The following is a 62929-nucleotide window of genomic DNA, read 5'->3' on the forward strand; positions in this document are numbered from 1 at the left end:
TCGACTTTCTCTTAAAACCACAAATCGGCGGAGGATCTCCGGCGACAAATGCGACTGGAACTTAAGTCCCGACGCATGTTCTCCGACTGCTTTTTGTCAACGCTAGCTTCATCCTCGATTCGGTATTAATGTTTTCGTTATCTGATACATAAGTACAAGATCGTCGTTACACGATAATCCGCGAGTTTTCTTTCGTGCGGCAGCCAGCCCACGGTAGTTTATTCCGCGCGGCGACTTTTTCGCGGTTCGAATAATCCGCGAAGCGCGGTACAGTGACAAATTTCCCCAATAAAAACGGTTGACACGCGTATACGTCGTTTGTACCGTATTGATTGCGGGATCCGGCCACCGGCGGGTCGAACCCTCGCGGGGCCGCGCGAAACACGGCCGGCGATGAAAATTATAAACTTTCCACGAGACGCAAAACATTTCGTAACCTTTGTAACTAGTCGACGGTTCATAAAACTCTGCCGAAGTACATTTTCCCGGGGTCGGTGTGTGCCGGCGTAAGTATCCGGATAGCCATCTATATTTAATGAGCCGTTTCGAGCGACGCCGCCGATTTCCCTAGCGTCGATGCCGAAGCACGTGCGGAAAAGCGGCCCACTATAAAACTCGCCGCGGCGACGGACACGCTTCCACGCCGGTGATTCGCGTAAGTATAGCAGCCCTCCGACTCGTAAACGTAATCGTGGAAAGCGCTGCCGTGTCGTTTATCACGATATTTTATTGGCCAAGGCCTTTTTCTTGCGTCGCCGCTCGCCGAGCACGAGCCCGCAGCAGAAACCGCCGCGGCGGACCGCGCGACGTCTCGCCGCGGACGCGATTGTGATCGGGCAAAACCTCGTTTACTGCCTCGTTCCTAGCCTTTCGCACTTTTACGCGAATTTCCGCGGCGATAAAATTGCAAATAATGAACGTGCAACGGAATTATCTGGAAAAGGGTGTTTGTAACTTTGAGTTACTGGGAATCGGCGATTAACGGTTCGAACGGTGTAATCGAACGTAAAAGCTTTTTTTAATAATTCGATCGATTCTATCGCATTTTTCTCGAATCGGTGGAAGAAACGTCGAATGAAAGATCGTATCGTACGCGACGATTAAAATATAATTTTGCTAAATGTTTAGCCCGATCGAATCTTCCGTAAGACGATCCTTATTATACCGTGTCATATATTTCGTGAACGATCGTTGCAAATGTTCGATATCGCTGTGTTTCCGCGGAGACATCAACGCCTGCACGGGAGATGTCGTCGGTGAATTGAACGCTCGGTCAAGCGACATCTATTTCTCGCTGTTACAGAAATATGTTTTTACATGCGATCTGTAAGAATACTAAAATGTTCTTTGCAGACAATTGATCAACATTAAAAGTGCAGTCGTATTTAGATAAGATTGCGAATGCCCAATACGAAATTTCCGAGCGACGCAATAACTGTTTTACTGTAAAAAGACGAAAGCTATCCCGAGATCCGTGTTGCTTCGAGCCTTATGTAATTATGTTGGAGTGTTCATCGAGCAGAGTAGCGTTGTAAAACGCAGGCGACGTTACGGCGATGCATTATTAAAAATCGCATCGTGCTGGCTGCGCCTTTGTTGAGCATCGGAGATCCGCGAATGTATTTCAATTACACCCATCCGCCGTTCCCTTGCCAGCTCATTGAAAACGAGACAAATGGTATATATCGTGGTATCACAGCTGAGTGGAATAAACCAGGAGAAGGTTACATCGTTCGAAGTGGGAGGCGCCCGATCAGCGACCAATAGAAAGAGCCGCCACCCACGAAGCTATAAAAATTAATTTATCACATGGATCGCCGCCTACGCCATTGCTCCGTTCGCAAACCCGTGCTTGCACAGCATCCCGCCAGATAGCGTAATCTGTCGGGTCTTCTTTGGTCGCGGTCGCTCGCATATCCGATTATCTTTTATTTTAGAAATATAACCGTAGAACAAGACAGAATTTTCTCTCTGTTCTAGAATTCTTACGATCACTGTAACACAACTCGAACAATTACCAGATATTGTTTAGTCTGTTATTTTAATTATTATATTATATTATTTTATATTATACTATTAATTGTTATATTATTTTGTTAAATTAATACTGATCATTTTCCGAGTTTAGCTTTATTTAGACCTTGTAACAAAATACAGAAATAAGAAGATTAAAATAAGAAAATAACAGTCGTCTAAATCGAATTGGTATCGAATATGTCAATGAAAAGCAGAAAATCGAATATCGATTTGTAAATATTTGATATAATGATTTATCTTTGTATGAAAGCTAAATAAAAAAATATGTTTGATTTATTAAAGTATAATATATATATTATTGTTCAAAGAATCCCACCATTGTCTTTCCTTTTTTTCTTTAGTTTCTTCGCATCCTTTCCTCTATCGCAGATCTTTCCCAAATCTTCAACTTTACCCTCTTGCATCAACTTGCCCTCCTCTTCTCTAAATATACTTGACGAAAAGGGTTTCGTATACCTTGTAGAGTTTTCGTAAGAATAATTGATTATTAGGATATCGGAAATTTTGACAAAGTTCGTTTCGCAGCCATATGGGGTTTCGTGGTACGCAATCTGAAATACCGATTTTACTAGAAATGGAGCATTTCATCGCGCTCCCTGCAATTCAGAACGAAGAATTTCAGAACTACGTTCAGCAAACCGTTCGACATTGGTAAGGTAGCGAATGCATGCAATGTTAATTAACGAGAGTTTGAGACGTTGTTGTAAGTGGCTGAGTGCATCTTAATTCGCACTATAAAATTACCTTTGAAGCAACAGTTTTTCATTTTCATTTTTATCACAATTAATGCACTGATGTAACATCAGCTATAATACCAGTTATCGATATTGCTGGGTGTAATCCAAGGACCGCGGACGAGGTATAGGAGTAGACTCGACCGCGGATGAGGCGATGTTTACGGTTGTGTGCATAGATGGCGCCGATGTTCACTTTTCCGCGAGTATTCGATTTCTTAAACCTTAACATTTTATTGAATTATGACCCACAGATGGTCACCACAAGTTGAGCCACCATCTAGCCTTCATAGATTCCTTTTTTGCATACTTTGTCAAGTCAAAATGCTTTCCCGCAAATTTTCCGTAGTTCCGTCCCGCTTTGTTTTGATACAAGTGTGACTCACGGGCGAAGCAAGCCTGGCCCAGGCCTGCCTGCAAGTGTGAACACATTTGGACGGTGCCGGGCGGCCTGGCACGCCGCGAGCACGGCGCGCGTAATGTAAACACTCCAATGTAAATCAAATGGAAGAATGATTCGGCCTTGGTCGGCCTTGGAGCACGACCTGAACCTAGCACGTATGTAGATGTGTCACAAACGTTAGCATCGCGACGTTGCTAGAACGATCGGCGGTCGTTAGACGTTGGTCGAACGAAACGAACAAATTGAAAAGAAGATTCGTAACGTTCGGCCAACGTACCGATAAAAGTACGCGCTCGCAGAGCACGAGGCAGAACTAAAATGTGTTTAAAATGCGGCCAAAAGGAAGATGAAAATTTATTTTATTCGTGGTTTGATAGATCACGCGCGGTTCAACAACAAAATGAAAATATAAAACAAAATGTGAATGTGAGTATTTGAAAATTTCATCTAAAATATATAATGGATGTGTTTATTAGTTGAGGATCAGTTTTGTAATTGATAGCAAACATCTCATAGTTTAAGCTGTTCAATAAACTATAAAAAATTATTTAAGTAAGAAGGAAGAACTATTGAAAAAGAAAAAGGTGTTCACAACGTCCTTAATTTAAAACACAGCATGAAACTAAAGGTAATAAATATATTACCTATTAATTGAATATTTATTAAAAGAATGTATTTATATATAGCTGAGATGTGCGAGGACTCGAAAATTTCGAGACAGGACCTTGACAGTGTTACGGCTTAGCGTGCTTGCAGATCCAAGGATACGGCGCGTGATAGCGGTGGAAGAAGCGGATGGAAACGTGGCGACGTCTGGTGGGCGCCATCCAAATTAACGGCGCGAAATTCAAACAGACAAATGAATTTATACTAATTTGCGCTCTTATAATGAATAGAATAAATTAAGTTTACTTATAAAATATGTCTTATGTCTATACGCTCTTATATACCTATATGTTATCTTACCTTACAAAGTTAATATAACCTACGCAATACGACAACTTCACATAGCTGACGTAACAACAGATTCGAAATCGATAATTACATCGAGCTAATGGCTGTGAAACAGAACTGAGGAAAAATAGATTTTTTAAGTAGTAAATAAACTATAGGCAATTTTATCTTCTCATGTAATACAGAATTTAGCAAATAAACTTTTTTTGAAATAGTAATTATACGTATGGAAATAACATTTCAAATATATTTAACAACGTAATATCCGTATGTAATTAATATTTCAAAAAAAGTTTACTTACTAAATCCTATGCATATTACATGAGAAGATAAAAATATTTATAGTAAAAATGCGAATATTTATAGTTAAAATGCGAATAACGATGTAAAAATACCTCTATTTCGCAAATAAGGTTTTGATATTTATAAAATAATATTTTGCTATAATTATAAATATGATATCGGTTGTGCAATCTCTTCTGAATTTTCAGCTACAAGCTCAAAAGTCTCGAATTTTACCAGATAGTATGTGCTAAATTGTTGCAAACGTAATTTCGATCTTTCAAATAGATAGCTTACAAAAAGAACCTACCTAGATAGCTTACAGTAACCTAATTATATATATTTCTTTGTAATGAGATGTATTTATTATACTACTATAAGTTCCACGCGTTCCTAGATCACATGATAAATGACATACTATCCAACGAGTCAGATTATAGCTAATTGCGCATAAGATCAGTGCAAAAGAATACATACTTTACTATTTGAACATCAGATAAACATTTACATGAATTGATACAATTGCTTTGATTAGAGGTAATATTACCTTTTTACGATTAATATGAAATGAAACATAATGACAATTTTAAATAATCAAAATTCTCGAATTAAAAAGTAGAAAGATTCTTTACCGGTACCAGTCTTGAAATAAAACTTTCAACTTCATGTGATTATTAAATATTTAAATAACATGAAACGTATTTAAAAGAAAAATGGAGGCGTCGCTTCTGTCACTTAACAGTGACATCAGACAAACTACACCAACATTGTTGGACAAACTTTAAAGAAATTTTATTATACATACTTCTCCGAAACTCGAAAAAACTTGTAACAGTTTCAACGAGACACCTTGTATATGATTCGTGGCATATTAGACTCATTTACTTGTTGCTAGATGCATCAGAGATGCTTGCACACATGCACAATACATATGTGTAGTTACCACATAGTATGCATGCATGTGATATCCGACGTGCATCATCGCGCTATGTATATCTGAATGTGGTTAAGGATTTAATCGGCGCTATGAATCGCCGTTTTTAGTGGAATTACACAGGAATCTTTTGAAGGTACTGTTACAAACAATTCGTTTTCTTATTATATAATTGACGTTATTATTGACACAACAATGATGTCAAGCACAAAATAAAAAGCACGTAACGCCGCGGAACGTCGACGTTTTCATTTCGACACGCATCGATACAGAGCAAACAAAGTACAGTTACGTACAAGTAGAAATGAACAGTGCGGAATCGATAAAATAAGCAATAACTTGGTGCTGATTTATGTATACATTCTGTCTAACATCCGGGTAATTTAAAATCGTTCTTGCAGTGGTGGTGACCTCCCGTGGTAGATGGAATATTTGCAGTTGAACCCGGCGTAGTTTCGCGATTGTAACAACGATGAAACGGTCGTACCAAGAAATCATTGGTTAGCTGATACACTTTGTGACTCGTTCGGACCCGTCAGGACGCAAAGTGCAAAGTTACCCCGATGCTTCTGCGTGCTGGTCTGTTGTGTGACGTCGTATTGTCTTTTAATAGTCAGCCCCTGTGACCGGTTTTTCCGTAGTTAAAGAGGCCCCGTTGCACGTCGAGACGCGCCCTCGTCCGACCTTGAAACCTATAATCGTTCAGAGCGTTCGATGTTCGAAACATCGTCTGGAAAAACTGTGAATCGTGCTCCACAGGTTCGACTCGTTTTGTTTTCTTCGGCGCCTCGTTAACGCGGAGCAACAGTGAAATGGCGAAAAAGACGTACGATCTGTTGTTCAAGTTACTGCTCATCGGTGACTCCGGAGTCGGCAAAACCTGTATATTGTTCAGGTTTTCGGACGATGCCTTTTCCACAACATTCATTTCTACTATAGGTAAGAAAAATAATTATGGATTATTAACTAGCCGCTCGCAACAGAAGCGCAACTCGTGAACCGGATCATCCAACAGCGGAAATTTCTTTCGGCATAGTAGGTTATGCTGCCAAGATGAAATTGCAATATTCTATCAAAACAGAGTTCGATATAAATCACATAAAATTGTTTGTTTGTTTCATTGGTCAATGCTTACGATCAAAAAGGATTAATTGTCAAAAAATCAAGATTGTATTTTCAATCGGTTGATTAACTTGCGAGTTACCAGTTACTAATTGTAAATATCATTCGTTAATCGTCAATTTAATTAAAAAATATTGTAATTTAATCATGAACTGTCGATTTTTTATTCAAACATAATTGAAATTCAATAACAGTAGCCGATCACTCATTGTATTAAACATTACTCAATTCTATGAAAGTATATGAGAAATGCTACTTGAAAACTAATTATATAGTCTGCATTAAAGTTTATTGCTTTTTGAATGGCAAGTGAATGTGAAAAATGTAAACAGATATTATACGTTGTCCTTTTCTTTACTTAGGTATCGATTTTAAGATCAAGACAGTCGAGTTAAGAGGAAAGAAAATCAAATTACAAATATGGTAAGTTATAAAATATTAAATATATTTAAACATCATTTAATCCACTTATTTACAGGGATACAGCTGGTCAAGAAAGATTTCATACTATTACTACATCATACTATAGGGGTGCAATGGGTATTATGCTTGTTTATGATATTACTAATGAGAAAACGTTTGAAAATATTGTCAAATGGTTAAGAAATATTGATGAAGTAAGTATAATTGAAAATTTGAGTTTTGTACAAATAGAGAAAATAACTAGATTTTGTATTCTGCATTTTACCATTACAGCATGCGAATGAAGATGTAGAAAAAATGATATTAGGAAATAAAAGTGATATGGAGGAGAGACGCGTGGTCAGCACAGAAAGAGGAGAAGCGGTAAAATAATGAATACTTGCTAAATACAATGTCTCACAGACGAATGTTCAAAATGAATAAATTGATGTAACCTTACAGATAGCAAGAGAGCATGGTATCAGATTTATGGAAACATCTGCAAAGGCAGACATCAACATCGATCGTGCATTTAGTGAATTAGCAGAAGCAATATTGGAAAAAACACATGGAAAAGAACCCCAAGATGCTCCTGATAGAGTAACAGTCGATCGAAGAGTGGAAAGAAGTTCTAATCGGTGCTGCTAATTTTATATTATTTATTTTAATGGCGCATAATAAACTATATATCAGCTCGTGCCACTCAAAATAGATTTGTGGATAGATTTAGAGCATAATTTAAAGCATAATAGTATAATTAAACTCTTCACATCACTGCCTAAACAAATTCAATTCAACTTATTTGATAACTGTTGAGAGAAAACGTTTTACTCGTGGTATAAAAGGAACATCTCTCGTTTGAAAGGTGAAGTTTTTAACTAGATCTGGGTTTCAGAGGGTGGAACATAAATGCTGTTTGTCACTTATACAATTGTACTTATGGATATGTTTATTGCATGTATACAAACATTGAAGCTCTATCAGAGTTTTTATAAATAATATAAGAAATCGATAATAAGTACTGCTGATGGAGCTTTGTTTTCCATATGAAACTCCATGCATTGTTGCACGAACAAAGTTAACTAGGAACAATTTATTTGCTATGAGGCTGCAATTTGTTACCATATTGAGAAGAGTGAGAATGAATGTGGGCTTTTAAACTTAAAAAAATCTATGTGAACATTGAATGCTTTTTCATACCGACATTGCACTATATATGCTTATTTACATTTTAAGTTAAATCTGAAAGCTTAAGATCAAGAGCTTTTATCCTATTTGTGTAAGACTAATTTACTACAAATATAAAAATATTCACAATTTTCAAGCACTCGTCTCCTTATGTCCCACACAATAAGCGTATGTATAGTGATGTATAATTATGTAGGTAATATTGTCACTGCAGAATTTTTTGTGACAATGTATAATACATCAATACATCCAATAGTAACCATTGGAAAAATTACATAAAATCGTAGATATTCAATAACTGTTTTAAATATTCATAAGAGAAAAATATAAATATCCACTTACACTTTGGAATTTCTTTATTTAAATATTATCAATGGCATTGCCTATTTTGAAATATACATTACATGTAAATACATGTTTAGTTTACATTTATAGTTGTTTACACTTATACATGTGTCACTATTGCGAATATAAACATTGAAACATATCATGTAAATCAATCATGTGCTGGATATGAAGAACTTCCTTGTGTAACAAGATCGTACAAAAAGATATATTTATATCCCGAAAAGATGTTTTATAGAATCCAGGGAGATTTAATATACATGAATAATAATACTTCTTTAAATAGTATACAATACAAACGAAACAAAGAAGGATACACGTATTCATACTGCTGTCACATTCATCAAAATCTTATTTATACTATCAACTATAAATAACAATTAGCTTGCCTCTCAAGGTAAGCATAGGAATTACTTTATTTGATTTACAAGACTAGGAGTCATACTTCAAGATATTGATTTTTCTACGCTTTTTGTGATAGCAATAATTTGAAATCGTGTAAAAGCTATTATTTTGTAGAAATTAACGCGCAATACATGCTGTTCAATTATTTTTTAGATCTCAATTATTCGTCTGCAATACTCTCTGAATTAAACAAGCAAAGAGAGTCAAAACAGAATAATAATGAATAAAAGCATTTCACGTTAAAGATTAATCCCAACGACTGCCAACACCATTATATATTACAATATTTAATCACGTGATGTTCCAATAATAGTTAAAATGTAAATGAAGATGTTAATAACATCTAAGTAAAGATTCAATGCCGCGAAGATATACTCCTCCGGAGAAATTGCATACTTGTGTTCACCACCAAGCATTATTTGCGTGTCGTAAATTAAGTAAATACAAAAGAGCAAAGCCCCGACCGATGCATAAACTAATCTTACAATTGGTCCATGCCAGAAAATTGTGATTATTCCAAAAAGCATAAGAATAACCAACGCGACGAAAAGAAAACTAGATAATCCAGTGAAATCGATTTTCGTTTGGAATGCAAATAACGTCAGTGCAAAACAAACAGCTGCAGTAATTCCAACGGCCAGTATAACCTATAAACATTTAAAACTGTATAATACGTTCAAGAAATTGAACAATTTTATGTTTATATTTTTCTCTTTCATATATTACCTCTTCAGAATTGTACGTGGAGGCAGCTGTACCTAATAATACACTTTCTGCTAACGTGAATAAGAACAGAAATATGAAATTCATTGGAGACTTTCGTCTAACATCTGCACAACAAGCCATGCATATGATCAGAACAATTGTAACTGCAAAACAAATCCAAAATATTTCTGTATGGTGTCGCACCCAAAGCTTCGTTGGTTCATGATAAAGGAATAATGCTATTATTCCCACCGTAATCAGAAGCTGTGACATCAGTATACTATACACTTTTCTGAAAAATGTACATAATGTTACAATTCAAGACAGTTTGCCAGGAACTTTAAGAAACATGACATTATACGAACCTTATGAATCCACGCCTAATTGATTTATCATTGAAATCAAATCCTTTACACAAATCATGTTGTGTAGGATCTTCTGCATAATTTGTATCATACATGCTTGGATGTGCTGAAAACCCACCTTGTGTTGGTATTTGATTTGGAGGAGGAACAAATCCAGGTGCTGCAACAAAATACATACAGGTATTGTAGATATCATCTACTTTCATTAGAATAAAAAGTATGCCAACCTGGTGGGATTGTCCCGTATGGAGGTGGATATCCTGGATTAAACCCGTCTTGAGGTGGATAGCCAGGATTTGGTTGAGGATAACCTGCACAATCAATATTTAATGGATAAAACATTATTCTGGAATGAATTCTGTTCTCTAACATAAGCATTAATTTCTACAAACTCTTGTGCTCTAATAACAGCCACTGATTAGTAATATAGCATGAAAGTTATTAATAGCATTGGTCACAATCCCTTCTGTGTAAATATGTGAATATTATAAGTGCATTATTAGTAGATTGCAGATTTTTATGCAAAATAAAAATTTTCCAAGTCAATTCTATGGTATAGAAATAAATTGAAAATGTAATTCTTCCTTTAGCAATTTAAATATTTTGTTAATAATGTAACAATAATTTCCTTAAATTTTTCTAATATGTACAGTTTCTTAAATAACTTATCACTTTTTGTCATAAATGCATAAAATCCACAGACTAATTATTTGCTGTTAATGATTATAAATTATGACTGAAGTGTCCACACACTCGTAGATGGTTAAGAACGATGATTGTCACTTGAAATAAGCATCATAATATTTACAGTTTGCTAAACATTCTGCTGCATATATTAGAAGCATAAATGATATTAAAGATATTTTGAACATATAAAATAAAAAATTAGAACCTTGTGGTGGTGGGTATCCTGGAGCAGACTGCCAAGTTGCCATTTTGTATTTTCTCTAGCTGAAAAATAATCTATTATTATAACAAATTAATGTTAAAAAATGTATCAGCAACCTTTAAATTATGATATAATAACATTTGATTTACATGTAATTTATTACAATATCAATTACATTTAATAATATTTTAGAGGGCATTAAAATATATAGACGTGTCAATATATTAATACGACTTAGAAGTAAAATCTTTTCTTTAACACATTCGTCACCCAGCACCATCGTAAGAACGATACAACTTGAGTAAGCCCGTGCGTTGTCAGCAATCTAATGTTACAGAGCCTTTGATACATTATAAAATTATATTAGTTCCAAAGTGGTGAAAGCGATAAGCTTTTCAATTAGAGGACTACGAGGGATGTCACTGCAATTATCCCAGATCCTTCATTTAGTCATGAAACATACTTTTTCTGAGATGCACATCAGAGATTTTTTTATTCTCAAAAAGCAAAAATTGCATTAACGCGTGTTGTACATCTTATATTTATATTTCAGTTCATATTTATATTCCTTTTGAAAATCCAACTGAAAATCTTATTTAATTTGAACAAGAAGAGCGTCACCCATATATAGGAACCCCACAGAAGCATATCCGTCACCCAGATATGGGTGACGTGGTGACGAACGTGTTAATGGAATATTCCCATTTAAAAAGATCAAAGATTTGATTGTTATGAATGATTCATATTGATGGTTATGAATGGGCAATATTCTTTAAATCTAAGAATTTGACTCATTTGATTTTAATCTTATCTGAATGTACAGACCTGCCTACATCATTTTAGATATCAGAGATGCAAGTACATACCTGAAATTGTTAAATTCAAACCTGAGCTAACCTGAAAAGACTTGTATTCATATTTATAAATACCCTAACATGTGGTTGATCTGACATAAATCCATGTAAATGCTTACAACTAGATATATACGTAAGCAGTACAATTGAACATAAATACAAATACAAGATTTCGTCTTTTCAGAAAATTAATATCAAATGAAAATACACTTAAAGAACACCAATTCACAATTATCTCTAAGTATTAATTTAATACATTGATATCGCCTGTAATTTAATATTGCTGTTAGAAATAAATATTATCCGTTATTAGGAACATAAGTACACAGTACACAGATGTGTTTCTCTCATCATATACTATATACCAGTGGAAAAAGAAGTATAATAAAAAACATTGAAAGCCATCAAGTTACGTTAGATTGAGCACAATTTCATCTTCTCATCGATGAGATGCCGCAATTATGTTTTTTTGCTGTAAATTTGAATACCTACAATGATTAATAAGTTGTTTCGGTCAGCAAATTATAGCATTGCAATACATAGTAAACAGAACGATGTCATGGTTCTCGGAAAAACAGCTAATCGGATTAAAACTTCACAGCGGACATTTTCCGAACTGCGCTGCCATGTTCCAGAAAAATAATCTTTTCTGCAATAGCATAGCAGAACATTATAGTTAAAGAATTAGTAGTATAATTGGTGAAGCAGAACATTACGATATTTGACAGAAAAACAGATTGTTATCTGTGCAAGTCAATTCGATGCGTCATGCGCACTTTCTAGAAATGGTTACAATCGATAATAATGAGTAAAAGATGGCAATTATTTACCTCTTTAAAAGAGCGCTTTAAGATCTTGAAACCGCGGGTTGATCGGATACGCTTAAAATGATAATTAGTTTGCCGAGTTTACACAGTGGATCACGTCTACTAATACAATATGGTATATGTATACGAGAATTGTACGTTCGTAATGTAGCACAGAGATGTCACAGTTACTGGACTCATCAACCTTCGACTGAAAATCTTAGGCGAGCAACGAAATAGCAGATACCAGAGACCTCTCTGCCGATATTAAATAGGTTGAGTTGAATGTGGGAAGTTTTACGTCAGTCTACAGAGCGCTTGCGCGATGCGTTTGCATCGTTCTGCAATTTAACGTTAAGAAATATTATTGGAGCGCAGATAATGATTTTGGAATGTTAAAAATATTCTCCAATGAAACGCTTAAATGCTACTAATAATTATACGATATATCAGCATAATATTAGATAGATATATTATGTTACTTTCATGAGCTATACTATAATACAATTAATATCTAATATACGTATGATTATATGTAATTACAACATATGTATTACGTTATGTATATCGTTCCAAAATGAAGTGTATGATTTGATTACTTCTCAAAAATGTTTATAAGATTATACTGATTAACCATGATAACTGTGGGGATTCCCAATAAGCGGATTTATATAGTACAGCCAGGTTATTTTAACATTACTAAGAGATGTTCATAACAGAAACATAAGAGTACTATTGTAAAGGGTTGACACACGTACGTTACCATTTTCAGCGTATTTACATAATTGCATTTATTTTAATATTTTGGTAATGTCAATACAGAAATCCTACGCAGATGAGTCACGAATTTTATTGACGTGATAACATATATGTACGTATTGACATATAACAATCTTTTCCTATAGTAAAACCAGAATAACTACGTCGCCATGTTTTAACACCTGTTAATTAACGTTCACGTACTTGTATGACGTTATCATCTATGTATTGCATAATAGATGATTTGTACTAAGCTTGAAAATTTATCTTATTCAATTTCATAAATGAATATGAATGCTTTCTAGTGTATATTAAATACATATGTAAGTAACATATGTATATAAATACAAAATAGCTTGTAGGAGACATCTAGGGATGTGAAATTCTCTAGGGATATTCCACAAACGCAAGTTGCGTGGTAGCGAAAAGTGGAAGCGTAACCCCGCTACATGCGGGGTTCTTTTCTATTATTTCTCCTAAGCATTTTCCTACAAGATCGTGCAATTACATTAACAAAACTGTTGTATACAATATCCCAAATACATAACATTAATTTCTATATTTTTGAGCCTCCTTCTATAACTTGTTTGTTTATGAATTGAAAACAAGATAGCGCTGGTGAGGTTAGTTTTTGTGTACACGTACGAAGCTGGCACATTAAATACAACTGTATTAAATGTTCTATAAACTTTTTTACAGAAATAATAATTCCATTGAAATCTCGAATGTTGGAAATGCATTTTTTGTGGAATGTACAATAGCTGGACGTTAAAAAACTTCAACAGGTCTTCATGGAATGATAATAGGATACAATTTAACGACATTATCAATTAAAAACGAGAAAGCAGTCACAGGAGATACTGCTTAGTGCATGGATCTTAATTATGAGAAACTTGCTTAGCTGTTCGTACAGAGAATAGATATATTGATTCATTTACTGTAATCAATGCTTTGATATATGGAAGAATTTTTGATAAACAGAAGAAAAGGATTCTTTGCATCAAATGGGACAATACAGGAGAAATGATTTCCATTGGATTTGTAGATACAATTAGGGTTTGGAAGGTTCATCGGGTTTGCAATTTGCAAGATAACAACGTATAAGAAAGTCGTTAAAAAAGAAACTATTATATGGTGTTTAGCAGTTACAGATGATAATGTTATAGTTTCTGGAGATTTACGTGGCTGTTTATCATTTTGGGATCCTCACAAGGGCACCTTAATTGAATTACACGAAAGCCATACTGCAGACATATTAGCTGTTACATTAACCCATAATGTGAACATTGTATATTGCGCTGGCGTTGATCCTATAGTTCCAAGTTTTTGTGAAATAATGGTATACTCTACTGAGAAACCACAATGGGTGAAAAGAATTGAAAGATCTTTGCCAATGATGTGAGAGCTCATGTGGATGTAGATGGGAAATATATTTAGTCAGTGAAGATGAAAATCTCACATAATTAATCAATAATCACTATTTGTAGAAAGTCTATTCTGTTCAGATACACAAATTTCGTTGAATTGTGAAGGCTCAGTTCTGTTACAGTCTCTCCAGATCTCTCCTCGTATAATACATCACCTAAAAGAAAAGTTGATAAAATTACTATAATTGGAAACAAGCAGACGAGTCATGTTAGATTTCTCAATTTTGATGTTGTAGATGAAGAGACGTAATTGTTGAAGAATGATTTCGGCATTTCTACATCTAGGCTGTAAGAAATATTATTCAGTCCAAACGGTAAATTATACGTGACGATTAACAATGACTGAAAGAGGAATACTGTGACGCTATATAAAATAGAAAAGAAGCATTTAAGGTATCTTAGTTCTTTCCATGCGGAAAAGGGATCTATTGTAAACGTTGGACTGATTTGTTTCTCCTTTGACAGCAAATATTTTCTTTGCGCCGATCGTCAAGGCGTAATTGCTATTATATACACTATATATAATTTTAGAGAAACTGAGCACAGACACCCTTGTAGCACGGTTGCTGCTTAAGTATAATTATCTTCCAACAGCCATGTCTGTACAGAACGACACTCTGAACTCGATCGTCGCGTATTCTGATCACAAGGTAAGAAAAATGAGGTCAACTGTAAAATACTAAGGAATTTCAGCGAAATAATCCAGCTTCGTAAAATGACGAATTAATTCCAGCAGTCCATAAAAAAAACGTCTAATCTATCCACAGCATTTTCTGTCTTCCATGAGACTGCGCTAGATTACTGCTATAACTCCCTTCCAATATCACACCACGAACAAAATTAAAAATCGTAAAACGTCCCGCTTTATCGGTAATCATCTCTAGCACTCAATTCCCGGTTTTTATTTCAGTTCGTCAAGTAGAACTTTCTATAGAGGCAGTATACGAAATATTTTAACAATTTCCAAAGCCGTCTGCCGAAGCAATGGGTGGCGTGGCTCTTCCCCATAACGAACATAATCTTCGATCCGCAAAAACGAGAACGTTATAGTAACGCACGACGACTCGACGGTGTACGTGATCAATAAGTCGAACGAGCTCCCGGACAAAGAAGCGAAAGAAGCTTACATCCCGAGCTGGGAGTCTCACCAAACTTTTCAAATTCTCAGGAAGCATAAAATAATTTCGATTGTCCATTTAAACGGATTAGGGAATCGAAGTAAAGAGAAACGTTGTTCACACTGTTTGCAGCATCTGGTTTATTAGTTATGTACTTTTAGTTTATACTTTTTAGCTGTGTACGATACGTATGTTGGTTACGTATTCTAAGTTATTATTCTCCTGTCTTTCTAATTTCAAACATTTTAATATAATACTCTTATTACCTATAAATCTAGTCAACGCTCAATCGATCGGGTAGGTTGTCCCATTTCACATCACGGGTTTCATGAAGGTTTAATTGTCCTATGCAGTGTTCGGAATGACAATGAACAATATTTGTCAACAAACCGGTAATTGTGCACCTTCTAGTTAATGCGAATTTAAGATTGTATTCGGGGCCGAATGAACGCAGACCCACCATCCCGGATGTCGTTCTGGGAATGGCCGGCGACGGTTTTAGGGGAATCGGCGAGCGTTTAATCGCATCTTCCGGTGGTTTGCGTTCGAAGGTGTCTGCCGGAAGTCCCTTCTTTCTGCATTCTTTGGCCAGCACCTACGGTCAACGACACCGGGACACATTAAAATTCGAGTGGTGAATCCTCTCCATTCTCGCTCCTTTACCCCGAATCTGTTCGCAGTACTTTTTTAAAGAATTCACCAAGTTAGATGTTCGTTCTTCAAAGGTCAATTATGTATAAAGTGATTTCTTTGTTAAAATTCCACAATATCATTAACCAAAATTTCTATACACCTATCTGATTTTAAATTTTTAATTTAAACTTATATTTTGCTCTAAATTGCTACTTTTCTTATGATCACTTAACACACACGATGTTGGCAGACCGCCGTCTATAATTTAAAAAAACAGGTCACCCATAGCGATCGAAAGTTTGACCACCCCTGTTATACGCAAACGACAAACGAACGGGTTGCACGCGTCAAATCTTGTCGAAAATCACCGCACTCCTCGTGCGATCTTACCGTCTCGCCGGCCTTCCTATCCTCAACCTTGACTTATTTTCTGTCCGCCATCTTTTCTGAATCGCTGGCAAGAAACTGAGAAGAAGTGTAAAATCTAACAATGTATTTGCGAGACATCGAAAACTAGACTGCACCCTCGTTGTTCTTCGCGGTTTGTTCGATATCTTTGTTGCCATAGTCTGTCTCACCTCCGAAGGACAAAACTCCTTCCCATTGATGAAATATTGCCCCCCCCCCCTTCCCGGCCAAACAAACAGTAATCTATCAAGCCCTCGACACCCGTGTATGAATAACGCATCCGGTGAAGAAGGTTACAGAAACTTTGATTCGGAAGTCTTTCGGGGTGCTGGCATAATTCAATATCGTCGTCGGAAGAAGCGACTGTCAGGTGGTCACGCATCCACGGAGTTTCCGGGGCAAGTGGCAGACAGGATCGGCGGACTATCGATTTGCAGTAACAGCTGCATAAAAGGGAGGCGAGTTACCGCGGAAAATCCCATCGAGCCACGTAAACCGAGCCTAAAGACCCTGGCGGGCTATAAACCGAGAAGCGTTTAATCTCCGGCGCAGTTGTAACTCGTGGCTACGAAGGCGTAGACGTCTCGGTTTAAGCCTGCAGGAAATAATCAAAGCGGCGATACCGCGGCAAGTACAGTCTGTCGCTTGGCGCCGATGCACGTGTACGTGAATTTAGGTGCGCCCCGGAACGTTCGTCTTGGTTCGGCGAGAAGGTAACGGTTTGGAAACCTTTGTAGTTGTGAGGTCGGCTGGGAGGGGGTGCTCGGGGGATGGAAACGGCTGTAGAGTGCAATGTGCCGAGATTACGACTAATCTGCGCCCGAGACCGGTCGGAAGCGTAGTTTCTGTAACTTACATCGCTTAAAGCGTCAGCTCGTTCAACCCTCAAACTCCGTCGCCACTAGTGCCCGGGCTCTCCGTCGGTTTTACCCTCTTCCTTCTTCCATCGATCCCTCCATCTGGCCGTCCTTTATCCCGCCTCCTTTTATCCGACTCTCCTCTCCGCAACCACTCTTGCATTAGCGTGGACCGATTCCTTTGGGAAAATTGCGTTCTGGAAATTCGAAGGTTGCGCGCGTTATGCACCTGGCCGGGCTCCGGGAAACGGGCCGAAACTTTATTCTCCGCCGTACCTGGGAAGTTCGCAAGGAAAAGTGGACAACGGGCTTGCCGCCGTACCGCCCCGGGCTCCCTCTTCACCTGTCCCCGACACGATAAGCCGATTAAACGGGATCTATTATTTACACGGCGGCGTCCTCTTCCTCGGAAAGCCATCATCGAGGAAACGCGAGCCGGCCGAAGGGATAAAAGGCAACGGAGCAAGCCTTGACGTGAGAGATTCAATTGGCCGGAGCCTCCTGGCACCAACAGCTGGAATTAATCACCGAAAGATCGTCGATATACGCTACCCGTTCGGGAGATAACGCGGCCCAGGGGGAGAGCCCACGTACTTTCGGACACGCGAGGGGTTGCGCATCCTCTCTCTGTTCTGCCCTCCCCCCCCTCCCCCCTCGGTCTCCCCGCTCTTCGCCATGTCGTTATCACGATACCAATATTCGCACTCTCTTCACGCGTGGCCGTGTATACCCGTGTATACCAATTGACGCCTGCTTCCCTTTTCACGTGGCCTATCAGCGATCCCCTCGATCGCGCGTACACCGCTGCGCCGCGCCGCGCCGGTGATATCTGAAGTGGCCGCGTCCCGCACGCGAGCTTCATCAACATCGCGGCTGGGGCGAGAGGGGAGGGGAGGGGCGGGGGCAGCATGTTCGGAGGAATTCCCGCAGTGATTCGCGTGTTGCCGCGCCACTTCCGTGTGCATCCTCAGCCTCTGAGTGTTTCGTGCCGATCGATCATCCATCCCGCGGCGGTGCTTGCGGCCGTCTAGAGACACCGGGGAGACCACTTTGTCCCCGGCGCGGCGTGCTCGACGATTGCGAGGATCGTTCCGATCGTTGTCGCTCGGCGCAGAACGAGGCGGCACGGTGGCGATTCGGGACGATCCTCCTCGCCGGCAAGGAACGCGTCTGCCCGGCTACATATGCACGGGGACGAAGGTCAATGGGGTGGCGTGGAAAAGAGCCAGGTGAAAGGAGAGGAGAAAGACGGACAAAAGGGAGGGAGGACAGGGAGCAAAGGGACAGGGGCTGCAGAGAGAAATTTGCGGGATCGTAGATGTAGAGACACGGTGGGGCACGCTGTAAATTACAAGCGGAGCGCCAAACCGCTATGGTCTTCTCTCGGTGGCGCAGGGGTGTCTAGACGTATAGATAATGCCGAGTTTGTGCGGGGCAGACGCAAGCTAGACGGTCCCTGGTTCATCCAGCCACCCGAACCAGCCAGCCAACCAGCCAGCCAGCCAGCCAACCAGCCAACCGGGCTAGGCTAGACACATCGACCATGCTCCGTTTCTCTCGGTACCTATCTGTCTCTCCCTTTCTCTCTCTCTTCCCGCCTCTCTTTCTGTCCCCGGCGCTCCGCGAGATCTTCCAGCCCGTTCTAGCCGACGCTATCGTGTTCCACCTATAACGTTGTCCTCCTTGTCGCATCTAGCCTTCCACCAGCATACCTATACGGTATATACCAACCGGATTTCCCATCGTTTTCGTCGCACCGGCTCACGAACCCGAGCTTCCTCCTGCATTCGTCGCAGCAGGCAAGAGATGCAAATCCTCAATAGCATCGCCGCTGGATCCGAGATCCCATTGGCAGCGATCGTGACGTGGATGACGCACGAGTCTACCGTCTTCCTTCCTATCCACGCCACCGCCGCCACCATCACCGCAACCACCACCTACCCCCTTCCCCCCCCCTCCCCGCCACTCCCCCGATTCGACCCGCCTCGCAGACAACGAGGTGTGTTATCGCGCGACCTTAGAATTGTTCCCTTCAACGCCGGTATATATAGGGAGCGACCGGCGTTCTTCTGCATTCAGGGAAAATTCTGGGATCCCCGTAGACAAGCGGTCGCTGGAAATGTTCCGGGAACTTTAATAGAATATGTGTTCCCGAACAAAAGACGCCAGGAACCGTTGTACCGGCATATTGTTCCGGATCAAGGGGCATGCTCGAGCGATTACGAGGTAGCTGGTACCAGCTGATAATGCGCTATCGGTGATTCACTCGCGACGAATTTGTACGAGCGAGATAAGGAACACTCGGCGCACTGTTCGACGGTGGATGCGGGGTGGGGGGGGGGGGCGTTAAGGTGTACCGGTTGCTCTAATTGTTACTATTATTTCTTACGTAGGGGCGCCGTCTTCGCAATGCGCAACAATTTAATTTGGAAATTTCTCATCCGATTGTACAGTTTCATCCTCGTTCCCAAGGGATTTGCCAAGTTGGTATTGATTTTTCGTGAAATACCGCGAGGTCGGACCGACCGGATTCGATTTTATTGTATAAATTACAAAAATTCAGTTACTCCAATGAGCTTTCGTATTTTATACGGTCAAAATGAATCGATTTAACCCTAACGGAGATTTCAAATAATAAACTGTTACGTATGAATGTTATTCCGTTCTTTCAAGTTGGAATAAAATTCTGTCCCTTTCGCCACAATATTCAAGTATTCAAGGAAATGTAGATAGAGAATAAATACAAATTTGTTTCTTCTTCTAATTTTTTTATTGGTCATCATAACTAGGATGAATATGGTACGGCGAGGGATTTAAGAAGCGCTCGAATTTCTTCGACAATCGCGAAAGCATAAGTCCGTTGTCAGATTCTTTGTTCAACACGAATCCGTGATAGATCATAAGCGAACGAAAATATTCGATAATATACGGTGTGTGCTCATTGCAATGCCGCTGCAGAAAACTCGTTTTCAACCTGTCGATCCCCATAATCCCACACTATATCGCACGACCTTTCCCTGCACCTGTCCTCCCCTCCCGGCCCGCGCCGACCGCCGTAGTGTTTTAATCGGCAGACTGCAATGCATAAATCCCCGTTAAATAATACGGCAGTTAACAGTGCCATTAAGCCGTTCGAGATACCGCAAAACCGGTAGGGCGCTCCTCGCTGTACGCGCGAAGTCCGTATTTATCGGCAGCCGACGCGCCGGCACCGAGAAATATTGTTCTGCATTCGTTTCCCTCCGTTCGGTGACCGGCGAATACGCAGACCGTGGGCGTCGGGGGAAAAAAAACGGCGATCCGACGTCGAACCGCCGGGAAAATGACCCAACAGAGGTACAAATGCCCGCTCCCCGTTCCCTCGTTCCCCCCCGTTCCAAGCCCCAACTGACCGCGTAATTAATTGTTACGATGGTAATGAGCGGAGTCATTTTTACGCGGCGTGAATCGCGACGAGCGACCGTCGGCTTCCTATAAATATAACATTTCGTCGGGATTATTCAACGGCTCGCTGCACGGACTCGAAAGGAAGCCGCCGGTGACGGTTCACGAGCCATTCGAATGATTCCGTTTCGATGATTCCGAATGAAGCCACGGCAGGGTGTGTTCCTTTCAAGGACCAGGCTTTGCGCAAGCAAGTATTTAGTGTCATTTTTAGTCATTTTTGTTGGTCTTGCACTTAAGTTAAAGCAATTAGGAAATACGTCAGGCGTCTTATTCTTTTGTCCAGCATTGTACGTATAATTCCTTTCTCCTGTAATTCACTGTTGTTTTGGTCAAACGTTCGTCCGCGGGGAAGAAATTCGGTTCGGATTACTTTAATCGCGTTAGAAATAATTTGGCAGCCGTTCGAATGATTCCGTTTCCATGATTCTGGATGAAGCCACGGTAGGATGTGTTCCTTTCAAGGACCAGGCTTTGCGCAAGCAAGTATTTAGTGTCATTTTTAGTCATTTTTGTTGGTCTTGCACTTAAGTTACAGCAATTAAAAAATAGAGCATCTTATTTTTTTGTCCAGCATTGTACGTATAATTCCTTTCTCCCGTAATTCACTGTTGTTTTGGTAACGTTGATTTGGTCGAACGTTCGCCCGCGGGGAAGAAATTCGGTTCGGATTACTTTAATCGCGTTAGAAGTATTTTGGCAGCCGTTCGCCTCGCGACGAAAACACCGGCGATTCGTTAATAAAGAAGATATATCGCCGAAGAGAAGGAAACCAGAAAAGACACACAAATATGTACGTCGCGGGCGCGCATATTTCACCGGGGCGACATCGCGGTGACCCCATTACTTGACAAATGACCCCTTCATCCCCGTCAGTGAATCGCACGGGCCAAAGAAACGGTAACGAGCAATAGTAGGTACCGGTAACAAGCAGCATTCGTCATCGTTTGCGAATCGCAACGCGCATTGTTCGTACCGGTTGTTTCTCTTTCTCTCTCTCTCTGTCTTTCTCTGTATGTGTGTGCGGCTTTGTCTCTCTTTCTCCATGTCAGGAATCGGTTGACGATGGGATTCGGTCGTTGTTCCGCCTTGCAACAACGAGGCCGACTGGAAATGCTTGTAATAGGGGGTGGCTACCATCGCGATCCTTATCCGTGGCGGACACATCGAAGAAAGCACGCGGCAGATATATTGCCAGCGTCCATTTCGATCTACCGATATACCAGCACGTTTGACAAATGGCCGTGTCCAGCATTCTGCGCCGTGGCTACCGGCTCCGTATTAACGGCGCCGAATGAATTGTTTTTCTAGATGCAATGCTTTTTGCACCCTGACAACGTTGATTTTTCTTTCGGTCGCGGCAGCAATAATAGATCGTACCGCAGAAATGTTTGCCATCCGATCCGGCTATCATGAATCAAGAAAATGTTGTTTATCGCGTTAAAGCCGCGGATATGCATTGCCGTAAAAAAAAACAAAAAAAAAACGGCACGTTTGTAAAATATATATGAAACCGGATGCATAGTTAAAAGGTCCCCGTTGCCAACAGTCTTCGGCTAAAAAAATATTCGTGTGTACGAACACGCGTCGCGAAACCGTCCAACTGTTAATTCCGACGTGAAATCGAATTTTTCAACGAAGCCTTTCTGCATCTGGAGTTTCGTTAGCAGGAACGGACAACCCCTCCCCGTAGCCATCGACGAAACGCAATCAAGGAGAACGTGTCACGGTTTACAAAACCGACCGTGAAAATTGCGAGACATTGTAGAAAATTTGATCGGCCGTCTGGTCGATTTTCTCCCGCGATGGGGGAAGAATTAACTTTCAAGCGCGCGCCCCTTGCCGCGGACACGGCCACCCTTTTTAGCAACCCTTTGGCTGTAAGCAACGTCGAAGGGTGACACGCCGCGTTCTGATTACAATTTTATTTCCTCTTCGCTGCGCTGTCTTCGTTCGATTACTCGCGCTGATCGACCGTTAGATTGCTTCGTGGAACGGAAACTCTTTCTTTATCATATTTGCCGCGATTAGAAGCCGCCCCCCTCCCCCCTTCCCGTCCCGAGCTTTCGTTTCGGCAAGACCACGTGCCGATTGAAAAGCGACGAAAATCAATGCTCGAATAAGCTGCGCTTACAGCGTAGTCGCAGACAGCTTAGCGCGAATGCATCGCGAGAACTGGAATTTTACGAGCGAAACGCGTATCGTATTTTCGGCAGCATGTGCCCGCACCGCGAGCGGCGGCGGTTCAATGTTTTTCGTTTTCGAAAATCTGGTAAAACATATCGACCACCGAAATCCGCCGAGCCGTTCGCGATAGCGCAGCCAGTCGCCGCAAGTTTGGAGCGCCGAGCGTTGGAAATAAAAGAATGCCGGCCACAAATAAAACCGTGGAAACAAGACGGGGAGCAGAAAAGTGGCGGGAACGCGATGTCAAATATTTTTTTACCAAATATAGAAGAAGGGTGCACGCGCGCGCGCGATCGCACGAACAACAAAAGCGCGCCGTGAATTACAACCCCCCCTACCCCTGTCTCATCATTTCAATCGACAGATTTATTTCCCCGCATGGCCGGCGAACAAACAGCCGACTAACGGCTGGCAAAACGCGCCGTGCCGCGCCGCGCCGCGCCGCTTCGGCCCACCGTATGTATCCACTCGGTGTCGAACGATAAAAAATCAAGATTTCCCACCACCGACAACGAAACGCGTTAAATCACGTTCGGCTGTGCACGAATGGGACGCAGCTGCGCCCGGCTAAATCGATCGGAAACAGAATTGAGCCGTTTCCGGTCCTCGTCGGGCGGCCCCGCGTTTCGGCCGGAGTTCCGCTCCCGTCGCACGTGAAATCTGCCTTATAATAAGATCACCGTTACGAAATAATTGCAGGTTCGCTCGATAATACGCGCCGCCACGAAACCAACCCCCTCCGAGCCCCTCCCGGCCCCCGTGCCGACTTTTATGCTCGCCGGAGCCTTTTCATTCTCCGCGGGCTGACCAAAGAAAAAAGCGACAAGAAAAGGGTGACTCCAGAAGCGAGAACGGGAAGACTGTCTCATTGCATGCGGATTATTTCAACGATTTTTTTTTTCTTTCAGCCGGACCGTTGTTAACCTGTCTGCGTCCGATCGCCACGGCGTTCGCAATAAAAGACCCACGGCTTCCTCTCCGTAGGATAAATTTTCAAGTAAATTCCGCCTGTGATAATATCTTTTATCGAACAGAAGATTTTATCCGCGATATTTAGCGAACCAAATTCAACTTAGCAATGATTCCGCTAAAAATGACGGGTTTCCACGGGCCTTGAGCAACTGCACGAGCGATTAGATACGCTTGCGATAAATGTGACTTATTTTTATGTTAACGCGTCGAGTGTCGCGTCGGCCACATACGAGCAACACTAATGCTTAACTAGGTTTTGAAATTCATCTTTATTCTAATATATCGAACAAACTGAATGTCAATTAGGTTTATTAAAATTACAAAAGAGTTCAACTAATCGTTTCCTACGGTAAAATTATAATCTTCTAGTTTTGGTATTATTAATTAAATAAACTTTGATATTGCTGGAACTTTTTAGGGTCGACATCCATCGCTTGACGTGTTAATTGTCCACTGCTAGAAAGCAGATTTATGTTCGTAAACATTTTTTCTCCTGGCAATCTCGCTTCTGCAACATTTAGGATGTAACATTTAACACGTAAGATTTCGAACGGCAAGATAGCATTGCAAAAAGTAGAGTAAATTTTGTACGATTCTCCGAACAATATTAGTGGCGATGACGAGGAACGAAACGGAGACGAATGCCCGGGTACAACAATCTCTAAACACCGCCGAAATCCTGGCGCCGACGCGCAAAGACACGAGGTTATTCATTTCAGAGACGGTCTAGCTCTCCCCCCCCCCCGTCCCCCATCCGCGCACACCGTAGCTCCTCCAAGTTTTTGTTTTGTCTGGCGAACTGGAATGTTTAATGCACCGTCGCCGACCAATTATATCATTATACGCGCGCCGGGATCCGCGGCATGTGGTTTCAGTGGCGCGTGTGCACTCCGCGGTACACGTTGATGAAGTGTTCCGAGGTTGTCGCGAGTTAATTGGGTTGTTCGTTTGCTGGCGAAGGTTTATGCATAGGTAAGCCTGAACGCAAGGTGTAGGGTAGCAATCTGAAGAAGTGCAGACGGAGTCCCTCTGTGCCGCGGCGTGCCGAATTCCTTCAGTCCGAAGGACGAACGTCGGCTTTTGAAACAGGCAGACAGCTGTCTTTATATATTATTATAAAATTCCTCAAATTCTGTTAGTATCTCGTTATTATCGCGCTGGTCGGATTTTTTCACACAGTCGGTCGAGATCGAGCCAACGATAGCGGAAGAATGTGGGAGCCATCTTGAGCAAGAAACACGGGGGGGAGGGGGGCCCGGCGAAATACCATCGGCGCTATAATTTTCCGTTTCCCGGCGGCATTACAATTTCTACGGGACAAACAAATAATGTCTGCGAGCCCTTACGAGGCTCGAACACTCGTCGGCGTCGGTGAAAAGGACGCCCGACGCCCGCCGCAGAAATTCGTTCGCATTCACGGGAACGTAGGAAATCCACTCAGCCACTTAGCTCGGCGTCGTAATTAGATCGAAATGACGCAGACGCCGCGGAGTCGCGCGACTCGTTCGGAATTCGCTTAATTGAATGATTCACTAGTCTAACTGTTATTTCAATTAACGCTCGTGTGCTCGCGGCCCCGACATTTCCATACATGCGCACCTGCGCTCGCGCGAGGACGCGCTGTTCGACGCTTCACGCTCGGGCAAGAACGCGCCGCCCAGACATTTGACAATACTCGGAGCGGAAGGAACAATGCCGAGACTTCGTTGCCCCCTTGTTTGCAAATTTTCGACGAGCCAAGAATATCAACTCCCTGGTCGACTTCGTATTTCGTTTCAATTTTAACCAGGGAATTTCTCCACTTCGTTGGAAAATATTGATTTCTCGAAACGGAATCTTGTGGTTTAGTTACTTAGAAATGTTACTATAATGTTTCAAATTGGAGCTCCGAATATTTTCGAAGTTACCGGCTATTTGAAATTTAAAAAATAGATTAAAAAATTAATAAATTCGCCTTCCGGAATTTCGATAGTCCTCTGTCCTTTTACGAGTACAGTAATGTCCCTCTAATTGACGCTCAGATTGTCCACAAAAATGGACAATTTGGGAAGAGGAGATGCGATTGTTCGATCCTTGCGGTTCATTTTTATAGTCACGAATTGTCAACAACTATTAAAACGAGCCGCAAGGCTCCAATAATCGTGTCTCCTCTTCCTAAATTGTCCATTTTTGTGCACAATCTAAGCGTCAATTAGGGAGACATTCGGTTTTTAGCTCGCATTTGAACTTCGAAGCCTTTGCGTTTTCTTGAATCAAGGAATAGAAACAATCAAATCCAGCTCGTCCAACTTAAAAATCCTTCTCCTTCGCAAAATACAATGAAAGTGTTCGGTCGCGAGTAGACCGCGGATCGACGTGCAGAATAAAAATTATCCAAGTCGATTGTAACAAGTCGGAAGAAACGAAACAATATCCTCAAATTTTTCTATCCGTCTTTTCAGTTTCGCGTACGATCTACAGTAATGTCTCCCTAATTGACGCCTAGATTGTCCACAGAAATGGACAATTTGGGAAGAGGAAATACGATTATTCGAGCCTTGCAGTTAATCTTTATAATTACGAATTGTCGACAATTATAATAACGAGCCGCAAGGCTCCAATAATCGTATCTCCTCTTCCCCATTTGTCCATTTTTGTGCAGAATCTAAGCGTCAGTTAGGGAGACATTACTGTATGCATTTGCGCTCCACTTTTGCGAAATTAAGATCACTCGAGAGAGCAGTCCGCGTGTCGCTGTAACTTCGAGATGTCCGAGATATTTACGGCCTCGAAGATCTCCGACGATAATGAGAGATTGTCCAATGGGAAGCTTAATCGTAACAAGCTCGCGGAGGTGCTTCGAGACTTGAATTTCAATGTTCGACGACGCAATATGTACCTCGAAACGGAATGAATGGCATTAGTATCTGCGGGACAACAGGGGCAGAACACGTCCGACGCCCGGTTCGTCTGGCCGCACAGGTGTCCTTCGAGTATCCGCGTTAATGTAGACCTCATGGCACAATAGCCTTTCAAGAGAAAACAGGCTGTCGCTACGGTTTTTTAATGGTCTTAACGTATGAACCGTCACGGAACACGTTTGGACAGGTGAGTGGACGTCGCACGGCTGATGTCTTGGCTGATGACGTTGCGTTTCGCGATAATTAAGATGTTCTGGATGATTGTGCCGCAACGGAGGTTATTACTTCGACTCGAATCGCTTGATTTGTGGTTTAATTTCCAGTCCCGTCAGGAAAATGACAGCTCGGGCTCCTCGATCAACCGTCCGGCAACGGGGAACGTTGAGAAGAGGATAGAACGAGAATTTCGTGCAAATTCTAACATTTTCTTGTCCCTTATTTCGCGCGATGGACGTTTCGCCTTGCACAGAGAGGTTCCCCGCTTTCGCATCCACGAACAAGAGAGCAAAGCACGAGCCACTCAGAGTAATAATTGATTGATCTCCCGATTGAAGCAGACGCGATCCGTTATCCGGCGGGCTCTTAACGAGTTTATACAAAACTCGATAGTGTTCATGCTTCCTGTTTCATCGGAGAAGGGCTTGTTTCCTGTAGTTTGATCGCTCCCTTCGTGGCCTTCTCCAACCCCATTTAAAATCGTTGTCTGAAACGAGCCCTCTGCTACGATAATTTGATTGCTACGCCATCGAGGCCAGACCCCAGCCAGAATTCGTAATCGCAGCTGCAAATTCGTGGCCGTTCCCGATAGCCTGCTGTGCAAACACGTCGCGCAACCGTATCCGAAAATTCGTATTTCCGTTTATGAAAAAAAAAAAGAAAGAAAGAACATCCACCCAATCTCCGAGCACAAATCAGATCTGCGGCATGTTCGAACAGCCTGTAATGCAATCTTCGTTACTCGGGAACGAAAATAAATCTTGGGACGTCGCCGATTTCCTGTATCATTAATTTCTTTCGTCGGCGTTCTCTCGGTTTTGGAGATCGCGTTCTCGTTCGTCCTAAATAAATTCGTAGAATTCGAAAAGAACGCTCGTATTCGATGAACTTGAATAACAGTAGGAATCTGAAGCGCGCGCGCGCGCGTGTGGATTTTGCATGAAACTTTTATCGCGGGTCACCGGGGAAAGGGTGAGAACGCGGGACCGCCATGAAAACGTAGAAGATTTCGGCTCGAGTTGTGGTCGATGGTGGTGGCGGTCGATGGTGGCGTGCTTCGGAACCGGCGTTACGAAGCGTCGTAAATGCGCCTGTGCGCGCTAATAATCATAATTTGCAAGGACGTCTAGCCGGGCCGCCACTAAAACGAGACGCCGCGCCGTTTGTAATTTGAGTGACAACTGACGTGGCGTCTACGCGTTAAACGCTCATCCCGTTGCCGCGTACCCAATCTCACCCCGGCCGTGGAACTTTTTACGACAACTCGGGGAGGTCACGAGACGGCGGGTGTGCTCTCTGCAAATTACGGTGGAAACGGTGGCTTTCTTCCAGACATTTTTCTCGGGCCCGACAGCGCAGAATGAATCACCGTTTCCCTCGCCGCCGCGCCCGTGGAACAGGAATTTAACATCGCGCCTCATTTCTCTTATTTACAGATGCATTTGCGTAAATTTCCAGCACCGTCTCTCCACCGCCCCCGCACCGCCTCCGGCGGCCGCGCGCCGTCCACCCACCACCCTCGTTCTCCTCACACGACCCCCCGTTTTTAGGTTTTATTCGCGATCTGTTCGCCCCGCCGTAATTCCCGAGAATTTCTCATCTCGCCTCTTACGTGTTTTCTCGACGAACGTTGACAAGTCCACCGCCAACCCCCCGGAATGGAAAATGACGCCGCCATTATTCTCGGTTGCCGCGATGGAAAGGTTGCCCCGTTGAGGCCCTAATTGATGGGAATCTCGCGTTCCGCGGAGCGAATCGACGCATTTTTATCAGTCGATAGAAAGTCATTCTTCCGCGCATTGCTGTATTAATCGCGTTGTTTTTAATTTCGTTAGCCTTCATGCACGTGACAGATCTTTCAGCAATCCCATCAAAGAGATGTTGAAGACATTATATTCGCAGTGCGCGCTGCACAGTAATGTCTCCCTAACTGACGCTCAGATTGTGCACAAAAATGGACAATTTGGAAAGAGGAGATACGATTATTCGAGCCCTGCAGCTTGTTCTTATAGTTGTTGACAATTCGAAGCTATAAAAACGAACCGCGAGGCTCGAACAATCGCATCTCCTCTTCCCAAATTGTCCATTTTTGTGGACAATCTAAGCGTCAATTAGAGAGACATTGCTGTATTTCCTTCACAGTACGAAACGAAAAGCGGAAGATTTTATTTGTTGCGCATAGAATCTGCAGAAAGGATAATAAACAGCAAAACGTAACCACGGAAAGCGGTTTTATAAGCAACCTTTTGCACTAAATCGAACACGCCGGTCAAAATGACCGGTCTTACATTTGTTATTTTCAAGTTGTTGGAAGCACGAGAGGATTCATTTTTAAGACGTAAATGATTGAAAGCTGTAATTCACGCTTACGTTATAATCAAAATAGTGAACAGTCTAAATAAATTCAGTCTTGTCGTCATTATACAGCAACACGCGGTACAGTCTCCCTAATTGACGCTCAGATTGTGCACAAAAGTGGACAATTTCGGAAGACGAGATATGATTATTCGAACCTTGCGGCTCGTTTTCACAGTTGCCGATTGTCAACAATTATAAAAACGAGGCGCAAGGCTAAAAAAATCGTATCTCCTCTTCTCAAATTGTCCATTTTCGTGTGCAATCTCCGGGTCAATTGGGGAGAATTTAGTCACTTTCAGAGCGCCGTAGATTCAGCGTTAACTAATCTCCATTGTTAACGTGTACGAAGAGTGCAACGTGCAACAAAGTATACTAAAAGTCGACTTAGATGCGCTAGTAGGTACAAGTACATCAGTCGAATCATTAAACGGCGGTCCTGTACGATATTCTTCTGTGTAATAAAAGTACAGTCTGACTCCTTTAATTTCTGTAGAACGTAAAAGCAGAGGAAAGAACAGGAACGAGGCGGATAATAAATTCTCCAACATTGTACCGCCAGCCCGATGATTATCTAATTGGTAGTACAAGACCGAAACGGCCGTAAATTATCCCCGACGGGTTGATTTTCACGAGCCTCCATTACACACCTCCCTCGGCGACTTGCGATTCCTTTTTCCGCGGCGCGCTCGCCGTGGCTCGGCGCGGCTCGGCGCGGCTCGGCGTCGTCCAGCCCGAAAACGCGGAAACTCGGTGCGTTAATCAACGAGGAACGCGGCGAAAGACGGAACCGCGATGAATGAAATTCCGCTTACCCCCTATTAATATCCATCAGCTCCCATAACGGGTGTCGCCGGGCTCATAACGTCTCGCCACTCGCGCGCGCGCGCGCGCTCACGCTCGCTTGCTCGCTCGCCTGCTGGCCTATCCGGCTGGCTCGCGAGCAACGGGAGGATGCGGGCAGGCGTCTCTTCGCGCGAGATTACTCGTCGTTGGCGGCTTCATTTGCTTCCAGCCGCATTTTACGCAACCGCGAAACAATCTCGCCCGCCTTGGAACTTTTTTACGCCCGCAGCGTGTACGAGGCGAGAAAGAAGCTCGGAGGAAGGACGAAGGAAGAGGAACGAGCTGGAGGATGAGAAGGAGAATGAGCAGGAGGAGGAGGAGGAGGTGGAGGCGGTGTGGGCGGAGGGCGTCTGAGGCGGCGTCGGCGGCGGCGTCACGGTGTGTTTTATTTACCGAGCAGAAAAGCCTAGACTTTGCACTACGCCACCGGTGCACGACGCCCCAGCGTGTCTTCCAGCTTGTGTACAAACGCGGCCCATCCACACGGGGAATCATCCAACCACATCCAGCGCGTTTACGACAAAACCCGGTTCGCAGCAGACTGCTGCGATCGTTGTCGTCGTCGACGCCGTGTAGTCGTCGTAGTCGTCGTCTACCGGCGCGACGTGTGTAATGGGCAAGTAGTGGGTGGTCCAAAGTAAACGCGACAACCAGGTCAGACCGTCTGCCCCTGTTCGCGGTGTTGCTCGCACACCTATCGCAGGGACCTTGTCTTATCAACGCCGCGCCGACCTGGTACACCACCTGCGAACGCCAGACTTCGCTGGCACGCGAAGTCAGCCTGAAGTTTCGAGCGCTGGGAAATCACTTCAGCAACTACCGTTTCAACTTCGACGCGGCGCGGCGCTTAAAGCCTGCGCGTGTAGGCTCTCCGGACCTCTCGGTTTGTTTTTCAGTCTTGCCCGTTCGTTACTGTTTCTTCCGGGTTACTGGGAGAACCGTGCGCGTTTCCATTAACCAGTTAGCCGTGGCGCCTCCATTTCAGAGCGCGCACCTATACGTGTCGCGAGAATCAAGCGACGACGAGTATACTCGTCAAACGCAATGTAAGTGTAAGCTGTTAAAATATTGGGTCAAAAAGGCACAAGGTTTTATTTGATAAAATTAACAATTTTATTACTGATATTTACTTATTCACTTGACGTTAACGTGTACCATATACATAATAAACGAAAAACCCAGTGATAATTAAATACTTGTAAAAGTTAAAAATTCAAATTGCTGCTGTAGAGAGAGTGATATTTAGCGACGCAAGGAACAATATACAGGATGTCCCAGGTTTTAATGTTCAAACTTTATTAATAGTATATTCTATGGCACACAGTATGAAAAAAATGTTATGTAAACATAGGTCATATAGAGCTTTATTAAGAAGTTATAACAAAAATTCAGAATAGGAATAGTAATCAACTAAAAAAAAAAAATAAAAAAATAAAAAAAATCTTCGATCGATGTCAATCATGTATTGTCAACGATGGTAGGCATTTCGAAATGTGTTAATAAACACAGCTTACATAAACACACGGCATGCGCTGATCTATTCAAGCCAATGCTCGCAGTAACAGCAAGTTGATTACTATTCCTATTCTGAATTTTTGTTCTAACTTCTTAATAAAGCTCTATGCGATCTATGTTTACATAACATTTTTTTCTTACTTTGTGCCATAGGATACACTGACAAAGTTTGAACATTAAAACCTGGGACACCCTGTATAATGGCACTTTGCACGTCGAACACCAGTACCGTGATTCTTTTCTAATTTTATTTTTATAACAATGTAAACAACTTCGTGCAGCATTGGCCTCAAAATATTCTGAACATCTTGAAATTTGAGAATATGTTTTTGTTTTCCTTAAAATTACAATTTAAATAGCCAATGGTCGCTACTTCTTGCGCACGATGAGTATACTCGTCGTGTCACAAAATATTGCTATTTCTCCATGACGGGTATACTCGTCAAACACAGCTAACTGGTTAATTCCTCGCGCTGCTCGTTGTCCGGTTACGTCGCCGATTTTCGCGTCGTCGACTCGAACAACGATTTCAACGGTCGATACATTTATATCGACCGCGCGCGGATTTAGAAAGGCGGGTCGCGGTTTCAAAGCGCGGAACGATAGCCGGCACCGACGACTTTCGCGAATATTTGCACGGGCGACGGGATAAAAGAATCGTAAGGTGCAGTCCGGAACAGTAGGTGCCGCATAAAACGCAGCTGAACAGTTCTTGCGCCGGAGACGGTAAAACGTAACTCACGCGACACCCGGAAGGTAGTAATTGTTCTCTGTGTTTCCTCCGGCGGGGCAATTCCTTTGAAATTTTCATGCCAGACGCATGGCCGAGCGAAGAGTAGAGGCTCTCAAAGGAGAGAATTACTTTCGTGATCGGTATCAATGGGCATTTATCGAGTAAACTTTTCGAAGAATTACGCCTTAGGCATCATCGGCGGTCACGAACCCGGATCGTGACTCATTTGTCCGACGTAAACGCTTGTCTCGCGTAAACAACGCTTCCCGACATTCGCAGGAAACGGGATCTAGATTTTCAACCGCTGGTTAAATTATCGTTCTCCACGATCGTGTGTCAAGAATATTTCTATACCGCGTTATCGAATTTCTATTTTCACCATTGATTTAGAAAATCTTCCATCGGGTAATCTACAAGAGCGTCGATCGAAGCTGTTCTTCTCATCCTAAACATTTCCATTTTAAAACAATGTAGGGGTAGTCTTCGGTTTGTTTTCAGGCATTAACTTTACATTTATCGAATAGGACAAATTATACACAATTTTTGTATTCTTTCATTTTGTTCGTTTCTATATAAAAATATTATCTTATCGGATAAATACAAAGTTAATTATGCCTGGAAACAAAGCAAATGCGCAGCAATTGCTCACCCTACGATAACCGGCTTCGCTACCCTATTTCTCTGAATCAGTTGCTGCTCCATAAACACAGCGTAAGCGACGTTATTCGATAAAGCGGGCCCATTGGTTTCTTTCCGCGCGGCGATCGTACGAAATCTCTCGCATAATGGAACACTGATGGGCAGAATTTATGGAAATGAATGGCCTGCAAAATTTCATTCGGCGCGGCGGCGCGGCACGGCCCGACGGCTCCGAAAAGCGTTCGAAGTCGTTGGGAATTCACAGCATTCCGAACAGCGAAAGGGTTGCGCAGCGTTCATCAGCGTTGTCCACGCGAGAGTCCAATTTGCTTGGGAATAATGTAAGCCGAATCGACGCGCGACGGGGCGAAGTCTTTCACAGCTGCACTTACGCGCCGCCATAGAAATGCCGTCCCTCGAAAAATCCCCGCGTAATCACCTGGAGACGGGTGCGGAGGGGGGAGGGGGGGGGGGGTGGAAGGATCCTGGACTTGCTCTCGCCGAAAAGCGCTTTAATTCCCCGGCCGCTTAATTCCGTGCGTACGAATGCCACACGTGAATATGCATGACCCGCGCCCCGTGGCCGTGGCGCGGAGCAGAAAGAGAGAAAGGAAGGTACACGGAGAGACGGAAAGAGGTAGAAGAGAAAGAGAGACAGAGAGAGAGAGAGAGAGAGAGAGAGAAAGACAGGGGAGAAAGAAAGAGATGTGGGAGGAGGAGAGAAAGAGGAAAAGGAGAGAGAAAGAAAGAGATATGGGGGGAGGAGAGGAAGAGGAAAAGGAGAGAGAAAGATAGACGGGAAAGGGTGGTCGAGGAAGAAAGCTGGAAGCGGTCGAGAGGAGAGGAGAACGCGGACCAACCTGTCGCGACGCCGATTTATTTTGTTTTGCAACTTTTTCGCTCGAACCCCGCGAACCTATTAAAATGCCGTCCGGCACGACCGCGCCCGTCTGCTCGCTATCTGCTCGTTCCCTTTCTTTTTCCTCTTCGCGTTCCCTCTGCCCGTTCCCGTTTCGTTTCCGTGAAAACTTTTCCCCTTCGTACCGGCGGGGCCTCGAGCGCGGCCATGTTAAAGGACCTGGAGAACGACACGGGACGATCGGGCTTTGTGCGCTTCTTAGACCCCCGGGGGCCGCGGGGTCGTGGAAGGCGGGGTGGAGGGCAGGATTATTCCTTTAATCAAGGGAAACGAGTCACGAAAAGATTCCGTTCCGCGCAAAATGGCTGTAAACGCGCTTTATCGTTCCTTCCGCGGGGCGTGTCACCGGCTGCCGGTACCCAATTTCGAGGTCGGCTCGAACTTCTCAAAGTTATTGTTCCGTCGGGGAACGGCGGGGAGGCACGATCCCGGATCCCGGTATCGATAATTCGTGACTTCCGCGGCGGCGGGCGCGTATTAGAGAGCGTTTAAAGTTTCTTATTTTAGTAGGCGACGCGTATACGCGGGCTGCGCCCGGTATGCAAAAACGTGGAACATTCTGCGCGCCGTATATGGTAATTTGTTTGAGCACGAACGCGTCGCGGTATCTTCTGTAATTGAATTCGTGTTCACAGTTTGCCCCCGTGTTCCCGCGGCGTGGCGCGGCGCGGCGCGGCTCGACGCGACGCGGCAGCTTCCCGAAACTCCGAAAAATTAGATCAAAGGGGGTTGCGCAGCTTTATGACCGCAGGACGCGGCAATTTCGCCCTACGCGAGCGATCGCAATTGGTCCGGCAATTTTCAGGGAAACTTTTATGCACGAACGAGCCGGCACTCGTTAGAAATCCCATTGACGATGCTCCCAGCCGGCAGCGTAATTTGTCGCGGCGGGCACGCCGACCCCCCTCCCCCTCCTCTCCCCCTGCCTCCCAAACCACCTTTTACTCCCACAGCGACTGTACACGGTTTCTCACGTACGGTTCATATTTACGTAGGAAAGCCGCGAAAGAAGCGGGAAGAAAAGGGAGCCGGGGGTGAACCGGGTGGTGAACCGGGTGGCGAACCGGGTGGTGAACCGGGGGGGACGAGAAATCGCCGAGAGGAAGAAGACGAAGCGTCTGAAATAAGGCTCGAAACCTCAAACCTCCCGGAATCTCCGGCATCGTGCAAGTATCACGTCTGCCTGCCAGCCTCCTACCTCTTCCTCCCGGCGCTCACCCCTTTACCCAGCCGCGTACGTATTCGCGCGCGCGACGCCGCGCGAGAGCTAGTATGCTCGTGCTCACGGCCTTCTCTCTCTCGCTCTCTCTCTCTCTCTCTCTCTCTCTCTCTCTCTCTCTCTCTCTATGTGTGTGTGTGTGTGTGACGGCCACCCCTTTCTCCGCCGCGCCGTCGCCGCCGTCGTTTTCATCTCTCCTTTCACCCTGCCCTCGTCTCACCGTGCATCCCCTCGCCGTCCCGCAAGCCCTGTCTCGCCCTTCCATTCGACCGACCGCCCGTCTAGCCGCCCTTCCAACCCCTGACGCTGCGCCGCGCCACCCCCGATCGCGTCGTCCCCACGAACGAAACTCCTCGCCACTCCAGACGACAGAAGCTCTGGTAACGGAGACTCCTTGAAACGTCGAACGAGCCCGTTACGAGACCGTTTTCTCGTAGATGCGATCGACGCCTCGCTTCGCCTTGCCTCACCCTGCCTCGTCTCGTCTCGCCTCGCCTCGCTCCGAGCGAATCTGCAAGGTCGAGCTGAAGGACTCCCAGGTTTTACGAAATCGATCGTGCGCGGCTCGCGGAGCTACCAGGATCCGTAGACCGGCCAGGAAATTGCAGCTGGACACGACGACCGATGCGCGACCTTTGATCTTTCCGTATGCACCAGCTATCGGTTCCGTCTGGCTCACACGTATGCCTGGTAATCGCCGGTTAAATTAGTTCTAATCGACCGGGGGCACAGGGACGAGGGGACAAAATTCCTGGAAACTACCCTTCGGAGACGTGGCGCGCGGTATTTTTTTTTAAACTGTCGGGGGATTTCGAGGGAGAGGTAATTCTATCGGGCACGAGGTTGTTGAAATTCGTTTCCAAGGTAGGTTCGGCAACCCCTAATGCACAACCGGTGTTCTTAATCCCCTACGATTTCTTTAACCGGCCGACTAAAACTTTTCCGTCGTTAATCATTTTCGACAAAAGGCAGGAACAATGGGCCAAGACAGAACGAATGGAAAAGACATTAGAATGGTCGATTTTGTACAGCGTAGCATGCTAAATTCCGATAACGGAGACTCCGGCGGGTTAAGAGAATTTTTCGCGGACCGTGGATGGGATTGGCGCAGGCCGCACCGGAATCCAAAAACAAGAATTGATCCCCTGGTGATTTATAGTCGGTGCCCGTGCGTCGATATCCGATGATTATGGATGGTGTTAAACGGCAGCTCCCGACGCGGCAGATGTGGTTCGGTCGGTCTACCCTGTATAGCAGAGGGAGACAGGAGGAGGGGACCGTCTAAACCTGCGACCGTGACATTGAAACGTTACGTCGGCCGTCCCCCTCAACGACGGCCGACGGATGGACAGGCAGACGAATAGATCGAAATCTGCCTTCACAGTCCTTCGTCCTTTCTCATGCGATTATCCTTTTTCTTTGATGATTCGGGGCTCCGCTTCATAGACGACCATTAAGCGTTCACGCTCGACTCGGCGCGTCTAGTTCGACAATAATTACTCTAACAAGGACGAAATCAATCGTCGAGTATTTTTAATTTTACGAAAGCATGCCGTATGCATAGATTGCCTTTATTCCGAGTTTAGATTATCTAAAATGTGATACAGAATGCTCGATGTTAGCAGATCTATTTAAGGGATGAAAAGACGATCTGAGTTTAGGTTTGCACAAACTAGGAAGAGATTAAACATATTCTTTCTATAAAATTTGATTTTACATTCTATAAATATTCGACGTGTAAGCAGATCTATTTAAGGTACCAAAAGACGATCTAGGTTTAGGTTTGCAAACTAGGAAGAGCTTGAACAAATTCTTTCTATAAAATTTGATTTTACATTCTATAAATATTCGACGTGTAAGCAGATCTTAAGGGACTAAGACGCTCTTTAAGGGACTAAAAGACGATTTTGGTTTAGATTTTCACAAGCTAGGAAGAGCTTAAACAAATTCTTTCTATAAAATTTGATTTTTCATTCTATAAATGTTCGACGCGCTAGCAGATCCATTTAAGGGATGAAAAGACGATCCGAGTTTAGGTTTGCGAACTGGGAAGAGATTAAACAGATTCTTTCAATAAAATTTGATTTTCCATTCTATAAATAGCCAGAAACTTGTTGCGAACGTAGCAGCCCCCTTTTCTCGATAATATTTCACCCTTGCATTTGAGCCGCGTTTCCCCGGCAGGGAATATTCGCGAAACCCGGGCGTCTACGGTTCTGCCGATCGAGGACAGCGTCTGAAATGTTCGTCGGTGATCTCTCTTCCAGATTTGACGGTAGAAAGGTGCGGTGGCGCGCGCTTTTATGCCCGCGATGTCGGTCGCATGAAAGATTCAGGCGTGGTGAGGAGGGCTCGCGAACGCCACGGCTGGCAGCCGGGCCGGGTATATATCGTCGGGCATTTCGGCGGGTAACGATCAAGGTGCGGGATCCCGGCGGTGTGCAGAGGGCCCCGGAGAAGTATCTGGACGACGATCGGAAGATCGAAGCTGACGGGCAACCGAGGCGTTACGTCCCGCGGCGGTTTCGACCGGACAAGATCGCGTTATATTCCGTCCTGATCGCGGGAATGTTCACTTTCGTATGCGAGAAGGGGGAGGAACAATGGCGTAAGCGGCATGCACGACCGCACAGACAGACGGACGGACGGCCCTGCGGGAAATTGCATTGCACGCATCGGACGGACACGGACACGGGCACGGACACGGATTCGCGCCCTCTCTTTCTGTCGGCCTCTCTGTCCGGTTGTCTGTCGCTCCCTGAGCGCGTCAGGGCCCCGATGTCCTCCTTCCTGCCCACTTACGATCGTCAACCGGCCACCTGTCCCTGCGTATCCTGTCCACCCGTCTGTCTGTTCCTCCATCCGTTCGCCAAACACCCGATGCTTCACACTTCCGGGAGAGAGAGACTCGTCGTCGAGCGGCGACACTTATTCCCGGAGAACGCTTGCTAATAGCCGGTCTGGGTTAGGTCGTTTCACCCGGGCCGGAAAACATCGTTGAGGCAAAGGCGAACCGTGTCGGAAACCGCGAAAGTTCGCGCGGTCTAAAAATACGGAGTCGTCGGGCGCGCGCCGTGTCGCGAGACGATCGCGTTCCGATAATCGTCGGATGACAACGATCGGATCGGGCGCGCCCCGTGTTTTCGGGGTCGCAAGATCGACGGGGCTTCTGCCGGCGTCGCCGTTTTATGTAGAACGGACGCTTATTTCTCTCGTCGGACGTCTCTAGAGATAGTTGCTACTAGACTTGGACGAAATTTTCTTGGACCGTCTCCAAAACGCCCACGTCCGCCTGAATTTCGCTGTATTTTGGGTAAACTCGAGCCGAATGCGGCACGAATTACATTTCAATTTAGACCGAAATCGTAGAATCCGTGTAAACAAGCGTGCAAGAAACGGTAGCGTACCGACAGAAAGAGAGAGAGGTGGAGAGAGAGAGAGCGATTCTGGATTCGCGGGTGCGGATTCGCCGCCATTTTTGGCCGCAAAGTAGCGCGATCGATGCTCGGGGGTTGCGGCACAAATTTTTGTAAAATGTCAAGGCGACGCTGCGCATTATCGCCGATCGAAACAATTTGTCATAAGGTTTCTCGCTACGACGGCCGCGATCTTGCTCGACCTAGACCCCAGGACTGGCCCAGGCCTGTCGGAGGGGTTGCCCGTTTCCATTTAAGGAAAGACGAATTCGTACGAGGTCAATCGATCGGTTAGCTCGAACCGCTGTCCCGCTTCACTTTGAATAGGTTTCTTGTATTTTTGTCCGCGCTTAGTTCTTGCCTTGGTATGTGGCCAAGACAAGCGTGACAGCTTCCCCCACGACGCCAGACCCAAAGGCGGCTCTCCTTGTCTCGATAGTCGCTTCCGCGTGGCCGTCGATGCGGATGGTCGACGCGCTCGCCGTGGATACCAGGTATCGGAACGACTTTAACGAGGAAAAAGACATCTCCTTCTATAGGATGCCAGACGCGAAGCCACGTAAGGCGACGGCGAACGGCGAACGCGGAGCCAGTAGGACTTGCCTATAAGGAGGCAAAGAGAGGATGGCAGACGCCCGCTCGTCTAGACCCGCTTCGACTCGACTCGACTCGACTCAACTCTCAACTCTCTGCAGTCACTCGATAAAAAACAGTCCGCCGCTTTCCTGGCCGTCCGATCCATTGGCGTACCGCAGCGGGGATTTTTCGCCGGCGCTACCGGCGTTTGCCACCCCGAGCGATCGAACCACGTCAATGTGCACTCTCGACTGTACTCGCTTTGTGATTTCAAGACCGCTCGATGCCGCCGCTGCTATTTTTCTTCGCATGCGTCTCCCTTGTCGAACCGAAATTTCAACATTTCGCGCCGCTGTCTTTTTCGATTCGCCGCGACGATGTTCGCAGATTCTCGCAGTCAACGTGTACGAAAATCGGTAGCGTTAATATTTTTACAGTTTTACGCAACGTTTGTTCAATAAGCTAAAAATATCCAAAGAGTTTTAAGACATTAGTATCGACTCGTTAATTAGTGAAAAGGGCAATTTTTCTACCGAAGTCGATATGGAACACTATTATTTTGTATAAAGTTCCGCGGTTTAGATACAAACATTTAGCTACTGAATAAGATATAGACATTACCTAGGTTGACTCTGTAATAGTACGAGAAACCAGGTGGCGATCTTACGTGCAAAACTAAGCGAAGACGGAAGAACAACATTCGAAGGCTTTACCGGAAGAACTAGCTTGAAAATGAGGTGAAAACGTACGCTATCGATTAGAAATCGACTGGCGCGTCTGCTTATAATTTACCGGTTCTACGTCCTGCACACGGCAAATATGACGGATCTTCAAACGTCATACAGAACGCTTTTAACGCTTTTACGAGGATTTCGGAAGCTGTGCATAAATCGACTAACTTCCGGAGCTGCGAAAAAGACTGTGAAGCAAGTAATAATCGTCTATCGCGACGCCGATAGAACGAGTAACGAGAAACGGGGCGAAGAACCGGGACAAAGTGTAATATAAAATTCGAATAGATATGATCGTGATAGTCAAGGTTCGGCGAGAAGAATTTCATGGTTATCGAGCTCAACCTTCGAAGCCGCCCCACGCAATCGTCGGACTTCATTAAGCGAGGTAAAAAAGGCAACGTCGAAGAAAACGTCAAAGGAGCAGGGGGAAAGAGGGAGAGAGGAAGACGGAGGGAGGGAGAGAGAGTAAAATACGACTGACAAGGGACCAGACAATGTAAATTCGAGTCTTATTAAGCGTAACAGTTCACATGCGCGGCCGGTCGAGGGGTAGGGACGGCGTTAGGGAGCGCGAGGGTATTAGTGCGCGCGGTGGACAAAGAGGCAGAGCGCAACGGGAAGTATGATTTATGAAACCGCAGGACAATTACCAACGCGACGTGCATGCGTTCAGCTAATCAGAAACGGGTTGACGCGATCGCAGCCTGCCAGATGGGAATCGAATTCGCAAGGCGCAGACGGCCAGACCAGCCCACGCTGCCTGGCTGGCTGGCTGTCTGACTGGCTGACTGGCTGGCTGCGACATCCTTTTTCGGCGGGCGCACGTAATCAGAACACGTGCGGCGTGGCGCGGCGGCCTGGCCGGCCGTCATCGATGCAGGTGCAGCTGAACGGTGCACCGTCGAACGGACGCGCACCGTGACCTTTCCGAAAGGCCACCCTGGTCGGGATCGCGCCAGGTGCAGCCGCTCCGGTTCGCGGCGCGTCGCGCCGGTCTGGTTTCGGCGTCGATCGTTTCCCAGCTCTCGACGCCAATGCAGAAATTACCCCCTGCGACCCCCTGGACCGTCTGAGCGGTGTCTAGCCAGCGCCCCCTACCTCGAACTACCGGAGCCTTCGCCCCCGCTGCGCCCTAGCTCGGTCTCTCTCGTTCTCCTCCCTTCTATGCACACGGTCCTCCTCCCTCCTGCATCGTTCGCTCCATCTTCCTCGCACCACCGTATCCGACTGCCCCACCCATCCTCCCTTACCCGTCTCCATTGCTCCTACCCCCGTCCCACGATCTCCGCCGACCTTTTCCCCGGCTGGCGGGGGTGCAGTCTAGCCAGCCACTATAGTCTCCACACCGCGGAACGTTATATTGTATACCGGGCGACCGGGCGTATCGCGTTCTATAGCACCGGCGGACTATACACGGCCAGCCGAAAACCCATCGACGAGACGTTGTTGTTGGGATCGAGGAGGAAAATTTTTGCCTTTCTCTCCGCCGTCGCTCCTCCCTCTATCACGTTCTCTCTCTCTCTCCCTCTCTCTCTCTCTCTCTTTCTTCCTTGCTCTCTCCGTCGCGGCCCTCGACTTACGTCGAGGGAGGTGTCGAGGGCCGATTGACAGTCGAGTCGGCGGAACAAGGATCGACCGTCGATCCTCGATACGCTCGTCTCCCGGCGAGGAGGATCGTCTGCCTCGACTAAATTCGCCGCGTTCGGACCGTTCGTACCGGGAATGGGACTACACGGGCACCGCGAGGATCGCGGGATTGTTTGAATAATAGATGAAGAGCACAAGGGTTTTGTCCTATGACGAAAGGAGAGAAAATATGCGGCGTTTCGCGGGAACGAAGCCACGGAGTTTCAATGGTTTTTTCGAAGTAGCAATCCCCGGTTGAAGCACGCTTCTGCTCGAGGATCTTCCGCGGATACACTTCGCACGTTGTCAACGACGGGTCGAGGTCCCGGCCGCGGCAAGAAGATAATAGCGCGTAGGTACATGCGGTTTGCGGTTCGACGACGGGCGCACCGAGTCCGGGTCCCAAGCGGCCGCCGTAAATAATTCTTTCTTACCGATGCGTACCGAGGATCGGGTCACAGCGCATTCCGAGGGGATCGAAGAACGCGCGCAAAAAGCTCCCCGGCACTTCGCAGACGGCCCCCGTCCGTCGCGTGACTCAAGGCGATTAGGTCTGGCTCGGGAGCGCTGGAGTTTAGTCTCGCTTTGATTGGGGTAGGTCCCAAACGTATAGTCGACGACGTAATAAGCCAGCCACGGGGAGGACCTTCCACCGGCGTGGCAAGGTCAGTGATGGGGGACCTACGTTAATTAACGTCTTGCCGTTAAACCGTTCCGATAGATCTCCGGAGACCGACCCTCGACGACCATCGCGAAGCTACGAGAACGGCGGCCAACGATCGAGTCCCATCGGGATGATCGATATTTTACGAAGGTCCCCGCCGAAATGCACCGCCGTCGGGATCGCCGTGTCGCTGGCAAATATAATCATTGCTAAACACAATCGTTTTAATCGAGACCGATATCGGCGAGGCACCGTTTGTCCGGCTACAATAATGTCTCTCTAATCGACGTTTAGATTGCCCGCAAAAATGGACAATTTACGGAGAGCAGATGCGATTGTCGAGCCTTGCGATTCGTTTCTATAGTTTCGAATCGTCAACAACTATAAGAACAAGCTCCAGGGCTCGAATAATCGTATCTCCTCTTCCCAAATGAACAATTTTTCTGCACAATCTGAGCGTCGGTTAGGGCGACATTACCGTATTCTCCACTCGTCCGTTCAATTTTCCCCGATTTCCGAGGCTGTTTTCGGCCACCATGATTATTCCGGCGATTCGATACGGCCGAGATACCGGTGCCAGCAAAAGATTCAATCAGCGCATGGGCTTATTTAGATGGCCGACGACTTAACTTCACACCGGGCCAGGGAACGGCAGCTCTGCCGGCGTGTGTGGGCAATATTTATTCAAATGCGGCCGGCCCTCTCGCAGGAAAAACTCGGCGGTAATTACCATTCGTCGGGGGTTCTGTATTCCGTTTGCGCCTTGTAAGCTCGGGGCAGCAACGAACCGTGCTCCAGGATCTACGGAAAATCCCGGGGCTGAGCCGCGATCGCGACACGCTCATGAATACGAATTTCAGAGTCCGGCGGGTTCGTTGCCGGTCAAAAATATTCAATCGCGAACCGTGCGAGGAAGGTTCCAAGGCGGCGGGAACCGTTTACGAAGACATCGACGACGTCGACGGCGACGGCCGGTGGTGCGTTTGAAGCCGAAACAAATATTCTAGCGGGAAGCGGGAACGAAGAGTGCTCGAAAAACTCTCCGCATGCAGCGCAACTCCGCTCCGCACCGCTCCGCACCGCGGTCACGGGGAAAAAAAGGCTACATAGTGCTTTTATTTCCTTTCTTGCCTCGAGCACACGTCGTCGGATTCTAGAATCGAGCTTCCGTATTCCGCGTCTGCGGGTAGTCGAGGGCCAGGGGTCGGGCCAGATGGTTGTCGTAGGTTAGTGATCGATAAAAACTTATATTTCCCGTGCGCGATGCGGCGGGACGTGGGGTCGCGGCGTAGCTAGTTCTATTGTGGTCCGCAGCTGTACATTTCGTCGCTTCGCACGAGTGGCGTTATCAAGGAAATCGTTTTGTTGCATTCGCTGCCGCGAAGGACCAATGGAGCGGAATGGAAAAAAAGGGAGCGCGAGAGGCGGGCGACAGGGGTCGCGCTCGAACGAGTTATTGAAAAGCGTGGAAAAAAAAGAAGAACGAGGAGGGAAGAAGAGAGGCAAGATGGAACGCGCGCGAAACGGAGGGGCGGGGGGAGGGGTCGGAGGCCGGGTTGACGCAACCGCGCGTGAAAAAGCGAGCGGAGAAAGCCGAAACATCGCGTCACTCGCTGCTCCTGTTACGGAGCCCCCCCCCCGGTCCTCGCGTGACCTAGCCCCGTTTCACGCGCGCTTGGGCCGGCGAGACGGGCCACGTTTTCGATTTTTCGTGTTCGCGAAATCCTCGTAGCTCTAAGTCGCGCGGCTGGCACGCTCGTATGATGTAACTCGCGCGTGCACCACGCGGCCTCCTTCCCGTGGCGGAGTATGCATGCATGTATCTGGGAGCGGGCGCGAGCGAGCGAGCGAGCGCGCGCGCGCGTTTGTGCTCGCGCGAGGGGGCCGTTCACGCTCTCGCGTCTCCCGGACGTAGCGGAGCGATCGAGCGTATGCACGCCGCGGACGAAAACACGCCGACGCCCGAAATAGCCGGGTATGAGTCAACTGGAGAGTCTAAATAGGAGGTTCGCCGCATTTAGAGCTCGTGTCTGGATTATATACGGTCTATACGCGAAATAACCCAGAAAATGCGCGGCCGTCGAAAGAGTTCGATCGCGTAGCCGCGCCGCGAACGATCCAACGGCGGAATTTTTCGGTTCCGCGAGCGGAACAACATCGATCGCGGTCGAGCGGCGGCCGGGCCCACGGACCGGAAACAGTTCACGGTAATGTTTTATTCATTCGTTAATCGACAATTAAGGTACATCTGGCCGGCACGTGGAAAGTGTAAAATCAAGTAGGCGCTCTTAAGCGCCGCGCTGATTTAATTCCTCATCGTCTTCGGTCGCTCGTTAAACGCGACCGCGCGCTGAACACCGTGGCCTGGAGTGTTACTTGATTTTGTAGAAAACCATAATAAATATGTACAAAGAGGTGGCTCCCGGCGATGCGGGGCCGGAGAACGCGGCGCGAGGGTGGGGGGGGAGGGGGCGGCGGGTGCGACGGGGGTGGCTGAGCCAGAGACCCCGGGGGTTGGAAAAGCGAGGGAACAAAAGCTATCGTTCGCAGCAAGCGCTTGTAATTCAAATTTTCTCTTCCGGAGGCGCAAGATGTTTTCGTGCTCGCGGAACGAAACAGAGGCTCTCGTAATTAGCAGGATCCGGCGGGCAGGAATCGTTTTTGAGCCGGGGCAAAGAGCGGAGGGGCTCTTTATTCATCGCTGCAAAACCGTTTGCACACGAAAGTGTTTCCACAAGTAGGTAACACCTCGCTTGCCGGCGGACAAGCAAAAAAAAAAAGAAAAAAAGAGTCGTTTCTACTAAATGTGGTGTGAAAGCGCCGAGTCACGAATATACAAGGCGTCGAAAAGAGAGGATTTCCCATCTGCACGGCGCCGATGGTATTCACCGGACCGCGTGAAAAAACCCTCCCCCCTCCCATAGAGACGAGACCGGAGCGCGGTTGCCGAAACACCGAAAAATCGCATTCGCTGAGGCAGCGTTGAATTATCAACCTTGCCGACTCTATACAAATCCTGGACTCCTTCTTTCAACACCCTATAGACGGGACCGGGCGTCGCGATGGGGTGACGGGTCGCCAATTTTTCAGGGACACGTTTTGATCTGGCCACTCGGGGATTAACCCACCTCCCTGACGTACATACACGTCGAATATAAATATATACACGGCCGGAGAGAAACCGAAGGAGTGAGAGAGTGGGAGAGCGAGCGAGTGAGAGAGAGAGGGAGAGAGAGAGAGAGAGAGAGACACGCGTAACCCTCGCGAGCTGACCGGCACGTGTCTCGACACGGCGGTTAGTTGAAAGCGCAAGATTGAAAGGCAGACAGGAAAGAGAGACGGAGAACAAGAGAATAAAGGGGTGAGGTGGATGGGAGACGACGGGTGGGACGAGACGGGGGGCACCGCCGGGTCGGGGAGGGGAGGGAGGGCTAGAATTATACGTGCCCCGAGGAAAACTCAATTCGCGGCCACTTTGACGCACCCTCCATCTGGGTGGATCGTCGGATACGCGCTGATACAAATCCACAAGGTATATTCCTTCTTCCTCCTTTCACCCTCGAGCATCCTGCTCCTTTCGTCTCTCTTTCGCTCCGATTCGGTCGCGTAGCCGTAGTAGTTCATCCTGCTCCCTACTCCGTGGAGCCACACACCAGCACCGGCAGCAGTCCAGCACACACCACGTGCAGACGACGCTCGTTCGGCGTACACACAGACAGGGCCGCAGACACGTGCGTGGACCGGCAACAATTCCTAACCAAAAAGCCGGAGTCACCCTCGCCTCCCGCCCTCCGTTCCCCTCGCACGGGAGTGTCTGGCTGCGAGCTGCGACCGTCATCGGCGCGGCATCGCGATGAGGGGAAGTAAGAGGGGAGAGCCAGCCGGCAGCTGGGCGAGGGGCGCCGGGAGGCAGAGGGCTGGCAGACCGACAGTGGCTCAGGGGGGAGGCTACGTACTCGTGACGTTGCGTCTAGACGCCCCCTCCACCTCAACCCGAAACGACGTCCACACAACGAGCGTCGAGGAACCTCTCGGCTTTCTCCGCCCCTCGTCTACGTAAATTGCCGAGTGCCGTGGCGCGCGCGCGCCTTCGCTCGGTTTCGCTCGCCGCCGCTAGATGTCCGCGGCGGCCGCTAGATGTCGCCGCCGACTCCGGTTCGCGCCGCGGTTTTTCGAATCGCCCGCGCTTTCCGGCGGGTCCCATGCCGCGCGAAAAAAGTGCGAAGAGAGGTTCGCGCGCGGCTCTTCGTTATTTACGGATGGGCCATCGCCGCGGAGTACCGTCCTCGTGTGTCACCTGCGTGCATCCGGACGGAATGCGGCTCGACGGATCCAGTTTTCGCGCGGAATCCATGGCGAGAGAGGAGCACGGTGAGTCCCGCTGCTACCGTTCTGTTCTCTCTCGAGGTTAACTTTGTATCAGGGCCTCTGCCGGCGAACATTTACTGGCGAAACGAACAACCGCCGTCGCCCGGCCGATATATTTATCGCGTTATCGCGGCTCGCCTGATTCACGCTTACGCGCGACGCCGTTTATCTTTGGAGGACCAAGGCGAAAGTGCCCGGCCCGGTGAGGTTAGGCGGGCTCCCAGCCCGACGTATCCTTAAGTCCGCGATCTTACGCATGCGTTTAAATTAGGAATGGCATTTAAGGCCATTCGTGAACTTTATTATCGTTTAATCGCGACGCCGTCCACGCACACGCCGACCGGCCTACCGTCCGTGTGCGTGCGTGCGTGCAGGCGGCGCGAGCGTGCGCGCTCGCGCGCTCCCGTACACGCAGAAAGGGAGACACGAGAGTAGATGTGCATCGTTGAATTTTTATGGACTGAGGGGAGCGATGCGAGACAGACGTTTCGTGGCCTTGAAGATCCGCGGCCTGCGATAGGGGGCACAGTTCTTTTGTGGAAAATAATTTTAGTCGTTGAACCGACCTTTCCACCGGCTAATTAAATTTCTACGGATCGGCTAGCCCCGCTTCACGCGGAAAACAGAGGGCTCGGACTTCTAAATACCTTTTAATAAGTTTAAGGCTGAACTTCGTCGGTTGACGGTGGAAAGGGTTGGGCGAGGAGAGAAACCCGGAGACCCCGGGGCCGCCATAGAACTACTTTGCGACTAAGCGATCTCCTCTGTCGACGTAACTCAAAGCTAATAGCGTTCTGCTGACGACCGTTGTTATTTGTCTTCGTTGGGAAATTTCTTTGGGAAAGTTGCGCTTTATATATCGTTCGCCGGGAAACGGTTCCCCGCGAGAAATGAAATTTAATATCTCGCCCGCGGAGGGCGTTTCGAAACCGGATTATAAATTGGAGCTATTGGAAGAGCTTATTAAAGCGGCAATTAATCAGTTTACCGCGCTCTCCTAGCGGAGAGACAGTCGTGGGTTAGCTCGCAGTCGTGAATATCAATTTGTTCGCACATTGTATTCAGTCGACGGTACAGCTGTAATTACGGTCTATTAAATAACACGATATAGGCTCCTTCACTGGGTTAATGAATTAGACGCTCTGAAAAACTAGTTTCCACCGATATCACAGCCGATGGTTAACTTGCGACGCTGCGGATGATAAATTACTGTAATTTTCAATTATCAGCGGAGATACCATTATACTAATTCGCTTTGACTCCGTTTTTAATTGCGTAGTCCATAATTTCAATGCTTATAAACTTGGTCTCTTTATTTGGTACTACCTTAGGATCTCGGTAGTAGAAAGTTTTTATTATTTTTTTTTAATTTTTTAGTAGTAGTTTTTATCCTCACTGCAATCCTTTGTTGTCACCGCTTTAATACTAACTTCTTCGTATCGGTCAAAATGAGCGGTTGCAGATTTTTCATTTAAAAATTATGGAGATCATTAAAATTCTTTTAAAGGAAATAATGAAGTAAATTTCTTACATTTACTCTTGTAATTCTTTTGAAGCAACACATGTTACTCGCTATTAGCGTTAAATGTGACAAACATATTTCTCAGAAGAACTTAATCGTGGATCAAAGCCTTATTGGTTGATAAAAAGAGGTAAAAAGGTTCGTCCGAGGTAATTACAGTTGTCCACCTCTGTAATGCAGGCCTAAAGTAATAAAATGGGCTGGAGGGGGGGGGGGGAGCTGCTACGATCTGAATTATTCCCCTCGAAGAAATATATCGCAAGGGCACAATAATGAAACCTCAGAGAGTTCGACGATTGATCAAAGTCGGCTTCCACATTCCTCCTGACTCACGTGTGCGCGAATAAAGAGAGCACGGTTCGCTTTCTGTCGTCGACGATGGTAATAACAATTGAATCCGCGGCGAGCAGTAGCTGCACGTGTTTATGACGATCTCGGTCTGCGCTCGTAAAGAGTGGCTGGCCTCTAAAGGCCGAGGCATCCGACCGACCCTTGCCTCGTACTCTTTGCTTTAATAAATAAGACGAGGTCGATTGCATTCGCTCCTCTGCTCCCTTCCCTTAATCTCATTTCACGCGCTCTTCGGCTTCGGCTTCTTCGCACTTTTCCCCGAGATTTCCCTCGTATCTTGCGAAGTTGCGCGGCTTACTCGGGAAAATCTCTGAGCCCTAGGATAGAGAAATCTGAGACGGAACTGGGAAACTTATTTCGTGCCGGATCGTTTCCTAAATTATGTAGGTTCCCCCCTCCCGTACTTTCGCCGAATTCGTTGCGTAGAGAATTTCCTCTGGTTCGAAACTTAATTAAGAACAGTCTGTTCCGGACCATTTTTCTAGGCAATTGATTGCTAACGAAGCTTGCCAAAGTCTTCCAACAAACGTCTCTAAGAACAATTTCTTTACTCCAATCGTCCTACTTTCACAGCCGGGGTAGTTATATCGCACGCTAGTTTCTTTCAATTATACATATTCTCCGTAGAAAATATGTGTAGCAAATCAGTCACTCGTTATTAGACTGCAAATTTATTTTTGTCTGAATAATGTTTCCTTCTCGTGATATATATATATATATACGCGTTAAATTTATCGTCACATATTGTAATTAATAAACTTGAATCGATTCTAATTACTTTCACTTCTTATTCTACACTTATTATCTAAAACGTGATACAAATTTCTTTCCTTTATAATAAGCAAAGAGTAAAGTATTTATAATTTTCTTATACTTTATTCATACTTTAATTATACTTCATCTATACTTTATTTATATTTTATTATCTTTACTTTATCTTTATGTATATTTTATTTTATTTTTTATTTATACTTCAATTATACTGCATCTATACTTTTTAATTTTTTGTGCATATTTTAGTTATACTTTATTCATTCTATACTTTATTTCTTCTACGCTTCATTTATACTATCTCTCATTCATTCGATTTCCTTGTCTTCAATACCTTTTCATCCACACTTTATCTTTTCCGCTGCAGTTGGACCGCAGATTTAATATAATAAAAATAAGTAGATATACTATAAAAAATAGGGTACAAAAATATATATTTAGTCCCCGCAGAAAATTCCCATAGATTTTCTAGCATCTCCCAAACCCACCTCTAATTAAAACAGATCAACGTGTCCCACCCTCTAACGTCGCTCGCGTCATTCCGAGCACGACAGGATCGACTGGAAAAATCGGAAAAAAATGACCGATGAGGAAATTGAGCTTTATGAATCGGGCCGACCGGTCGTATAGATGTAAACATCGGGAGAGACAATACGCAGGGGCAGGCACGTTCGGGTGCCGCAAAACGGTCTCGCGAGCGTTCGCTCGCATATTTTTACGTGGCCGACGTGCAGCTGCACCGCCGCCGCGAAATATATGCGTGACCTTTAAATAGTTTCCCTCGTGCTTGCTGCAGGAGCCCGCATTTCGAGCGAGTTCGCTTGCGTAAGTTCTGTTTTGCGATGAACGCCGCTCGCACCGCCTACCCTTTTGGAGAACGCTGGACCTTTTCCTGTCTTTCGCGAAATCCGGTTGGCCCCGTGTCTTCTTCCACCGTGTCTCCAGCATTCCCGGGTAACCGAGGATCCGGGCCGCCGCGTCAACATTCTCGCTTCTCGTCCGCGCGCGCCTTGCTGCTATTTCATTATTTATACCGCGATTCATTTCAATTATCGATACACCGACGATTCTCGCGTGCTTGCAATATCGATTGCAAAGGAACGGCGAACATTTCTTCTCGAGAGCATCTGCGCTCGCGTCGGAAGGTATGCTAACAAATACCAAACGAAATAACCAGAGAATTCTCTAGAGAATGATTATACAACAATGTTTTTAGATCGCAATTGATTCGAATAATAATGAAACGAGGGAATGATGTCTTTTCAACTTTCTTATCCGAGCCAGTAGCGTAAATTTAAAAAATGCAATTTGTAGATCGCTAACGAACAAATGAATGGAATTCCGTTTAAATGGTAAAAAGCACTGTCTCCCTATTGTCCAAATACGGTTCACGCGTGATTAACTCAATGTAGCGCAATCGATGTGCCAAACGATTTTCTGTAGAAATGAATAAAAAACGAGATCAGGCACTGTAACCAGTTAACTGTTCTTATTGCGTCGTCTGGCTCGGATAATCGAGCATCCCGAAAAGAGAGAAATTAGTGCACGAGACATTCTAACTAGGAACTGCAGTACAGATCCTAAAGACTTATTAACACGTTCCGTGCCACGTGTACCATCGATGGTACACGCTTGCATGTTTACTTAGTGAACTGAACAAATTGTTTACAAGAAATTTAGAACCGAAGAATCAATTTCCACCGCAAGAATGGGCGTTGATAAGTTTTTGTTACGTTGTTATGTGTACGAGAATTAATAATTGCACGTAATACATCAAGTTTTAGTAAAATATCAAAGTGTGAAGATTCGAGTAAAAAAAGCTCGGCACGGAACGTGTTAAAAAAAGAAAACACACTTCGGCCGAGTATTTGAACGTTCTCGCAACGAATTGAACTAACGAGCCACGATAAAGCGACAGACCCACAACAATGTGCCTTAGAATCTTGAATGCCACGGGGTGTGGCGAACGCGAACGCACGTAGAAGATTATTCAGCGATCCGTACGGTGCCAGTGAACTACATTCGATAATCTCGGGATTAGCGTCGCAAGAATCGCGCGTACGTGTAACTTCAGCTTCGTCTGTCCGCGGTGTCGCTGATTGGTCGTAAACTCGAGAAGAAATCATCCGGATCGACTTCGCGCGAGAGGAATGCATCGCGCGAGTTAACCCCGGATCGATTCCGAGTAAGGCGGAAGACCCGGTGATTCAGTTCGAGAGAAATCGCCGGGTTTCCATGGAAGCGTCGTCGCCGCTTTCGCGGCGGATTTTTGCGTGCCGGATCGTCGTCGGTATGACGTCCGCGCGGTGGAAAAGAATGCAGGACGCGGAGAAATCCAGGGAAGATTCCAGCGTGTAAGGAGAACGAGGACGGCGAGGGTCAGAAGGAGAAACAGCCGCGGCCGAAGGGAGAGGGAAAGAGAAACCGACGGGCCTCGACGAGTTTCCACGAGTTGTCGACACGCCGGGATACTCTCGACGGCCCGGTCTCGCCGATGGTGGGGTTGTTTTGATGATTTTGCGTAAACATATTGCGAAGGAATCCGCCGCTTTAGGGGGTGACGAGTTAACCGCCGCGAGCAGTTACGGGAAACGCGGAACGCCGGGGGGGAAGGGGGCAAACGGAGCGAACGAACGGCTGGGTTTCTTGGCCGGTGGGGAAACCGTGCGAAGGAGGGAGCCATCAAATTCGTCCTTTTTTGATTAATTTTACTCGCCGACCGACAGCCACGTTTCTAAAATCGTCCCCATTCTTAGCTTTCTGTGTATGCGGCACACGCGGCCCGCTAGCCTAACTGCGTTTCGCGGGCTCCCGAATGGATGGCGAAAACAACGTTTTGATTTAATGCGGATTTCAGTCCGTCGGGAGTCCGATGTTTGCCCGACGCCGAAAACGGGCGACTGGTTCGGTTGTTCTTGTTGTAATTTGAAATGAAACGGGCCGCGGCTTCTGACTCTTTAAGGGGCGGTTCCGGTCTACGAGGCTAAAGAGAAGGTCGCTTGTAGGATTTTTCTTTTTCTCCGAACAAAAGTGAACAAGACTATGTGTCTTTCGAGCATAGAAAAAATTGTACAATTTTTTATTTTATCTAACTGTTAACCGTTTGCACTCGAGTGGCGACTCTGAGGCGCCACTAAAATTTGGAATACTATTTTTCAAGATCATTCTAAAAGCATCAGACTCGTTTATATTGTTAAAAAATTGTTAAAATTTAATTGTACTTGCTCCAATAGGCTCAATTTCATCTGCACAAATCGCAATGAATTATATACAATAGAAACACTGTAGATCAGAAATCATGTCCTGGATTTCGAGTTCAAATAGCTCCGACTGCAAAGGGTTAAGAACGAACGGGCTCCATTTTAGGGGCTGTCGAAACATTCGAATTCTTTCGCACAAAATATTAATTTTATTGCAAGTTTATTTTCTGCTTGTATACAAATGCATTTTCATAGTTGTCACTAAAAAAAGGGAACAGTTTTAGATCGTACGAACTTCGTTACATTCGAAACCGTGTTTCATTTGCCGTGCGTTTACGAGAGCTGTCGCGAGAGAATCGAATGACGTCAATAGATTCTTCACAGTCGTGTGAAAACAAGCTTAAAAGCTATATTACAGTTCTAAAATGACACGCGTACACAATGCGTGTTTATAATTTTTATTAAAAAAGGACGGTTTTAAACCGTTAAACTGAATTAAATGCGAAACTGTTTCATTTTCTTTGCATTTGCGGGAGCTTCTACCACGCGGGATCGAATACCGTGAATTTACTCTTCACAATTTACCTTCCACGCATCTAGAATTACACGCGCAGAAAATTATTGCGCGTTAAGGGCTCAAGCGGAAAGTGAAACGAAATCAATGAACGATAAATGAACGCTCTAAGTCCAGTTTTCGTACGGATTTCGGGTTCCTTTATCCGCCTCCAAAGAGAAAGGACCAAGGGCTTAGTCGTCGCCGGTTTCCGAAGGATTTGAAAAAAAGAATGCTGTCCCATTTCCGCCCCACTCGCCCGAAACGCGTCGCAGCGATCGCGCGGCAAGAAGCGGGATTCTCACATACGGCGTGCACGCACTCCTATAATGTGTAAGATGTTTCCCTTTCGCGGTCTCTGGAGTTCCCCGGCTCTAGGCCAAGAAGCTTATTATCCCTTGCACCCAGTCATAATAGAAACGAGCCGGGAACGCGACCGCGACCGCCTACAACCCGCTGATTACAGCTCGGGAAAAAGTCTCACCAGATGGTTTTTGTTTAGTCTGGAATCGTTAGCCTGCTAACACCGGTTTACGGTCGCTCATCGGGCGGAAGGGGTCGCTCCGATAATTTCGTCCGCCCGGCGAACTCGAGTCAAAGTTCACCCGCTGCGAGGGATGTCGAATCATTTCTGTTGCTTCCATCGAGAAGAGAAGTCCAGTTCGATAAATCTTTTTTATTGTGCTCACTGCGATTCGGCGAATTCTGGAACCGTAGTCTTTCGTTGTTCGACAGGGGATGGTCGTAGGGTCGTAGGGTGTACACCTGTCTCTCAATATACACGACAGTTTTTTACGCGAGTCTCTTTTCTTACGTAAATTATAACACTTTATGCGGTCTGAATTTACGCAGCCAGTAAATCTTTGTAAAGCTCTTGAATTAGCCAAAATTTAGCCAAAAAATTGGAATTTCAGCGAAGTTATGAACAGTTAGTGATAGAAAATATTGAGAAGAGGTCATCCGACAAAATTGATATTTATTAACGATAAAAACGAAGTCCAACTTACAAATATTTCAAGCGTTGAGGATGATGTATTTATGTCAATTTGAAGGGAAAACTGGCTTTATGCCAGTTTGAAATTATTACAGCAGCGATAGTAACCCCGAATAAAACTTACTTTTCTGTTTTGAAATGCTACAATTAATTTTTTGTTAAGCTATGTGAAATAGTTGCATAACAGCACTTGTGTCGGTGAATTTATAAAAAACGATATTAAAGTATATCAGAATAAAACCCCGAATAAAATATACTTTTGTTTTCTGAAATGCTACAATCAATTTTTTGTTAAGCTATGTGAAATAGTTGCGTAACAGCATTTGCGTCGGTGAATTTATAAAAAACAATATTAAAATATACGGAATATAGAATCTCTGCATCTACTTTCGTACGCTCTGTCAATTGTTTATTGCATTGTTCGTACTACTGTTTCAAGTTGGGGTCGCAACTGAGCGGTGTTTCATAATAGGTACATTCACCTGAATTCTATAGGAAATGAGAGAACAATTTTTCGGAGGATCGATGGAATAGCTGCGAAAGCATTTTGCATGGCAGTAAGCAGCCAGTCACCGTCCGGAATTTCGCGCGAGCAGGCTCCAACAATAACCGCAGGAATCACTCGAAATACTCGATAAATCTCGGTTGGGGAGCGTGGCAGGAACCGATCCCGTGCGGTAGAAAGCTCGTTTTTCGCGGGCGAATTTTTTCGCGTCGGAGACGGATCGGTTCGTGGAAAGAAAGCCGAAGGCAGCGAGCGTGTAGGCGCCGGGGGGCAAGCGGTCCGCGGGGGGGGAGAGACCGAGAAAATAATGCCGGGCCGAACTGCATGCATTCCGGCAAAAAGATTTGTCTTTTTCGCGGCCGGGAACGAGCCGGGCTCGTTTGTCTGTTCCCGGCGTGCTCGCCGAAGAAGCCGTCGGAGGAAGACAGAGAGAGGAAGATGCGGCGGGTGTTGCTCTGGAAAAGAATCGGCGAGCAGCCCGCGTATATCTGCTCGGCATTCGCGCCGCGAGCACAATGCCCGCGCGCGGCTGGCCCCGGGCGAAATTAAGCAACGAGACGATCGCCGGTCATGAATATACAAAGAGGACGACCGGGACGGGCGCGCGCGTTGATCTTCGCATAAAACGCGATTAAAATTAACTCGACAATAACCGGGCCGCATTAACAATTTATATTTCGCCGGCGAGCACCGGGGGCCGCCGACACGCATTCCGCGTTTTCCACGAACGATCCGAGCCCGAGCCGAGCCGAGCAGCGCAACAATTGCCGCGGATGCTCGTAAACATATTGTTCTCCGAATAATCGGATCGTACGAGGCGTTCCGTTTTTATCGCGCCCGGTTTTACGAACTCTCCGACTCGCCGAGCTGCTGGGAACACCGCAGAGCATGATTTTTCGGAGCGGTCTATCTTGTCGTTATGACTTGCAAAAACACTCGAGCTCGGTCGCCGATCGTCGGTCCGTCTTGGCTTGAAAACTCGGCGCCGACGTAGAAATTTTCTCGAACATCGTCGATTTAATTAAGAAACAACTTTGCCGGCGTTTCGAAAAATTGCAGACAAACGTTACATTTTTAAGCTAATTAACGACTGCATCGACTGCCCCTCTCTTCTCGAACTAGATCTTCTTTTCATGAAAAATATGAAGAAAGAATCAATTGTACGGCTTGCACAATCCGATCGACCGTATAATCGGAGACTCTAATTGCCTCGTCGAACATGTCGATCATTTCGATCGTTTCCTTCGGTCGCTGCTGTATTTCAAACAAAGGCTGCGGAACGATGTTTTATAAATATACGTCTCATTTTGTCGTATAAAACTGATAAACTTGATAAACATGTTTTCGAAACCTCGCCGCGTTTCAAAGCCACAACAATACCACAAATTTCAACCTTTTTTCAACCCAAAAAATTTGCAAATATCTTCGAAACGTGCGCAAAGAAAGCCCAGTAAATTTGACCGGGAAAATGTGTTACAGTTTCCTCGCGAAACAATCTCGAAGAAGCTGAAAAGAACGCCGTTCGCATTGAAATGCCCCCCCCCCCCTTAATGAAAGTGCAACGCGTTTCTAGAAGGAGATCGCAATCGAGGTATTTTCAATATCGTTGCACGGGGGACAGGTTCCCCGGGCTCTTTATCTAGACAATAAATTGCGGCATCGTTGGCTAGCCGGCTCTAAATCATTGTCGTAGGTCTCGTCAGCCGGGGCCGGGTACTTCGGAAAGCAATAAGCCCAGCTTATCCCTGTCGGGTTACAATCTAAACCGACTTCTCACTTCCGAGATTCCCGTCCCGATAATCCGCCTTAATATTTCAAGCCGAGATGATTGTGGCCTTGCGTTTAACAATTACTGGTTGCATAGCGGCGAGACGTAACGTCAATAATTCCCGGCAGCCATTCTTTGTGACGAACGATCGGCAAAACTGATAACCGTAAGTCCTGGTAACGAAGGAGCGGCTGTATCGCGGCGAAAGCCAGAGAAAGGAAAAGGGAGAGCGGGAGAAAGAGACCGAGAGACGGATCGTGAGGTGGGAGACGTGCCGCGAAACAGAAAGAGAGAGAGAGCGAGAGAAAGAGAGAGAGAGAGAAAGAATGAGAGAGGAGGGGAGAGGAGGGAGCAAAAGAGCGAGGCAGAGAGAGGAGATCCATAGTAACAATGTCTTTGTCAGCCGGTCGTACATTCTTCGTGAGCCCGACAATTACATTCCACGCATCGCTTTGCGCTGTGCCCAACCCGCCGCCGTATTCTGCCCGGCCACACATCGACACGATTTGCTCCTGGAAAATTTCAATACGCTTTACAAGGTGGCGGACACTCGGTATCGAGATCAAAGGGATCCTGCGCGTATCTCGCGTCTCGCTTGTATCGCGAGGCTGTCAGGGAATTTGCCCTTCGCTCGTACCCCCGGCCCCTCGCCTTTGATTCCATAAAAGAAATTTTCGTGACGGCCTCGTTTCGACGGCGGCGCGTCGCGCCGCTAGATCCCACGGCTTGTCCGTTTCTCACGAGGAAAATTTTTATAAGCCAACCCGGGGAATCGCGTTCCCGAGCCGTCACTTTTTCCTCGAACGGGCTCAACGGGTCCGTCCTTTCACTCCTCTCCAATTGCGGAACGCTCTAATATGCTGGACGACAGTGCCGTTTCAGCGAACCTTTAATTGTTCGTGATTGTTGCATCACGCGACGATTTCGTGCTAAAGCATTTTACGAGAGGCGCGAGACGATCGATCGGTAACTATTGCTTCTCTCTTGCGGCTGTACTTTTGTCGTTTGTCGATGCAGTTGTACAGAGGCTACATGTTTGCACAGCATTCCGCTGTTTACATTTCGTGACCGGTTTTGCGGTTGTTGTTGTCGTTGTTGTTGTCAATTTGTTTGAATTTATTCCGACTCGTACTCGCATAAGGAGGTCACTTATTTTGTTGGTTGAGAGATTGATTATAGCTAGACGGAAATATTTAAGAAAAACGGTGGTACGAATGAATGAATATCTTTATTTCAGTCTCTTGACCTAGAAATAGACTTCGAACCTCACATTGTTATTTGCATTTCCTGTTTTTCACCGCGACTCGCTTACTTTGTAAGTCAGCGATTCCGCTAATTTTGTTCGCCTTTATACGCTACAGTTGCGTACCAAAATTGTATGACTTTATTTGTCTGTATTTCGTTAGGTTTCTTCTTTTCCCTTGAAAAAAGTTAGCGGTAATAACCCTTAAATAAAATTATGCATTTACATTGCTTGTATACGTAGACTTTGAATTAGATTGTACACGTATTACACAGAATTGTAAAGGTATTTCACTATCTACAGTAATGTCTCCCTAATTGTCTCCCAAATTGTGCAGAAAAATAGGGAGACATTACTGTAGATAGTGAAATACTTTTACAATTGTCACCTAAATTGTGCAGAAAAATAGACAATTTGGGAAGAAGAGATACGATTATTCGAGTCTCACAGCTCGTTTTTATGATTGTTAACGATCGGCAACTATAAAAACTAACTGCTCGAATAATCATATCTCCTCTCCCGAAATTGTCCATTTTTGTGCACAATCTGAGCGTCAGTGAGGGAGACATTACCGTAGTTCCTGAAATTTTATACAGATTTTCTCATCTTTTATTGAAATCTATAGGAAAATGAACGTGTCTAGAAAAAGTACCTCAACAAATATATTGAGAAACGCATAATAAATAAAATTATAAATGATCCACAGCATATTCAGTTATATTCGTGTCAAAAAGGTCCGCTGTTCGAGCGTTGAGACATCGATGCAAAGAGTTTTCGAAATTCCATCAAATTTAAAATCAATGCCACGAAATCGGGTCGTTTCGCCTGGCTCGCCAAGTATAATCTTAATCGAAGATCGTTCTCCTTATCCGAAGACACGGGAACGCCACCCTTCGAATCGCCGCGGAGCGTCCCGTATTTATTTACACCGTTCGACCGGCGCAAGTAAATACGGCGTAACGCACTCGGGCGAGCGCGTCATGTCGTGTCGCGCGGATAAGCGTCTCTATTATTAGTATTCTAACATCATGTTTCTCATTCGATGCGTCGAGTGGCAAGAGTCGCGTGCACCGGCCCCGGCTTGTCTTCGCCGGGGCGACGCGCACAGCTCCGAGCGTCGCCGGTCTTTCCGGATAACGCTTCAGTTTTTTCACCATCGTCATCGATGCAGCCGCCGCACTGTTCCGTTCCGCGTCGAGCTCTTCTTCACCCCGGGTCCTCTTTCTTCGCGCCCTTTTTCCGCTTCCTCCCCCGCATCGGCCGCCCGTTCGCTCGCTCGCTCGCTCGCGCGCGCGTTGTTCCTAGCGCTCGTTTTTTTTTCCTTTTTTTTGTGCACCCACTCGTTGGTTCGAGCCGTCGAGCGGACGAAGAAAAGAAAAAGAGAGGACGAGGGAACGGTTAAGAGATTTTGGACGAGTGCATCGGGGAAGGTGTGAAGAGGAAGGAGGGGGTAGGTCCGGGGGTTGGCGACGACAGAATGAGAGAGACAGAGTGACGCGGGGCGGGTGGGATTGTTACGACATTGGTCGCAACCTGTCTGCTCGCAGTCTGAGTGGTAGTGGTAGTGGCGGCGAGGGTGGTGCGCAACGGGGGGCCAGAGCACGAGGGGTGGAAGTCGGGGGACTCCCGTCTAGACTAACCCCCGATTCACCCCCAGCAGACAAGCCAACCAAACTGTTCGAGTGAACTGCTCCGCTCCTACTGCTTCGTACACCCCCTTAAAAAGTTAAAATACTCTGTCCTCGCGCCTCCGCCGACCTGTCCTCTGTCCCGACCACCGCACCAACCGCCTTCGCTCGCGACTCTTCAACCCCCTCCACCGCCGTGGCTCTCGACTCCTCCAGATTTTATTATTACCATTTCTAGTAGACACCTTCTTCTTTCGTTTCCATCTCGGTTTCTTTTATTCTTCTCGGCGTGCCGGCTCTTCGGTCGCTTTCCCTCGCGCCCGTCATCACCGAGCTGGTTCTCTCCACCTTCTCATCCAGCGGCGACGCACCGTGCGGTTAGTGGCAGCATCCAAAGGCGGTAAAATGTCCCGTTTCGAATTGTCCCGCGAATTTAAAAATTAGCTGAACGTTTGGGTCGCAACGTGGTTATATTTCCTTTCATGTTCGTTAATTGTTAACGAGGCTGCGCGATGTCAAAGAGGCTGATCTCGAATTGACTGAAATATCAAACTGTTATGTACAACGTTGTTCTTCTTTTACTTCAACTAATTGCTGGATGGGAATAAGTGTACCAGACGTGTATTCGAATTCTGTAAAGTATCATTTCGATAATACACATTTACAAATCATTTAACATTTCGATTTTCACGCTCGATTTTTCATACATATTCGCTAGAATACGGTACTTTACTCGATGCCGTTGCGTAGGTTAATGTTTTAGCTTTGATATGTAAACAAATTAGCTGCTATTAGGTGCTGTTATGATAAGTTTTGTAATCATTTACTGTGCATTAGTTGCTAATTCGTTGTTCATGAGTTATTAATTGATTTGACACTCGAATATTCGTTTATAGCTCATTTATTGGTCGTAGTTAAGAGATCGTTAAATTCGCTCGATGTGCACCAGTGTGCTGCGTTATAAAAAATAGAGATTAACATGCAAAAAATAGCGATGGCCTTTAACACTTGGAAAAAATGATCGCCAGAGAAAAGAGACATAAATCATAATATTCTCGGCTTTGAATTAAATCAAATTCTTCTGACTGATATTTTTCTGTCAGCAAGAATAACGAAGGTACTTCAATGTACGAAAGAAAACGAACACCCTATATAATGCGTTATCTGTAAAATATCGCAGAGTCGAACGCAAATATACGATTTCGGTCGGAAAACGTTTTTCACCGCTTTCGGGTGACCTTGTCCCCGCCGTGCGACGCAACCGTCGCTTAAATTGTTTCCGAAGGAAAATGCACCGCGATCAGCCCCGCTAACCCGCCGTTCCCCGATGTCTCTATCCACGAAACTTCCATTCGCCGATCAGCGAGAACCGACCGGGGCCGGAAACTTCGCGACCGGTCTCGGAAAACTTCGCAACCCCCAAAGTGTCAGGCCACCGGGGGTGTTTGTAACCCGAGAATGGATGAGGGGGAGGCCGGCCACCGCTGGAGAGCCCGTTTGTCCACCGTAATCGCCCGCCGCCCGGTCGATTTTTCCCCGGATTATTGGAATGATTAATTGTTCGGGGCGGGTCGATGCCTCGACCCAGCTCATTGAGGACTGACAATCGTGTTGTACGCGACTGCACGCGCAGGCGGGTCGCTATCCCCTTGTTTCGCGCTGGCTTACCAGAAGCTGAACCGCGTTCCCACCGGCCAGAGAAAACGCTCGGTCGGTTTGAATCATCGAAAAATCTTTGGAATCGCAGCTGTCGCGCTGCTGTTACAGATTTCATTCTGCTCATTAACACGTTCCGTGCCAAGCCATTTTTGCCTAACTTGTCGTTCAGGCCATTTGATGTTTTGACTAAAGATTGATACATTATCACATAATATTTCATTATATCATCAGTAGATAAGTAGTGATTGCCCGAATCAACCGTTTTTATGCAGCTCTTGCTTTAAAAAAGTCAAACATTGTAATTAATAGTTATTGTGTATATAACGATTAAACAAATTTATGTGCTTTGTTCTATACAGCATTTTTTACAATGCCTCTCATCCTTTTGGTGGAAATATATTTTATACAATCAAATTTGTCACAAAATGTATGTCTTCAGCGCTTTAAATAAATATGTCCGCGTGTACCATTTATGGTACACGTGGCCTGATGGTCAAGTTTAACGTGTACCATTTAAGGAACGTGTTAATTGTGAAATAGTGACACGCAAATGCATAGCGTATCCTCAATAATGGTTCGAGTCCTAAAGAATCGAGATCCTGTAGATCTCTTCAGAATAGAAAAATCCCGAACTAATATGTAAACGTCACGTTAATCAAGTAACGATAGTTTTTACGGAATACGACTATCAGAGCTTTATCTCTGACAACAGGAATATGCAAGGTACGCGGTTCAACCAGGTCTGCTCTCTATCATTGCTGAGGATCAAAGCTTTCTCTCTCTCTGATCAAGCTCTTTTCTTCGACTCGTTGCCCGATCCTAACCCTTAAGGTAGAAACATGCTAATTTGAAATCATGCGAGATCATAGGAATGTGGTCCATCCACGCGTGATCCATCCATAATATATGAACAGCGTGATCCCGATCTGTTTCTAATAGATTTGAAATAATAGAAATACGTAGGCTCAAGCTATTCTAACTGATAGAACAAAGCAAATAAGCAATACCGCGTATCCAGTTAAATAATGATATATATATATATTTTATCCAGAGTATGTACACGTGCTATTTAGGGTCCTTTTGAATCCGTTTATATAACTGCGACAGACTGTCTAGAACGCGCTGTTTGATCCAAACTGAAACAAAAAACTGAACGCGCAGAAAATAATGGCCGAGGAGTGACGATGTCTCTGGGCACCAAAGAGAACTATGATCGTTGAATGCCAACACTAACATCACATGATCTCACGCGTCGTGACATTAGTATGCTTCCACCTTTATCTCAAGCTGGACCCATAACATACGCCCGGCTTCAATTCTTAAACAAAAATATAACGATCTCATAAACGTCCATGAAAGGCCTTTCCTCAAATTTCTCTACAAATTAAAGCCAGCCGATCGTCCAAACAAAGATCAATCAATCGATCCGTCTTCCGCTAATCTGGCTGCGTCCGTTCAAATCCGTTAGCATTTTATCTGCCTAGCGATTCACTTTGCCAGTAGGCCAGTGTCCCCGTCATCTAATCCGTATCCCTGAGCGCAGTCAGGTCTGCGTTCGCAACATGAATCATTAAGAGGATTCGAAGCGTAAGCCCCGCGAACGATCCTATCGAATCGGTGGATGCTCGTCCGGAGAAACGGCTGCCCACTTTTGTGTCCGTATAGGGGCCACGGGAATCGTGCGGGCCGTGGAAGTCGTGGGGCCGCGGGGACCATGGGGCGGGAGCAAGGGCGAAGAGAGGAGGGTCGGCTGCGTGCAGCCATGGAGCTGAGACCGCG

At 45.8% G+C, this 62929-nt stretch overlaps 3 protein-coding genes and 2 long non-coding RNA genes across 12 annotated transcripts; 4 read left to right on the forward strand and 1 right to left on the reverse strand.

Annotated features, from left to right (window-relative positions):
• The first annotated feature begins 3040 nt into the window (after positions 1 to 3040).
• Positions 3041 to 4094, forward strand: LOC117217472 (uncharacterized). Of its 2 annotated transcripts, XR_004489564.2 has the most exons (3): positions 3055 to 3600; positions 3691 to 3802; positions 3861 to 4094. It is a non-coding gene; the product is annotated as an uncharacterized LOC117217472 (long non-coding RNA). The 2 variants fall into 2 exon arrangements; XR_004489563.2 differs by having other exon boundaries at positions 3041 to 3802.
• Positions 4095 to 5327: 1233 nt separating this feature from the next.
• Positions 5328 to 8192, forward strand: Rab10 (RAS oncogene family member Rab10). Of its 3 annotated transcripts, none has more exons than XM_033465033.2 (6): positions 5328 to 5480; positions 5746 to 6283; positions 6829 to 6889; positions 6945 to 7083; positions 7163 to 7252; positions 7331 to 8192. In XM_033465033.2, exons 2-6 carry the CDS (start codon positions 6157 to 6159, stop codon positions 7514 to 7516), a joined length of 603 nt encoding a protein of 200 aa, XP_033320924.1. In that variant the 5' UTR covers positions 5328 to 5480; positions 5746 to 6156; the 3' UTR covers positions 7517 to 8192. The 3 variants fall into 3 exon arrangements, with proteins under 3 accessions (XP_033320924.1, XP_076381932.1, XP_033320925.1); XM_076525817.1 differs by having other exon boundaries at positions 5369 to 5480; positions 6104 to 6283; XM_033465034.2 differs by lacking the exon at positions 5328 to 5480 and having other exon boundaries at positions 5648 to 6283.
• A 202-nt stretch (positions 8193 to 8394) lies between these two features.
• On the reverse strand, positions 8395 to 12691 carry Lfg (Glutamate NMDA receptor-associated protein 1 lifeguard). Of its 5 annotated transcripts, XM_033465030.2 has the most exons (7): positions 12450 to 12689; positions 12112 to 12268; positions 10769 to 10827; positions 10104 to 10187; positions 9877 to 10036; positions 9533 to 9803; positions 8395 to 9453 (listed from the first exon to the last, which is right to left on the reverse strand). In XM_033465030.2, the coding sequence occupies exons 3-7, from the start codon at positions 10809 to 10811 to the stop codon at positions 9094 to 9096; spliced, it is 918 nt and encodes a 305-aa protein (XP_033320921.2). In that variant the 5' UTR covers positions 10812 to 10827; positions 12112 to 12268; positions 12450 to 12689; the 3' UTR covers positions 8395 to 9093. The 5 variants fall into 5 exon arrangements, with proteins under 5 accessions (XP_033320921.2, XP_033320920.2, XP_033320919.2 ...); XM_033465029.2 differs by lacking the exon at positions 12112 to 12268 and having other exon boundaries at positions 10769 to 10839; positions 12450 to 12690; XM_033465028.2 differs by lacking the exon at positions 12112 to 12268 and having other exon boundaries at positions 12450 to 12688.
• An 861-nt stretch (positions 12692 to 13552) lies between these two features.
• Positions 13553 to 14708, forward strand: LOC117217473 (uncharacterized). The gene is made up of 2 exons (XR_013034525.1): positions 13553 to 13807; positions 13884 to 14708. It is a non-coding gene; the product is annotated as an uncharacterized LOC117217473 (long non-coding RNA).
• Positions 14709 to 14949: 241 nt separating this feature from the next.
• On the forward strand, positions 14950 to 20385 carry l(3)72Dn (UTP4 small subunit processome component l(3)72Dn). Its single transcript, XM_076525679.1, is given in 5 exon segments — positions 14950 to 14969; positions 15077 to 15119; positions 15121 to 15261; positions 15522 to 15641; positions 15643 to 20385. Coding segments are annotated over 5 exon segments (558 nt in total). The 3' UTR covers positions 15877 to 20385.
• The last annotated feature ends 42544 nt before the right edge of the window (positions 20386 to 62929 follow it).

This window comes from Megalopta genalis, chromosome 12 (assembly GCF_051020955.1).
Source record: "Megalopta genalis isolate 19385.01 chromosome 12, iyMegGena1_principal, whole genome shotgun sequence".
Classification (NCBI taxonomy): domain Eukaryota; kingdom Metazoa; phylum Arthropoda; class Insecta; order Hymenoptera; family Halictidae; genus Megalopta; species Megalopta genalis.

Bases quoted from the DNA above. Each gene is read 5' to 3' on its own strand.
- Lfg (XM_033465029.2), bottom strand. From the start codon at position 10,811: ATGGCAACTTGGCAGTCTGCTCCAGGATACCCACCACCACAAG. The intron at 10,188-10,768 runs GTTCTAATTTTT...TTGATTGTGCAG, and splicing joins AGGATACCCACCACCACAAG to GTTATCCTCAACCAAATCCT. The intron at 10,037-10,103 runs GTTGGCATACTT...ATTTTGTTGCAG, and splicing joins ATACGGGACAATCCCACCAG to CACCTGGATTTGTTCCTCCT.
- Rab10 (XM_033465033.2), top strand. From the start codon at position 6,157: ATGGCGAAAAAGACGTACGATCTGTTGTTCAAGTTACTGCTCATCGGT. The intron at 7,084-7,162 runs GTAAGTATAATT...TTACCATTACAG, and splicing joins GGTTAAGAAATATTGATGAA to CATGCGAATGAAGATGTAGA. The intron at 7,253-7,330 runs GTAAAATAATGA...GTAACCTTACAG, and splicing joins GCACAGAAAGAGGAGAAGCG to ATAGCAAGAGAGCATGGTAT.